Below are 72,089 nucleotides of genomic sequence, written 5' to 3'. Positions count from 1 at the left end.
TCGCCGAATTCTGGAACACGTTTTACCCTTGATTACTATGGTCTTTCTGCAGGCCAGAAAACTCTTTAGGAATCAACGTGAATACATCAAACGAAAATCGTGCAAAGCTTAGTTTGTGGACGAGACCTAGGTGGCTACAGATGGTGCCGCCTAGGATGTTGCTATGTTCCTTCCAAAATGATTTATACAGCTTCACACTTTCGCATAGTGAACAAAATACCCTTATACTGAATCACAGACCAACTTTATGATTCGACTGAAGAGTTCCTAGCAAAAAGCATGTCTTTCTTAACTGAGAGCTATCATCAGAGATAAAAGCTGAAAGGTTATAAGTCTCTTGTGGCCTGTCTCCTCTCATTTTTCCTATTTTTCTTTTTTGGTTTGCTATCATGTCATTAATGTGTCTCAGTGCAGACAGGCTGAGGAACGTCACCGCCGTAGATGGAACCAGTAGTGAGGACTCTGATTTTTATTTGTGATATTTGAATTGGTGTTTGGACAATGCTTGCTCTTCTGCCCTTCTTGTGAGGATGAGTTGGGGCTGAACAAGGGTCACATGCGTTGAGTGCAGCCGTAAAACTTGACGTCCGGCCAGGCCGGGTTTTCTGCGAATACGGGGGCGAGTGGACGACAGCGTATGGCGATTCCTCAGGGTGGGCAACTTGCTACCGCTCCTGGTCGTTATATTAAGCTGAAGCGAAAATGAGCACTACTTTCTGGAGCCAGTGTTAAACGTTTTATCGGTTCTTGTTGTCTGTGCTGTCTTGGCCTATTAGTATTGTTTTCAGTGGTTCTCGGAGTCTGAGATCTGAAGCCATGGGATGCCTGACACACCGACGCCTACCATCTGGTCAATATTTTGTCCGTTTTTGGTGGTAGATATTGTGAACATTGGTACCTTAACATGTACTCGCTTCAGTGTGTTGGGCTATTTTTTTTTTTTCAGTGTTTAACAGTGTTCCCACAAACATGTCACATAATTCGCTATCTGATGTCTTCTGTACATTCGTAGCTGAGCAGTGAAGCAAATTATACCTGTCAGTGTAGACTATCCGTATTGCATCCACTCCTCCAAAGTTCAATACCTGACCCACTGCCCGTGGGAAAATAAACATTTTTGGTTTAAGACACAGAGGAAATAAAGATACTAGCTGCCAGGAGGCATTGATTTATATCAGTGAGGCAAGCTGAAAATCTATGGTGGACCGGAATACGAACCCAGGTCTCCTGCTTACTAGGCAGATACAGTGACCACTACGACATCCAGACACAGTAGCCACTACAATCGCACAGACTACCCTAACACGCCTCCTGCCAGACCCAAATTCTGAAACTATACCAGGCACTACCTTCAGACATTACTGAATGGCAGGCATCTCCTGTCCAATTTATCCTCTTTGTTTTTACAAAGATGTGAATAGCGGTATGACTTTTCTAAATGGTACCCTGCATTTTTTATTCAGTATGATTTTTCTAAATGGTATCCTGCATTTTTTATTCAGTACTTCATTTCCTGTCCTAAAGACCTATTCAAAAATGTATCACTATACAGTGAAACACAACGTTATTAATTACGTAACACAACACTGGCGTTGACGCTCCCAGCGCCTAGTCCAGGTATTCGGGGTAATGGAACACATCCACATGGTGACGTTGACAGAGGACAAATGTAAACATACGTTGAATGCACACCCGTCATTCCGTCAACGATCGTCAATTGAGAGTTGTCTGAGTAGAATGTACACCAACGAAGAGAGGGTAGAAATGATACTCATCTAAGGGGAATCAAAAATGGTTCAAATGGCTCTGAGCGCTATGGGACTTAACAGCTGTGGTCACCTGTCCCCTAGGACTTAGAACTACTGAAACCTAACTAACCTAAGGACATCACACACATCCATGCCCAAGGCAGGATTCGAACCTAAGGGGAATGTAAGTTAGCAGGACCGTAATTGCAATACTGTTTTCCTATGTACGGGCACATTTAGTACAGTAGTTTAGTCCTTTTAAATACTGTTGTCTATAGTAGGCATATAGTAAAGGCTGTCCTTCCTACAAACTACATCGACATAATGTTTCTTTTATTGTTGCTGAAGGTAGGCGAAATGCTACGCAGGCAGCGGAAATGCACAAAGAGCGATATCCTGACAAGAACCTACCTTCCCGACGGATATTTTCTCGTCTTGTTCCGACGCTTCAGGAAACGGGAAGTTTCAACTCACGACAACGCAATCGTCCTAAGACTCGTACGGACGAAGCTGCCGAAGTTACCGTTCTCGATTCCATTACTATGAATCCACATGTGAGCAAACGACAACTTGAATACGAGATTGGCATTCCTAAAACCAGTGTACATCGTATTCTTACACGTCACCGGTTCCATCCTTACCATGTACACCTACATCAAGAATTGTGTGGGAATGATTTCCAGCATCGTGTACAGTTCTGTCAGTGGGCACAGCAGCAAATCCTCGCCAACCCGAACTTCTTCTCCAATCTTACCGATGAATGTTCCTTCTCAAACGAAGGAGAGGTAAATACAAGGACCAAGCATTATTGGTCTAACGACAACCCACGATGTCTTAGACAGGTGGAACTTCAGCGTCAATGGAAAGTTAACGTCTGGTGTGGGATGCTTCGTACGACAATTATTGGCCCCTATTTCGTCAATGGTAGTCCAAACGGCACAGCGTATGCCACCTTCCTCAGACGAATTCTTCCTTCTCTTCTGGATGAAGTACCGCTAAGAGCCAGAATGCTTTGTAAACTTAACAGTCCGTCGCTGACATAGAAGACTGCAAACCTTCTTTCCTTCCCGTCTGGGCAAGCTGTGAAGTGACTAGAGTACATGTAAAGCTTACTGGGACAGGGTAAATGCTAGCTACAATGAAGTCGATAATTCGATCGTAATATTGGCATTTTAATTTGATATTACCCACAACTGACAATTTTTTTTTAAAGAATGTGAACCTCTTTGTCCACCCACACCCTCCTGAGAATGGCACATTAAAATTTGCAATTACGCGCCCCTATTACCGGCAGCTGCGTTGATAAATGCTCGGCACCTCGCAAGGATAACTTCTAGATCGAGAATATTAGGTAAGTTGTTGGAAGTGGTTAGGCGTTGGTGAAAATCTCGCTTCTGAGCACAGAAAGAGCTCTTGCCGCAGAACTTTGCACGGAACACGCGTTGGTTCAATGCTGCGATACAGACCGCATATCTCCCTTCGAAGACGATGGCCAAGACGCCGTCTTCAAGTCCGTAGCGCTCGATGGCTGAAGGCGAAGTCCTTCCACAATTCTCTCGTCTCCCACGCGTACATAGAACGCGGCGGAAGGATACTCAGTTTCGGCCAATGTCGAACGCTCTATCATCGCCGAAATCCCTCCGCTGAGATCTACCCAATGATCGAGTAGGTCATAACGCCCCTAGGCAAACGAAATTCCCGTCTTCGCCACGTGTTGCCCAGCACAGGTGGCTCCGAATGCCGGGCTACCCCCAAAAGCGCCGTATTGTCCCACGTTTCCGGTGACCGCTACCTGCCGCCCACGGCGGCCCGGCGAGCTACGGCCATCTGCAGACTTTACATTCCACAATTCTCAACTTCCGACGCTTTTCACCAACGCTTTAAGTTAGTGGCTCAATCCTGCAGACATGCAGGGGTACTGCTCAAGAGTGCCTCATATTTATCATAATTCGATAAAGTCATGATCTGATGCCCTTGCCAGTCCCTTTATTATTGATACTAATGTTGGTAAGCTAACGTGTAAGTGCCCATGTCCTGGCACCTTACAGCTTATGTGGTATCAACACGATGAATTTCTAACACGTAATGCCTTGCGTGCACATCGTGTTCTGAACCTAAGGTATCCTGCCAGATTGATTGGTCGAGGGGGAACAGTTACTTGGCCTGCATTCGCTTCAGAACAGATTCGACAGGCAGTAGACCGCTCCATTCGCACCATCAACAGAACAGGCTCTGCCAACGGTATACTACACCTTCTACATCGCTGGCAACTGGTTCTACACTACGCTTGTTACTACTTTGAAGGACAGTAACAAGTGCGAACATGTAACTGTTTTGTATCGGTTGTTTATTTACGTTCCAACCCTCGTATATATCCTAAACCTTGTATATTACTTCCTCCTATACACATCGCGTGAACTTTACATTAATGTAAAGTTAGAGAAATTAGAATTTACACAGAGGCATACCAAGTATCTTTTTCATCCCAAGCGTAACATATACGTTAGGGACTGCACGACTGTAACAGGAAAGTGGTAAGTGACAGTAGTACTCTAAAGCGACTTGCAGAATATAGATAGAAATGTAAATATAGCTGCAGAAATTAGATTAATATCAAACGATGACGTGCGTCACTAGCTGTAAATGTTCCTCTTCTGCAGTTGGTTTCGTGGTGTGTCCACTCGATATGAACTATTTTATTTACTGTGACGCGTACACGTATTTAGCTCTGCGACTTTTCTACAGGAATATTCTCGAGATGATTACGAATAACTTTTAACTGAGTATTTTGTGCTGCACAGGGAGGGGAAGCAACTGGAAGGAAATTGTCAGCACTAGACTAGTGCCGGACGCTTTAATAACGCATCTGCTGCTTCCTGCTGCACGGAACTTAAGCAGGTCACGTACGAAACGTTTGTCCGTTTCTGGGAATTTCGTGGATTGCCTCACTGCAGGAACAAGCTGCCTCTCCATGTAACGGGAAGCGCATTCATTTGTTCCCCGCGTGTTAAAAGGCGTCCTCAATGACGAAACGTCACGAGTGGTTGGCTGTCCTTCGCTGGAAACGGATACTGTCGACGACTGTGTCTGTACTTTTAATTAGTGAGACAATATCCTGCGGTGGGTGACTCATATGAATTAACGAAGGAACTGTCTGTATTGAGCCATATGCTGGCTTAAAAAGAAATAGGGATGATTAGGGTTTAACGTATCTCGACCACTAGATCATAAGCGATGAAATATGTACGCAGATTGATGAGTGAAGTGAAACGACGTTGGATGTGTCCTTTCCAAAATAATCACCCCATAATCTTCCCTAAGCAAATGGTTCAAAAGGCTCTGAGCACTATGGGACTCAACACCTGAGGTCATCAGTACCCTAGACTTAGAACTACTTAAACCTAACTAACCCAAGGACATCACACACATCCATGCCAGAGGCAGGATTCGAACCTGCGACCGTAGCAGCAGCGCGGTTCCGGACTGAAGCGCCTAGAACCGCCCGGCCACAACGGCCGACTTACCTTAAGCGACTTTGGTAGGGAAGGATTTGAACAACAAGTCCCATCGAATAGTAGTCCAGAGCCTTAAGCTATGGGCCATTTCGATAGGATTTGTCGTAATAAAATTCTGTGCTCATGTAGTCTCCTCTCATTTGTGTGACTGCACTCGAGATTCCCTGTCAGAAAAGTCGCTGTTCGAAGTAGCTGACAGTACCTCATCTAGCGGAAACGAAACGTTCTAGGCCCTCTGCTGCTCTTAATTTATGTATTTAGAAGAAAATCTGAGCAGCCATCTTACATTGTCTGCAGAGAACGCTATCGTTTACCATCTAGTATAGCGTCAGAAGACAGAAGATTAAATGACTTAGACAACACAGCTGCATGATGTAAAAAGTGCCATCTGACAGTAAATCATGAGGTGCCAGGTTCTTCGCATGAGTATTAAAATAATTTCTTTAAAATATGGTAACACATAAATCGGTCTAATTAGATACTTACGGATTACAAACACAAACAACTTAACTGTGAACCGTCGCATGGGAAAGGTTGTGGTGAAGGCGAAGCAAAAAAATAATGTCTTTATTGGCAGCACACTTAGAAGCCGCGGCAGATGTACTAAAGAGACTGCCTACACTACAGTCGTCCGTCGTCTTCTGGAGTATTGCTTCCCAGAGTCGGATCCTTATCTGATAGTCACGAAAATGATAAGCGAGTTGGGGTGGCAGTCATCGAAATAAACGCTATTTTCGTTGTGGTGAGATCTTTTCACGAAAATTCAATCATCAGTTTTCTCCTCCGAGTGCCACAGTATTTTATTGGCTCCCATCTACGTCACGAGAAATTACTATCGTAATAAAATGAGAGAAATCAGAGCTCTCGCAGAAAGATTTTCTTGTGCATTTGTCCCATGAGAAATACACACATCAAAAAAGTTTTTCGTCATTTCGGTTCCGAGAGTTCCGGAACCTGTACAGAAAATTGGAATAGAGATCAACATAAACATCATTCCGCCCTTTTTATTGCTCATGAAAACCACACATTGCATGTTGTACCACCATACAGCGAGACCTTCAGAGATGGTGCTCAAGATTTCTGTATACACCGATACCTCTAATACCCAGTAGCACGCACTCTTGCATTGCTGCATGCCTGTATTCATCGTAGAATTCTACCCACAAGTTCATCAAGGCACTGTTGGTCCAGATTATCCCACTCTTCAACGGCGATTCGGCGTAGATCCCTCAGAGTGGTGGGTGAGTCCATAAGGAGCCCTTTTCAATCCATCCCAGGCATGTTCGACAGAGTCCATGTCTGGAGAACATGCTGGCGACTCTAGTTGAGCGATGTCATTGTCCTGAAGGATAGCGATGGGGGCGCGAATTGTCGTCCATGAATACGAATGCCTCGCGAATACGCTGTCGATATGATTTCACTAGCGTTCGAAGATTGCTATTCACGTATCATACAGTCGTTACGACGCCTTCCATGACCACTAGCGGCGTACATGGCCCCACATAATGCCACCCCAAAACAGCTGGGAACCTCCACCACGCTGCACTCGCTGGACAGTGTGTCTAAGGCGTTCAGCCTGACCAGGTTGCCTCGAGACACGACGATTGTCTTGTTGAAGGCATATGCGTCACTCATCGGTGAAGAGAACATGATGCCAACCCCGAGCGGTCCATTCGGCACGTTGTTGGGCCCATCTATACTGCTCTGCATGGTGTCGTAGTTGCAAAGATGGACCTCGCCGTGGACGCCGGGAGTGAAGTTGCGCTTCATACAGCCTATTGCGCATAGTTTGAGTCTTAACACGACGTCCTGTGGCTGCACGAAAAGTATTATTCAACATGGTGGCGTTGCTGTCAGGGCTCCTCTGAGATACAATCCGTAGGTAGCGGTCATCCACTGCAGTAGTAGCCCTTGAGAGGCCTGAGCGAAGAATGTCATCGACAGGTACTGTCTCCCTGTCTCTCCTCCAGTCCGAACAACATCGCTTTGCTACTCTCCTAGACGCCTGGACACTTTCCTTGTTGAGAGCCCTTCGTGGCACAAAGTAACAATGCGGACACGAGCGAACCGCGATTTTGACCGTCTAGACATGGTTGAACTACAGACAATACGAGCCGTGTACCTCCTTCCTGATGGAATGACTGGAATTGATCGGCTGTCAGATCCCCTCCGTTTAAAAGGCGATGCTCATTCATTGTTGGGTCAAATGGCTCTAAGCACTATGGACTTAACATCTGAGGTCATCAGTCCCCTAGACTTAGAACTACGTAAATCTAACTAACCTAAGGACATCACACACATCCATGCCCGAAGCAGGATTCGAGCCTGCGACCGTAGCGGCAGCGCGGTTACGGACTGAAGCGTCTGGAACCGCTCGGCCACAGAGCCGGCTCATGCATTGTTGTTCACACCTTTGGGCGGGTTTAGTGACATCTCTGGGGACTGTGTCTATGATACAACATCCACAGTCAACGTCTGATTTCAGGAGTTCTGGGAACCAGTGTACTGCAAAACTTTTTTTTATGTGTATAATTTGGGTGTGGGTGGGGACGGGGGATGGTCAATAAATTGAAGTTCGTTGAACGATTTCATATACTGGGTGTTTGGGGTAGAAGTGGAGAAATTGTGATCATTGGTAGCTTAATATGGAACCACTTCAATGTATTAGTTGTGTTTTCTCTGCATCTAACAGGCTACCTGTCAGAGACAGCAAAGGAACGGAATGGACAGTGTCTTGAAAGGAGGGTATAAGCTGAACATCAACAAAGCAAAACGAGGATAATGGTATGTAGTCGAATTAAGTCGGGTGATGCTGAGGAAATTAGATTAGGAAATGAGACACTTAAAGTAGTAAAGGAGTTTTGCTATTTGGGGAGCAAAATAACTGATGATGGTCGAAGTAGAGAGGATATAAAATGTAGACTGGCAATGGCAAGGAAAGCGTTTCTAAAGAAGAAAAATTTGTTAACATCGAGTATAGATTTGAATGTCAGGAAGTCGTTTCTGAAAGTTTTTGTATGGAGTGTAGCCATGTATGGAAGTGAAACGAGGACGATAAATAGTTTAGACAAGAGAATTGAAGCTTTCGAAATGTGGTGCTACAGAAGAATGCTGAATATTAGATTGATAGATCACATAACTAATGAAGAGGTATTGAATAGAAGTGGGGAGAAGAGGAGCTTGCGGCACAACTTGACTAGAAGAAGGGATCGGTGGGTAGGGCATGTTCTGAGACATCGAGGAATCACCAATTTAGTATTGGAGGGCAGTGTGGAGGGTAAAAATCGTAGACAGAGACCAAGAGATGAATTCTCTAAGCAGATTCAGAAGGTTGTATGCTGCAGTAGGTACTGGGAGATGAAGAACCTTGCACAGGATTGAGTAGCATGGAGAGCTGCATCAAACCAGTCTCAGGACTGAAGACCACGACAACAACAACAGGCTACCTGCAAACACGTCACATAATTTACTAACTGATGTTTTCTGCACGATCGTAACTGCACCACTACTCGGACTAAGGCTGTCAGTGCAGACCAAATCCACACTTACTGACCTACTCCTCAGGGGAAAGAAGCACTAAAATATGAATTAATGGCTTGCCCTGGCCATGAGCACTTGGAGGTATCAGTCACCCTAAAAATGTACTACTTCTAACAGTTGTAATTATCAGTGTGCAAATGAAGTAAATACTGATGTTGTTCAGTACTTTGACCTCACTCACCAATAAAAATATCCGCACTTATATATACCCGGTGAACACCAATAAAACCGACAAACTGCAGGAACGGATTCCTGACAACAAATGGAGAGAATAGGACCTATCCAGAAATTTACAGAGTGGGCATGCAACGACATGCTAGAACACGGTACAGAGCTGCATCGCATCCACGTTACAACAGGTGTTCAAAGTGGCCTTCATGGGACTGCGGATCATAGAGATGGTAGCAGTTGTCATGCGGGATACACATAATCGCACTTTGGCTTACACCATGTTGGCAGGTCACCTACCTGTATCTTCTACTACGATTTTTCTCAACATACTGTAGAACCTGATCCTCCAAATCTGGTATAAGCACAGTCTGCCGCCTCTCTGCACGTTCGTCTGTCTGTAAGGACCCATTGTGAGCGTGTGGATTTCTAAAGAGAAATGCCTGAAAAACTTTCAGCAATAAATGTCTTCTGGAGTCGTCCATTCACACCGCACAACAAGTGTGGCGGCCAACACTGTGAACAACACTTAATCGCAAGGACTCCGATTCACTCTCGACAGAGGTGCTCTCCCATTGAAGTACTGAGGAAAGACTTGTTCCTCGCTCTTTGAGTACACGTACGAGAACGCACGCTCTCGTTACGTGTCCTCGCTCACAAAAATTCACAAAGTTTCTTATGTAATTAGTGGGATACTTGGGTAATTATTATTTATTTTGCATAAATTCTGAGAAGTCACAATGGCACTTTTAGTTATGAACTGAACGAGTTATTTCCGGGTTCTTTTCGGAATGTGAAGTTACCTCTTAAGGATAGGATCGATAGTGAAATTTCTATACAAAGTCTAAGATTGTTGTTGACTTGGCAGAATGGCTGACAGCCATGCCTACTCAACTTGAATAATTATCCATTAAAATGTTGCTAGGTATGGTTGAGGCTGTCACGTGTGAAATGCAGTGAATTGTACTGTTGTTTAGGAAATATGGGGCTCGCAAGAGTTGTAGCGCACAGTACCATAAGTTGCGTCAACTGCTGTCTGCGCCGCTCGCTGCTGACAAATAAGATAACTCTCGTTCTATTGGGATTGAACTTCGCCAATCAAACTCTCCCTACGCCTTGATGAAGTCAAGGACTCCTATTCGCCCCTAGCCTAACTAATGGCGTGGTACACCGGTCAGATAACCAGTCCACCGTGATGCCACTCAAAAATTCGTTCCCAGGCGTTTAACTATAGCTCTGTCCATTCACACAGCACATTAAGTGTGGCGGCCAACACTGTGAACATCACTTAATCGCAAGGACTCAATGTACAGTCGCTCTCCAATTCACTCTCGACAGAGGTGCTCTCCCAGTGAAGTACTGAGGAGAGACTTGTTCCTCGCTCTTTGAGTACACGTACGAGAACGCACGCTCTCGTTACGTGTTCTCGCTTCAAGAGCGACAACGGAACGGCCCCTCTCCACGCCAGACGTGAAGGGGTATATCTTTCGGTCTCTTCCATTACTCCTTCAGCTCAAGGCGTCAGGAATATCGTCTGCCAATCAGCATTGCTCTTCTAGAACGGGAGAATGGCGTTCCGTTGAAGGCGACCAATCCAGAAATCTGTAGCGTCGGCGTTTGGCGTTTTCTGTCTCCCTGTGAAAATCTCTGACACTGCGTGCTATATTTGTAAAGAATGTGTAGACTGAGCGCTCCCACACAATGTAGCGGAATTTGCTTTTAAGCTGAACACAGGGTCGTTCTTCCCTTCACTCGGGCAAACGCTGTCTGCTCCATGGGTGGTCACCGGCCTACATAGATAGGCTGAATCGTCCTCTGAAGGGACCGGCCTGACGGCGTGCGGTTTGCATCTCCTGAGCTAAAAGCCCCTGCGACCATCGTGTCTTGAATGTGTGAATCTCGGTGCGCATTTGCGATTTATTAGTTATTTGCATATCGTTTACATTCATTCATACAACATTGACTTTATCTTATCGAGTTTGGGCTCGAATGAAGCGTCTTGATGTGCGAAATATGATTGTGAGGGCAGAATATGTAAGCAATGAAGGTCAGGAGGCCACGACGTCTTACATCATGATCACTGAAACGCCGGAAAACGCCATGAAATGTTCTACAGTGTGTTTGGTGTCTGTCAGGATAGTTGTTTCAGCATAGCCATGCTGCTTCTCTACCATTTCCAGTTGCTTGGCCATACATAAACACCACCTCTCGACATGAAAACCGGAGAATTCTGTCAGTTACAGAACTCTGCGTCAGTCACACAGCCTACACGGGAAACACTCGGCATGTGATCAGGGGAACTGCCATTTGTCGGCGCTATCCACAGTGGTAACGATGCATTTCCGGACGCAGGTTCATAGGACCTTCTTTCCTCCATTTTCAGTTAGGAATCCGTCTCTGCAGTTTGTCGGCTTTATTAATGTCCACCCTGTATATACAGGGTGATTTAAATGTAACTGTACACTCTTCATAGGTATAATGTATGCATGAAAATAAAAGTAAAACGTTAAATTTTGTCTGAAATTGCTTGATTTCCGAGTTATGCAGTAGAGTTGGGAGTATGAGTGCAAAATAAACAACACTGGACTTCCATGAGCTGGGCATGCATCATGATCCATGGTGGTAATATCAAAGACCTTCTTTGATGACGGTAACTATTTGGTTTTGTTCTTATTTCTTGATTTCTGATGTACTCAGCATAACGAACATATTTTCTCACCCTGTTCGTGTTCATCCTTTCGAGTAGTTTGTGTTGCCACAACCGCGCCAGGAAAATGTTGTCGACAAGGCATTGCTATATGATATTCTGAGTGAACTCTGTCTCTCCTGTAAGTTCGTAACCGCTGTGTTGAAACACCCTGTAAATATATCCGCCAAGTGTTCAGAGTTTATTTTAAGCGTTTAGCGTTGTTGTTTGATTAGAAAAATTAAAATGAACGCAATAATTTTACCAGTGTTCGGCAACTTTCACTTGATTTAGACTCTAAGCAGTACTGCTTATAGTTCAGTCACAAAGTTCATCGTATGAAAAGAAGTTGTAAATACAGCATATGTCGAAAACGTTCCGAGACTGATTTTATTCGCGACTTATATGCGATGTCAACGCAGTAACTATGATGAAAGCTTGAACTAACAACTGTAAAAAACAGATGTACATTCAGCAAGGGCAGGCATTGCCTGCAAGGGGACCGACTGTTAAAACGAAGTTTTTGAAAACAACAAGTCACACTTTATATTTTTAATTTATCGATTTCGCTCTTCAAATGAACTAGAGCATCATCAGAATATACACTGTAAAAGATTCAAAATGTGTTAATACGGAAAACTTATGTTACTTAAAGTACAGATTCTATTGCTAATATGGTGATTACGTTTAAAGCTAATGCTGTCAGCCAACTTTAAACGAAAGTCACCTTAGTGGAAATAGAATCTGTACTTTACGTGACGTGACTGTTAATTTTCCGTATTATCTCATCTGGTATTTTTTACAGTGCATATTCTGATGATGCCCGTGTTCATTTCAAGAGCGAAAGCGATAAACAAAAATACAAAATGTGACGTTTGGCTCTTTTCAGAAACCTGGATGTACAGTCGACAAGGCAGTTGTGAGTAGTAGACATGCAGCTGTAGTGTGTCAACGGTGTTGTATGACAAATCTCAATGAAGCAACATCTCTAGTTTAAGTGTTCGAGATATTATTCACAATGTTTTGAAGAAGAGAAAAGTGCGTGCAAAATTTGTCCCACACACCTTAGAGCTTGACAGCCGAACAAAAAATACACTTGGGCGCCTGTCACATCTTGACTGAAATCCAAACCGCGGACAATTCTTTTCTGGAAGAAAATCATCAGGCGTGACGAGACTTGATGCTATCAATACGAACCTACAACAGGCGACAAAGTGAAGAAAATAAAGTTTTTGAAAACATTTTCAGCGATCTTATATAATATAATTAAATATATATATAAGTAAAAACAGTCTTGATCGCATATTTCTTTTAATTAGAGTGTCCGGTTTCAATCCTTAAGGGTCATCTTCAGACTGCAGAACTGCTGGTGGACTTCCATGGAGCAAGCTGCGCCGACCCACGACGCAGTTCAGCGTCAGTATGACAAGTTGTGAAAAGTCGTCGGTGATAACTGAGCAGTGCTGCAGCTCGCGTTGGTGCTGTGTATTTTTCTGCCAGACTGTATCGTTTAGTCGGCATGGTTGCATTGTTTGTCTTCTTCTCATATTCACTGGCACCACCCGGTTTCGTAAGCGTTGCCTGTCCGTTACTGGCAGAAGCGGTGCTTATCAAATGGTTCAAATGGCTCTCAGCACTATGGGACTTAACATCTATGGTCATCAGTCCCCTAGAACTTAGAACTACTTAAACCTAACTAACCTAAGGACAGCACACAACACCCAGCCATCACGAGGCAGAGAAAATCCCTGACACCGCCGGGAATCGAACCCGGGAACCCGGGCGTGGGAAGCGAGAACGCTACCGCACGACCACGAGATGCGGGCGGTGCTTATCGATATGTAGTTTTTCTGCCCTAACTTTGGGGTGTGAGTGGAGTTCGGTTGGGGACGCAGGAGCGGCGAGGTCAGCGCAGAGCGCCAACACACCGGGACCGCTGGTGGAGTGTATGGAGTGCCAGATCGAAGGGCAGTGGTCACGAGGGTGCACGACCTCGTCGAAACCGGATCCTGCATGAAACTTCCTGGCAGATTAAAACTGTGTGCCGGACCGAGAGTCGAACTCGGGACCTTTGCCTTTCGCGGGCAAGTGCTCTACCAACTGAGCTACCCAAGCACGACTCACACCTGGTCCTCACAGCTTCACTTCTGCCAGTATCTCGTCTCCTACCATCCAAACTTTACAGAAGCTCTCCTGCGAACCATGCAGGACTAGCACTCCTGAAAGAAAGGATATTGCGGAGACATGGCTTAGCCACAGCCTGGGGGATGTTTCCAGAATGAGATTTTCACTCTGCAGCGGAGTGTGCGCTGATATGAAGTAAAGCTGTGAGGACGGAGCGTGAGTCGTGCTTGGGTATCTCAGTTGGTAGAGCACTTGCCCGCGAAAGGCAAAGGTCCCGAGTTCGACTCTCGGTCCGGCACACAGTTTTAATCTGCCAGGAAGTTTCATATCAGCGCACACTCCGCTGCAGAGTGAAAATCTCATTCCGGATCCTGCATGTTTAAGTTGAGTGCACTGCAATTAGCATACAGAAACATCCACCATTGTGAAATCTCGCGATTCTCCAGTGACTTGGGTTGGTGTTGCTGCTCGTAATGTCGCCGAGGAGAAAAGCAGCGAGTGGAGTACCTGGGAAATGGTGGCAAAAACCAGTAAATATCATGTAACAATTTGTGACAGTCATATAACAACATACTGCCAACAAGAAAAAGACAGGCAGTTTTTGTAAACTATGTATTTTTACCTTTATAAACATAAGTTCTACCAACAAAGTAAGTTAATGTAACAACTGTTCAAGTAATTTCTCGCCCTCCCACCCCCATGAACCTCTTACTTCGTCCAGGAAGGGTAGCTTCTGCGCCTAGGAACACAGATAGCTGTGCTGTAGGTGCTACCACAATGGAGGAGCATCTGTGGAGAGGCTAGAGTAGATCAGACAGTGGAGTCCAAAATTAAAGCATCAAATCGCTGTTTCTCTGTTCTGTGCCTACTTCACAATATCATCATACAAACTGTCAACAGATGTCCGTACGATCGTGTTCTGAACTGAAGATGGCATTCCAGTCAACAAAAAGTCATGCTAACAACGAAATCAGGGCGCCACATATGCTCCACCATCGTGGTTGCACCTACAGTACAGCTATCTGTGTTCCTGGGCACAGAAGCTACCCTTCCTCGACAAAGTCTGTGGTTCACGGGGGGGGGGGGGGGGGAGCGAGAAATTACTTAACTGTTACAATAACTTACTGCGTTGGTAGTACTTATGTTTATAAAGGTAAAAATCCACAGTTTACAAAAACTGCCTGTCTTTTTCTTGTTGCCAGTATGTTGTTACATGACTGTTACAAATTGTTATATGATATTGATTGTTTTTTGCCACCATTTCATGGTTAATTTCTTAAAATTTTACTGGACACATTTCCTAGGACAAAGTTTCGCATTTTTCTCACTGGGAAAATGTTCATCCGGCATGGTCTCTAGGTTCTCTTTGTTTTGGGTCCCATTCGTCGGCAGGAAGCAGTCACTGAATCTCATTAGGAAGGGTAAAGATTCCCTGGGAGTTGCACAGTTCTTGCGGTAGTAAGGCTGCGACCTACCTCTTGCTTTTGTCGATTGAGCAGCCACCTCTCCTACATCTGAGTAGAATACGTCTTGCCACTAGTGCCCTTCCCAGAGGATAATGGAGCATTACATTTTTCCTATTCTGTTCGGACGACAAAGGATGAGACAACGAGAGGACACCTCATCAGCATGGGAAGGTTCGTTGGTTTTGCTCCAAAATTTGATGTGCTCAACCTACATTGCAGTGCCTGTGTTGTTAAGTTCAGTGCAATGTTCCTTTGGACATGAATGCGTTTCCGAAGGAAAGTGCAGGTCATGATACATCAACATATGGCAATTTGGGTATGGCCATGAGCTCTGTATGGATAGCCAAAGCACTTAAGGTGACTACTCAAGTAAACTGGGAAAACTGGGTTCGAGTCTTGGTATGGCACAAATGTTCGTTGTTGTCATTCGTCTGGAAGGAAATATTGTGAGGTAAGAGCCATCAACCTACTATTGGGATATGGTTTACGGTTGCGGGCAGTAGAGAATGGACAGACAAAGAAGAGAAAGGTGGAGATGGGTACAGATCAGTGAGGAGGAGATGGTCAGAGAGATTGGGATGAGGAAATGAACAGAAAGGGGGAAGTAGGAGATGGACAGAGTGGAGAGGAGGAGATGGACAGGAAAAGGGAAGGGAAGGAGATGGACAGTGATGGGTGAGGAGGAGATGGAGAGGAAGTAGGAGGAGATGGATGGAGAGATGGCGAGGAGGAGATGAATAGGGGAGGAATTAACTGGACACATACATGGTGGTGGAAGATGACTTAGAGCAGCGAGAAGATAGGGGAGAAGGTGGATTTAGAGGGGGACGATTAAGTAGATGGAGGGGCTAGCAGGTGGACAGACAGAGGGGGAGGATCATACAAACAGAGAGAGGGGCAAGAGGAGGCGGGATAGAGAGTAGGGGATTCAGGAGATAGAGATAGGAAGTGGGAGGAGATAGACAGAGATGGAATGAGGAGCTGGAGTAATAGACGTTTTGAACAAATACGTACCCAGGCAATGCCAAATGATCAGCTAGAGATGAAATATAATAATTATTTAAAACACAAAACAGCTTGCACAGGAAAACAACATGTTTGAAAGAAATTATATTGGCTGTGGAGCCATGCACAAAAGAGACTTCTGTTACTTTCCATTTCTGAGCCCAGTATTGCATCAAATAAGCCAAGTATTGAATCAGCAAGCCATGGAACTTTTTTTGTCAAGCAGTCCATCGCACAGACGCCTTTAACGCTGCTGGTCGCAGCGGCTATTTTCTTACATCCTTCCAAAAGTTTGTTGAGGGTTTTGTGATCCCCATTCTTTCAATTATGCAAGCATTTCTTTCGTAAAAGTTACTCAGTTGTCCCCTTTTCGTTTTCCTTGGCTATGTGCAGTATGGACACATAATATCCATCAAAATAGTCGTCGGAGACTGGTCTATTATATAAGATGGGCTTTCTGAATTTGATTCACAGTTTTAGTTTTTATAACGAAAAGTGTGTTAAATATGGCGGGTTGCCTAGAAAGTAATGCACCGCATTTTTTTCTCAACAGAAAACAATCCTACGAATGCGAAACGTTACGTTTGGATTATTAGAAGTCTCCTGAGTGAGCGAATCAAGTTTCCCGAACCAAGTTTCCATCATTTTCGACAGATAGCATATCTGCAGGACAGTTTCAAGATGGCGTCTGTATGTGATGTACGTTACAAGCAATGTGCCTGTAGATGCATACATACATACATACATTAATACTTCTTCTATAGATCATGAATACGACATTTGGCAATGATGTGGAACGTGTCACTTTAAGATAAGTTTTATTTACACTTTTTTTTTACAGTTACTACTTCATATCTAAAAATTCACCTATTGAGCAGAGCTGTGCGGGGTAGCCGAGAGGTCTCCGGCGCCTTTCCACGATTCGCGCGGCTCCCTTCGCCCCCCCCCCCCCCCCATCGGGGGTGCGAGTCCTCCCTCGAGCATGTGTGTGTTGTACTTAGCGTGAGTTAAAGTTAGATTAAGTAGTATGTAAGCCTAGGGAACGCTGACCTCAGCTGGTCCCATAGGAAGTTACCACAAATTTCCAGGCATTGAGCAGAAGGAGGTGTCATTCAGAAATATTTCTAATTTGTTTATAAATGTTGTTTGGCTATCTGTCAGACTTTTATTGCTATTTGGCAAATGAGCAAAGATTTTTGTTGCGGCATAATTCAGATTTAACCCAGGATAGTGAAGATCATCCTTTCTTCTACTGTTCTAACTATGCACCTCGCTGAACTGAGACCAGTTATTAATAGCAAATTTCATAAATGAATATATGTATTGCGAAGGTACACGGAATATCCAGAGTTCCTTAAATAAATGTCTGCCAGGTGATACTGTGTGGGCTCCAGCTATTATTCTGATTACACACTTTGTGCAATGAATACTTTTTCTCTTAATGATGAGTTACACAAAAACACGATGCCATATGAAAAGAGTAAATCAAAATAGCTATAGTAGGCTAATTCACTGATATGTTTATCACCAAAATTTGCAATAAACCTGATAGCCTAAGTAGCTGAACGTAACTGTTTCGCCAGATCATCTATGTGTTTCTTCCAATTCAATTTCTCATCAATGCACACACACAGAAATTTTGAATATTCTGCCTTAGCAACAGATTTTTGTTCATAGTCTATATTTATCAATGGTGTTATGCCATTTACTGTACAGAATTGTATATACTGTGTTTTCTCAAAATTTAGTGAGTGTCCATTTGCAAAAAACAATTTAATAATTTTCTGAAAGACCTTATTTACAATTTCCTCAGCTGATCCTTGTTTGTTGGGAGCAATTACTATTCCTGTACCATCAATAAAACGAATGAGATTTGGATCTTCATGAATGTAAAGTGGCAAGTCATTAATACATATTAAGAGCAATGAGGGACTCAAGACTGAACCCTGTGGGACACCATACTTGATACCTAACAGTTAGAGGACTCTGCTGATTTTTTCAGACTATCTGTACTGTTGATTTCTACCTTTTGCACTCTTCCAGTTAAACATGAATTAAACCATTTGTGCACTGTCCCACTCATGGCATAGTACTAAAGCTTATCTAGAAGAATTTGATGGTTCACACAGTCAAAAGCCTTTGAGAGATCACAAAATATCCCAATGGGTGATGTTCAGTTATTAAATGCATTTAATATTTAGTCAGTGAAAGCATATATAGCATTTTATGTTGAAAAACCTTTCATCTTTACAAATTCGTGATGCTTCTCTTGAATACATTACTTTTTCGAGAATTTTGGATACAGCTGTCAGAAGTGAGATTGGGCAGTAGTAGTTACCTCAGACCTATCCCCTTTTTTATGCAGTGGTTTAACAACAGCTTATTTCAGTCTATCTGATAAAATGCTGTGTTTCAGTGACCTATTACATATTTGGCTGAGAATCCTACATATCTGTCGGCAACAAGCTTTTAGTACTCTGTTGGAAATGCCATCAATTCCATGTGAGCTTTTGCTTTTGAGTAAATTTATTATTTTCGTAATTTCAGTAGGAAAGGTGAGTTGAATTTCAGTTTTATCAAATTGCATATGCATTTCCTCTTCCACATACTGCCTTGCATTTTCTAATGAATACATCGATCCTATTTTCTGTACAACACTTAAAAAACTGATTATTAAAAAGTTTTCTATTTCTGACTTCTTGTTAATAAACTTTTTATTAAATTTGATAGAAATACAGTCTTCCTGTGCTCTCGGTTTTCCTGTTTCCCTTTTAACAATATTCCAAATCGCTTTAATTTTATTATCAGATGTGCAAATCTCAGACATAATGCACATACTTCTGGACTTTTTTTAATAACTTTTCTTAATACAGTACAGTAGTTTTTATAATGTTTCACTGTTTCTGGATCATTACTCCTCCTAGTTATAACACACATTTCCCTTTTCTGTTTACAACATATTTTTATCCGTTTGGTAAGCCATGGCTTTTTTAAGATGGTTTCTTACAATTATATTTCGTCGTTTTCTTAGGAAAACCGTTTTCCAGTATCACAAAGGTATAATGAAATAGGTTAAATTTTTAACTAGCATCATGTTCCCTGTCTGTTGCAAGCTTTCCCTAAAATTTTCAATTGTTAAGTCTTTAATTGAAGGTACTATTTTGGAGGACTGTTTTGCATTACTGATGCAGTTATGTCATATACTGTAACTAGCTGTGCATCATGATCAGACAGAAAATTCTTAACAGTAAAAGTTTTATTCGATTAATATATCTTGGTCTATAAAAGCTTTATCTATCAGTGTGCTGCTTTCCTGTGCCACCCGAGTAGCAAAATCAATAACTGACTTCAAATTGAAAGAATCAAGTGATACTTCAAGGTCAAGCTTTCTATCAGACTCTCTCAAAAAAATCTATATATAAATCCCCACAAACAATAATTTGCTTCCCTCTGCCTGACAGATAGCACAAGAAAGAATCCAGGTTCTTCAAAAATAGCTAAAAATTTCCCAATGAGGATCTATACACGGGTACAATTGTAAAAGTACCATTATTTGGATTAAGCTCAGATGCATGCTTCTAAACGTTGCTCTACACAAAAAATTTTAGTTTCCAGTTTTTTCACACTGTGACAGATTTTAACATGTATCATATACATGCTGTCATTGTATTTCTCACTGCAGAGAAAGAAACTGTTTGGAATATTCACAAACGCTTGTGCAAAGTCTATGGTGCATCTGCTGTCGACAGAACTACAGTTAGTCACTGGGTACGGAGGGTGAGGTCATCAGAAGGCGGTTCCACGGAGCTCCACGATTTGCAGGGGTCAGGGGGACCAGCCACGGCTGTCACACCTGACAGCCCTGACGTAACCCCCTCGGACTTCCACTTATTTTTGCCGCTAAAGGGCCACACTCGGGGAAGACGTTTTGAGGGCGATGAGGAGGTGATTCAAACAGTGAACCACTGGCTGCTGCACCAGGACAAGGATGTTCCGCACCTCTCCCTAAACTACCGGACCGATTTCAGCAAACTTGGTACGCATATCAGTTGCTGCCTGTAAGGAATTGCTGTGCGAGTGAGAACCACTTACCTATCAAAGCGGTAAGGATGGAGCAGCAGAAGTAGTTTAGCCCATGATGTGCATTGAACCAAAATTCATTCCTTTAGTATTTAACAACGAGAACAGCTACAGATTTGCAACAACTTTACATATAATTTCAAAGCTTTACGAAACTTTCTCTTCCTGAGAACCACACAAAATGATGAAACGCAAAAAGTTTATTGATGACTATATTTTCGCTGTTCGAGTAAAATTGCAGCATCAGACTTGACATTTTCATTTATTACTTCTTTACTACCAACCGCATTCACGATACATTTTGCAGACAGTATTCACATATCCCACTGAATAATACTTGCAAAATTATATCATTGTACGATACGTAGTTAAGGAGATATGACTTCACATTTACATGTGTGAAAAACTGACGCATCGTGCATGGTGTTTATATTTGTCACTTCGTTGCTACGAACTCTAGTTGCTGCACATTTCGCATACAGTATACACAAACGCATTGAATGTACCTACAAAATTACATCGTTGTACGACACGTACTTCATGAGATACGACGTAATAAACATTGAGCTGCGTGAAAACTGATGTGCACAGCGAAATTCGCTAGAGATGCAGGTGAACTATGGGTACAAATTCGAGTAAAATATGTGAAATACGGTATCGTGACAGGTGCGTAGGCAGGCATAGCCACAGGTATAAAGTTCTTCCTAAACCCCTGTATCGAGTTTAACCAAATTTGGTACCCATATTACTTACTGTCTGGAAAGAAATACTGTAAGGGTAAGAAGCAGCAACCTACTATTGTGGTAGGTGTGATAACTTTGAAAGGGAAATGCGTAAGTAGCGATGGACAGACAAAGAGGAGGCAGAAGGAGGTGCACGCATAGCAGGGGAGGAAGAGATTGACAGAAAGAGGGTTTACCGTCACCACTTTTAATTTGACTTCTACTTTCTGTCTTTAATTGGGATTTAAGTAATTCAGATGTCAATTGGCACGTAAAATACTGTTCCATACTATTTACTTCACTTGTGAAAACGGCAGACGTAATAATCGAGGGAAAAAAAAACATCTTTAAGTTTTTCAGTGAAGTCTGTCTTCAACAAAACTGTTAAATTATTGAAAAATCACTAGTATTTCTTTCCAATTACTTTGAGAATAACGACGGCTTGGAAACAATTCCTTTGGTTTAATCTTAAAGATAGAAAAGACAATCGAACTTATGAATAACTGAAACTGTTTGCAGGTTCTACCGCACTTAATAAATGAAAGTTCATACTGGAATTAAACACTATTTCTCTTCCTCGTGATGACTGGGTGTTGTGTGAAGTCCTTAGGTTAATTAGGTTTAAGTAGTTCTAAGTTCTAGGGGACTGATGACCATAGATGTTAAGTCTCATAGTGCTCAGAGCCATTTGACCCATTTGAATTAAACACTACACCCAAACGAAAAGCTAAAGTATATGATTATCTTACATTTTTAAATATTTCTGAACTTTCATCTTGAAATAATGAGGAAGGAAATTCTGAAGGATAGAATGAGGTTAAAATTATACTCTTTCACTTTTATTGCTCCACACAACTACCTACAAAATACAGTGCGACAACTCACGTTAAAAGTCGTCAGACCAACGAATGCGAATGAAAATTTAATAATCGACTTCTCCGTTATTTGTTCATTTTGTAATAAACTACTCATGAGGACTTTAGTCCACTTTCTTTTTACTGTACAGCGTTCGGAGAAGAATGTTCATGACAGTCACTGATTTTTATGGAGGGGATACATATTTCCCATATTAGTTATTATTTAATTTCATTTTAGTTAAAATAGTGATGACTTCAATAAAAAGGAGGCGGGATGTCTTTAAACACGGTTGCGACGCCATCTGGGGAGGGGAAAATGACTGAAAGGGAAGAGAGGAGGTGGAGAGGGGCGAGGACGAGAGGGACAGGGAAAGGGAAAACGAGATGGACAGAGAAAGACAGGAAGAGGAGATGGACAGAGAGACGAAGAACTAAGCGATGGACTTAGAGGATGTGAGAATGAGATAGTGGATGAGGGGGAGCTGGAATAGGGGAAGGAGGCGATGGACAGAGGGGAAAGTAGAAGATGAGTAAGAGCAGGCAGACAGAGAAATGAAAGATGAAGACATGGACAGAGAGAAAGAAGGACATGGACAGAGGAAGGAAAAGAGGAGGAGATTGACAGAGGAAGTGGAGAACATGAACAGGGAGAGGAGGAGGAGATGGATGAAGAGAGGAGGAGGAGGAAGTGGCCAGAGGGCAGAGCCGGACATTCAGCAATTTTTGTACAAAAACAACCGTAGTACACTGCCGAAGATTTTCGAAAATGATGTTTCTTTTTAAAAAAAATTCGGATTGTAGTACGGGCCTGAGGAAGCGTTATTCACAATGTACTGAAGCAGGGACAAAAAATAAATGTAGTGAGGCCTCAGTGAGTGCTAAATAACGTTGCTCAGTCTCTGTAAGTATTCTATCTCTCTGCCTGTGACAGAGTCTGAACTGTCAGGCAGTTATCTTGCAGCAACCTCGCCACGCCGAGAGGCGTAAAAGTCTGGCGCCACAGCGTTTACACGTTTGCGGCAGCGAGGAGTAATTTCCTGCAGGAGTGTGCACTCTGTTGCCACGAGAAACCGGCGGCTTATCTAGGCCCCGTCTGCTGCTGCAGCTTCCTCTGACACCGCTGGCCGCCTCGCGTCGGCAGGTGGCGGTCGGGGACGCCCAGGTGTTATAAGGGTGCGAGTCCGCGTCAGGATGCCCGAACTCATCCTTGTGCACATCGACGCTACGCTTCTAGTCTCAAAATTACTGAGGGGAATAATGGTACTACGACGTAGAACATGTCTACTAATTATCTCCACGATGATTTCTGGATTTGGAACGAAGGCTTGTATTATAGAAGAACATCAACAAACCGCACTACAGGAAATTGAAGGTGGGATATAATAATTCCAATCAAAAAGAAAGCAGGTGTCAACAGGTGTGAAAATTGCTCTTAGAAGATAGATTAAGGAAAGATAAAACCTACGTTTATAACATTTTTAGACTTAGAGAAGGCTTTTAACAATGTTGACTGCAATAAGCTCTTTCAAATTCTGACGGTGGCAGGGGTAAAATACAGGGAACGAAAGGCTATTTACAGTTTGTACAGAAACGAGATGGCCGTTATGAGACTCGAGGGGCATGAAAGGGAAGCAGTGATTGAGAAGGAAGTGACACAGGGTTGTAGCATATCGCCAATGTTATTCAATCTCTATATTTAGCAATCAGTAAAGGAAACAAAAGAAAAATTCGAAGTAGGAATTAAAATCCATGGAGAAGAAATAAAAACTTTCAGGTTTGCCGATGACATTGTAATTCTGTCAGAGACAGCAACGGACATGGAGTGCAGTTAAACGGAATGGACAGTGTCTCAGGAGGATATAAGATGAACATCAACAAAACAAGGCTAATGGAATGTAGTCAAATTAAATCAGATGATGCTGAGGGAATCAGATTAATAAATGAGACACTTAAAGTAGTAGATGAGTTTTTCTATTTGGGGAGCAAAATAACTTATGATGGTCGGAGTAGAGAGGATATATAGAAAGTAGGCTTGCAATGACACGGAAAGCGTTTCTGAAGAAGAGTAATCCATTAACATCGAGTATAGATTTAAGTGTCAGGAAGTCTTTTCTGAATGTATTTGTGTGGAGTGTAGCCATGTATGGAAGTACAACATGGACGATAAATAGTTTAGTCAGGAAAAGAATAGAAGCTTTCGAAATGTGGTGCTTCAGAAGAATGCTGAAGGTTAAATAGGTAGATAACGTAACTAATGAAGAGGTTATGAACAGAATTGGAGAGAAAAGAAATTTGTGGCACAACTTGACTAGAAGAAGGGGTCGGTTGGTATGTCACATTCTGAGGCACCAAGGAATCGCCAATTTAGCATTGGAGGGAAGCGTGGGGGCTAAAAATCGTAGAGGGAGACCAAGAGATGAATACACTAAGCAGATTCAGAAGGATGTAGGTTGAAGTAGTTACTTGGAGATGATGAGGCTTGCTCAAGATAGGGTAGCGTGGAGAGCTGCATAAAACCAGTCTCTGGTCTAAAGACCATAACAACAACAACAACACTATAAACACGTTGTCTGAACGTTACCACACTTACGATCCCGTACGTTTTATAAACCATGTGACCATCAATCAGAAGCCTGAATAACCACCATTGGCAGCGCGGATTGGCTATAGAGGTGTATAAATAGGGTTGGTGAGGTTCTGGAAGGCCCTGTAGCTCTTCGAAAGTCGCACGTACACTGGGAGCTGGCGAAACAGACTGGGAACAAAAGCAGGCATGGATTCATCCATAAGGACTGAACCATGAGGAAGTTTGTAGGACTGTTTAGCTGGTTCTGACGAATAAACGGATGACTACAGACGAAATGCAGGGTGTCACCACAAACAGTCACCAACATATTAAGGGACGTCCATTTATTACTTGAGCTCAGGATGCGTGGGAGGAGGAGGTTGAGGCGCCTGGCAACATTTCGCCACATTTCATTTAAAGGGGGAGAAGGTGCAGCAAAAATCTCACGTCACCTTTTTAATAAAAAAATATACGTTGTTATAACGAATAACATTTTCTGTCTGTGCTATCTGTGAAATTAAATATACTGAGATCAGACGCAGTGATTGTGTTACTATTCACAGCGCCAAGAACTCTTTGTCCATGGCGACATCTCACATACATGATTTCAATAGGTTTTTGTCTTGTGATGGTTTTAAAGCTTCTATGAAGGACACTCAAGGCAAAGTAAAATCTATTCTTATTATATCATGCGAGGGTGCGCATAAAATGGCATTTTTTCGTTCTAGTATACACAGAGCGATAACCATTCCACTATCCGCACAATCCTTGGAACACGAACTGGTAACCCTTGAAACAATAGCCCGAAATAGCTGTTATGAGCCTGGAATGGTGAGACGGCTCTATAATAAGAAAGTAAATGATAATAGAACTACGACAAGTTCCATGTTAGGTGCCATGCCGGAATTTAGTCCATCTGCCATAATACCTATCCCATTCACAGGTAAAGTTTCATATAAAATTGGGCGTCTTCTAAAGAATCAGGGGTTCAAGACAAATTTTTTCTATTAATAATAGCCTGCAGAAGAACCTGATTCACACTTTAAAAAAAGCCTAAAGTTAAATTGTCATCCGGAGTTTACAAGATTACATGCGGCAATTGCCCGAAATTTTACATCGGCCAAACAGAAAGAGCCTTACTACCAAGATACAAGGAACATTATCCCTACTAAAATTGGAGGTGGTACACGTGGTTCGACATTCGCTGAACACTTAGTGCAAACGGCTCACGCACCCAACCCTCCAGATTATACTCAGCTCTTGCATTGCGAAGTGAAGGGTGTGAGGTTGGATATTTTGGAAGAAATGCAAATTTTTAAGCACTTACTATATGACAAAAATAAATTTCTTAAGCTGCAGCTGCAGCTGCGAAACAAAAACTTTCTGGAGGTTTTCAACCGTTATTCCATCCGCCGTAGTTTTAGGGAGTAATCATTATACCCCTGCCAACATGTGTTTAGCACTCCCGTTTGCTGAATAGCTGGGATTATCTGGTATTTCAAACCCGTAGTTATCGTCATGCGAATATGCTAGGTTGGCTTTAAATAGTGAACGCATTGCTCCCTTCACTTTTGATGTCCAACAAATTATTAAAAATGTTAAAACAGTCGATATACAGTACGGTATCTTTGTTCCTTAGAGGATAACTTATACGTCAATTTCGTTAGCTGCAACTGGTTATTCACAAAATTTTAAGTTTAGGAGTACATGTTGGTACCAGTGTTAACAAGTACGCATGACACACTATCTCTCGAGGTTATAGCCAGTTCCAGTACAACATCCGTTGCTGCCGTACTGCGGTCGCGAAGTGGGGCTGAGGCTGTTTCCCAGATATGTCATTGCAATATGACGATGTATTATTATATTTTAGGTTTTAGTTTTTGACGTTGTCCATTATGGACAAATCGTAGCTGGTACACCTCGCGCCAACTGATCTCCTGCGATATCCCCTTCTCCTGCAGAGCACCGGGCCGTGCATATTATGGGGGCGTTCACCAACCAGCGCGCCACGAAGCATGTCGTTGGACAGAGGAAAATCCGCGAAAGCAAGAGCATCGCAGGAGATCAGAGCACATCTACCTCTCCTCCCCTCTCCCAGTTTGCGTCAATTCTATATGAAAATGAAGCATGTTAACTTTCACTCAGAAGAATACGTGAAGACATCGAAATCCAACGGTCGTAGGAAGGACTGTCTCAGCGTGGAGAAAAGCCAAAGCAACCTTCGCTAAAATTAAGAGCAAAGATGGTAACATTGAGAGAACAATGGTAATTTCACTGTTAAACGCAGAGGAAAGAGCGGGTAGGTGGTAAACATATACTGAAGGTCTCTATGAGAAGGAAGACTTCTCTGATGATACGTTAGAAGAAGAAATTGGAATCAATAAGGAACACACCTGGACCCCGGTATTAGAATTCAAACGAGCTCGGAAGACTTGATGTCAAATAAGACGAAATTGGTACATCAAGTTACATCGGAATTTCTAATATCACAACTTGGCAGGATCAGATGCCATAACGAAGCTGTCATTTTTGAAACTGTGAAACGAAAATTGATTGCTGCTGTGCACTCAGCTTCGAATATGTTCCATTAGCGTTGGAGTAACGTCTGTATTAAATTTTATACTATAGTCCACGCCTCAGCCATCCAGTCCAAAGAAAATGTTTGTATTCTTGAAGCGTAGACAGAGCAATGTGATTGTTTTATCCTTGCGACCAAAAACTGTGCTATTTCTCTACTCTTTCTGTCATAAACTTGGGAAAGGGGTGAGCTGTCAGCGGTACCATTTACGCTCTTCGGACTATCAGTTTAATAAATACCCATTATTTTACAGAAATATCCATAGTGTTCGTCATGTACTGTGAGTTGTACTTTTAATATTCATTAGTGATGTTAGAACCATCTGCTCACCTTCCATCTCAGAACAACGTGCTTGTGTTGAAGCTACCGACCCATGATACTAAAAACAGAAACATGGTGTACTTTGCGGCAACTTGACAAAGACTGTTCATAGCTCAGAAAAGAGTGATCCAAACGACATGGGAAATCAATTGGCAAGCTTCTCATAGATGATAGTGCTGGCGTGTCAAAATCCTCCGTCATCCCTGTACACTAGGATTATTCTTACATGTATTTTTATATATATTTCTGTTAGGTAACTGCCCTCTTCTTCCTCGTCTACCTTCCCTCTCCCCTCCCATTTTGCGTCTATGCCATATAAAAATGAGGCATGTCAAATCTGGCTCAGCAGGATGCGCGTAGACATCGGAAAGGAAATGATCATCGGAAGGAGTATCTCAGCATGCAGAAAAGTCAAAACAGCCTTCGCTGAAATTAAAGGCAATGGTGGTAACACGGTAATCGTACCGGTAATGCGCAGGAAAAAATATTCAAATGTGTGTAAATTCCTAAGAGACCAAACTGCTGAGGTCATAGGCCCCCAGACTTAAAGTAACTTATGCTAAGAACAACACACACCCATATCCGAAGGAGGACTCGAACCTCCGGCGGGAGGGACCACGCAATTCGTGACATGACACCTCCAACCGCGCGGCCACTCCGTGCGGCAATGCAGAGGAAAGAGTGGATCGGAGGAAAATGTACATTGAAGGTCTCCATGTGAGGGATGATCTGTCTGGTGACTTGCTAGAAGAAGAAATTGAAGTCAATAGGGAACATAAAGGTTTTCCAGTATTAGAGAGTATGGATAACATTACATCGGAATTTTTAAAATCAGTATTTGTCGGGAGCAGACGTCATAATAAATTTTTTTGAGATTGTGAAGAATGTAAAAGGAAAATGTGTTCCATTAGAGTTGGAGTGTCGTCTGGATTAAATTTTATGCTATAGTCGATGCTTCAGACGAAGAACTTACAAATTTCGTTCAGTGAAAACAAAATGTTTGTATTCTAGTGTATTCTACCTCTACGATGACGAAACATATGTGTTGTGTCAAATGCGAACTAGGCACAGAGCAATGTGACTGTTTCATCAATCCCACGAGAAAGCGCAATATTTCTGTGTTCTTTGGTCATGACAAGTTGCGTTTACGGGCTAACCGCGAGTTATATAGCTTAGCTTATCATTCGTTTTTGTAAATTTTTCGAAGACTGTTATAAATGTATTTATTTTTAATCGTAATTTAGACATTGCACATCATCCTCATTTCATATTTACTGGTTCTGTAGTTACAGACTTAGTAACTCCTCAAAAGCGTGTGTTTGTTAACGGAAATTGTTAGCCATTTTAAGAATAGAGTTTAAATATTATGACACATTTACAGCAGTTTTCAAAATTCGATTCACTGATAACCAATCAGTCATTATATGTAATAATTGTCATGCTTAATCGTTACTTATGTTATATGGTCAGCTCGGACATTTTGTAACATTTCAGCTTGCACTTGAGAATCGCTATAAAGCCAAAACCATGACTGTGTGAAAAAAATGAATAGTTATTTACAGTCTAATGCCGGAAACTTCTCTCAGAAAGGTTGCGTATGTAGTAGGAATGACGCGAGTCCATAATTATGGTCGTGTACCTGCTCTCATTTCTGAATGGGTCGAGTCCGCTTGTACCAAAGAACAGCCTCAGGTGACAAGCTGGCAGCTGCGGAGACACAAATCAAGTCCACGAGCACACGGAGATGGCGAGTTCAGAGATAACGCAATAGGTGTCGCTAGCGGGTTTAAAGCAAGTACATGGAGCTCATTTCTCATCTCTAGTTCGGAGCTCTCGACAGCGGAGAGTCGATGGGTGCTGGAATCATGGGTTCTCTGGTTTGGAGGTGCTGACTCGAAGTACTCCTTGCAGTGTCGACAACTCAGAGAACTGGCAAGAAGTTTACAGTGCATGGCTGTGTAGTGCGTAATGGTTTTGTTGTTTTGACGGGAGGATGTTGTTATTTAGCGGAGTACAGACGCTCAGTAGGCAGGGTCCTCAATCTGTGTTGTGGAGCTAAGAGTCTAGGCAGACCTTTGATGTTGTAGTGGACGACGCGGACCTCTGCAGAGACTTGAGCGTGTGGTTTTTGTCATTTTTCACTTGAACTATGCTTCTGTTAAGTTTTTGTGGAGTTTATTGGTGTCAGCTGGAAGTAGTGTATGAATTGTTAACAGTGTAGATATTCCAGTCCTATTTCTGTACATTGGAATCTTCCTGAAATGGTTTTGATTGTCATATGGCTTTTAATTATCGGCTTTGAAGAAGTACAGTTTAAGCGGTCTCGCAGGTCAAAACAAGGCTGGCAATCATGATTTAAACTGACTGGCTGGTCTGGGTGGTGAGAGAAGTAATCCGGCAATAAACGCTTGCATTTAAAACAGTGGAGAGTGCATCACTTTGGTCATGGACGCATAGAGGAGTTTCTGAGACGCTTTAGAAGCTCTGAAGAATGGTCAAAAGGAAAGTTTCAACTGATGGTCTCTGCTGAGGCAACCGCAGCTGCCCCTATATTGTAATAAGCCAATGCTCTCTTCAGAAAGATCAATCTACACATTTTATAAATTAAAGTCCTTCTTCAAGCTTTTCTTTTCATACAGAGTGTTGGGGGTGTAGATACAGTATAACCAGTCTGATAATATGTACCTACTTCAGCGTGTTTGTTGTTCTTTCTCTGTATCTAACAGTCTTCCTGCAAACACATCACATAATTTAGTACCTGACATTTTCTGCATGGTTATAGCTGTGCCACGAAGCGGACTATACCTGTCGGCATAGACTTTCCGTTTTACATCCGGAGTCCCCACTTCAGTACCTGACATGGTGCCCAGCAGAAATTAAAGATTAAGCGCTTGCTTGTGCCACTAGTACTTGGAGGCACTAATCAAACTAAAAACATACTACTATGAGTATAATTATTGGTCTGCAAATGGATAGAGATTTAATTTTGTTAAGTACGCTGTCCTCAGTCATCTACAGAAATATCTGCACTTATACCTCTAACACTTTGTATGTAAATGCCAATCCCACAGACAACTCTAGAGGCTTTGGTACAGTTCACAAGGAATTTCAGTGTATATTGGGTGTTTCAAGATCTTACCGAAAAACTTTGAGCAATGACAGCTTACACGATTAGAATCATTCTTTACTAGGGAACACACAGTCTGAAACGTGTCCTTAACGTTATATTAATGAATAACAACACTTGCATATTCTAACAATACTTTACACGAATGCTTCAAACAATCCTCTCTGTGGCTCAGTACATGCTGCACAGCTCCATATCAAAGCCTGTCCAACTACACAGATATGTCAGTTTTCTGTCAGATCAGGTGTAATGCATCAGTGTTTCTGGCCATCAGTTGAGCTCAAGTGCAACTGGAGTAACGTAAACCAAGGGAAGTGATCTAAGGGCATCAAGTCAGGTGAGCGCACTGTTCACACAACATGTACTCCGTGTCCTATCCAGTGCTCCCCAGAATCGCCAGTTAGCTGTGCTCGTCCATCATTTCTGAAGTGGGCAGGTGCTCCATTATGACTGAACCAGAAGCCACTGCACGCAGTAAGCGGTAGAATGTCAAGCAGTTCCAGAAGCGTGGCCTGCCAGAACTGTAAGTACATTGCTCCAATTAACCTAAGCGGCTGTATTACTGGTCCTAGAAGATGATTTTCCACAATTCCCACTCACATGTTTCTGGGGAAATTTCAGTGGTGCATTCTACCAGCAACTCCTTACTGATTCTTGTAGTCCCAGATGTGGCTGTCCCTTCTGTTGAAATACCCATCACGTGTGAAGAAGCCCTCATATGTAAATAAAACATATGTATGGAAGGCAACATCATTCACTCTTTGATGCATGAACCACTGCACAAACTGCATACCATATGAGTAATCAGCTGGTCTTAAAACCTTCACCGTTTGAAGATGGTACATGTATAGGTTGTACTCCTGGATATACTCAAACACATAATTGACCTGTTTCCATAGCAGGAGCTATAATACTGTTTCTGTTTCAAGTTTTGCTAAATGTCCCAATGTCCCAATGACTCCCACCTCAAAATTTTATTTCTGGTGCCATACTTACAAGAACCAGCATGCTGAGGATACAAACTCTATCTTTTTTGTAAGCGTCCATGAACTGCAGCAAAGACACTATGGTGTGGGTGTCTTCCATTAGAGAATCGATTTTCGTAGACATGAAGACCAGCCCTTCCATTTTTTGTCGCATCACTGTGATGTACAGTCATGTCAGTGAGCTCATATACTCCATGTTTCATCGAGCATTAACAGCAAGGAAATCTGAATTCAGCACCATTAAGATGCACAACAGTGAAGATACAGTATTACAATGGGACAAGCTGAATGCAGCATTTGTAAGATGCACCCCTCTGAAGATGCACTATAACGATAACACAAGCCTAATGACAGAACTGGTACGACTCCACAGAATATCAACTGCAATACGAGCTGTGCAGCTGCTTGGTTGGTGGTGGTGCACATTGTGACCATGTTCACAACTCCTAAATAGCAGACTAAAACCTATGTGCTCCTTAAAGAAATGTGATCGTCCTTGTGTGATCTATCATCCCTGAAGATTTCTCAGTGAGGTCCTGAAATACCCTGTATAATATGCTACCGCTATGCCAAGCAAGTGGTTTGGCCACTTCTTCTTAGTGCTACCCATGCGTAGGGGGGGCAGATTCCTTTTGTAAAATCTACCACTCAGTGTAGATTATCGTGTGAGCTTTGTTTGCGATTTACATGTTCTGAGCTTCACTATGGCAGTCGGTTGTCGGGCAGGATATGTGTAGAGGCAGAACCAGTCAGACTTCTTGAAATACATACAATAGTGTGAAGCATCCACCACAAACAGCCTCAGTTGCTATTCTGGAAGAGATCTGGCTAAAAATGTGTCATAACATCATAGAGAATCTCATTGATGAAAGCAACGGCTCATGGGTTTCCACCACTCCCACTGCCACATTCACTCCCACACTTACAGCCACACCCACATCCCTTGTAAATTTCATCACATGAATGTGTATGGAGTGGATTGTGGTAGTAACCACCACAGAGCTGCTTTTTTCCTTATTGTTATTTCATACCCCTCGTCCAATAGGGGCAGTGGGAGGGCTGTCAGTGGTACACTTCTCCACTCTTCAAACAAGCAAATTAAAAAAAAAATCGTTATGAGAATACACAAACCAACATGTATCATGTTACATGGGTCTATGCGCTACTGAAGTTCTATAAAGGACATCTGCACAGCTGAAGATGGGCCAGATCAGAATTTTGTAGTTGTGGAGAATAGTGGAGGTGTGCAATCCCCAGCTTCGGCCTGGTAGTAGTTTTTGTGTATTGTGGGCTTTCTGTTGGATGGTTAGCAGGCTAGGTTTCCATGTTAGTAGGCAGCTGAGAGTTAGTCCAAGATATTTTAGTGCTGTCTTTCTTTTCCATGATTGTAATTTCATGCCCCTGCCCCATATGGGCAGAGGAGGGCTAACAGTGGCACAGTCCAGTGCTCTTCAGCTGAGTGGTTTTACAAAAAATATAAAAAGAGGGAACTCATACATAAAAAGGGCGAAAAAATAGGGACATAAAACACACTAAATGTAGATAATGAAAGTTAAAATATACACTAACATGGGGGCATTCACAGGGGGACAGTTAAAAATTGACATAAAATTAAAAGAAATCAGCTGGTAAGTCGTGGGGCACTTAAAATACGCTGTAGTCAAACACAAGTTAAAAGTCAGTCACAGTACAAAAACACACAGAATGACACATAATTAAAAAACCACTGTAAACAACAGAGTACACCAAGGAAAGGAGGCCTGAGAGGAGGGAAAAAAGGGGAGGAAGATGTGGGTGGGGGAGCTAGTGGGAAGAGGAAAAAGGGAGGCAAGGGGTGCACCAAGAGGCAGGAGATGGGTAGGGCAGGAGATGAAGAGGGAAAACAAGGCAGAAGGGAGCATAGAGACACACAAGGGGCATAGAAAATCGAGGGGGGCTGTAGGAGAGAGGAAAACCGCTCAGCAGAAGGGAAGGGAACAGTGCTCTTTTTTTGTTTACTGGGTTTCGATGCCCCAACCTAGAGTGAGGGGGGAAGGCTGGCAGCAGCTTAGTATGCCACTCTTCAGCCTAGAGAACATTTAAAAACTGAATAAGAAGACATAAACAATAAAAACAGGCGATAAGAACGGTGATTTTTAAGCTATAAAATGGTAGAAAGTTGTGGAAGTTAAAAATATAAAAACAAAGGGTTGGTGCTGTAATTCAGACAGATAGTAAGCTGACAGACAATTAAAAAACATGCCAACAGTCTGTTTTCTGTTTGCAAGAGATAAAAATCACACCTAGCGACAGCATTGATTCTATTTGGAACACTTAAAAAAGATGGACAACACTTAACACATACTAAACACTGCACTAAAGAGTAGACACGAAGGTGACACACTGCAGCTTAAGGAAGATGGGGGGGGGGGGAGGACCCAGGTAGATGAGGAGAAAAAAGGGGGGAGGAGAGGGAAAACCAAAAGGGGGGAAGCCAATGGATGGAGAGGACACACTAAGGGGGGCAGGGTGGACAAGAGAGGGGGTGGGGAATGCAAAAGGACTCATGGGAGAGAAGGGAGTCAAAGAGAGGTTAGGCAGGGAAGAACAGGGTGGAAGGGAGGAAGACGGAGCCTGGGGAAAGGGCAGAGTTTGGGAGGGGGAGGTGAGGACCAGAGTTGATAGGATGGATAAATGGTGGGAGAGAGGGCATCATCTGGGAGGGGGAATTGATGGATGCCACCTTGGGTGAAGGTGATGAAGGGTGTAGATGTGGAGAGTACATAGGACACAGTAGTGAAGGTGCGGCAGCAGGAGGGGGCTGGGGAGGAGAGGAGCAACCAGGGGATAAGGGGAAACAAGTCTGTGGGAGGTGCAGAGGACTCTGATATGTTCGAGGAAAAGGAGCAGATGGGGGAAAGAAATAAGGTCATAGAGCATCCGTGTGGGGGACGATGTGTAATATGGAAGGCGAGGCAGAGTGCATGGTGCTCGAGGATCTGGAAGAACTTACAGAATTTGGGGGAGGGGGGCGAAGATCCAAGCGGGACTGGCATACCAGAGGATGGGATGGATCAAGGATTTGTAGGTGTGGTGGATGGTAGAGGGGTTCAAACCTCTTGTCCAGCCAGAAAGGAGTTCAAGGAGATGGAGCTGGTTGTGGGCTTTGGATTGGATGAAGATGAGGGACCCAAGTAAGGTGATGGTCAGTGGTGAGTCCAAGGTAGGTGAGGGTGGGGAGAGGCGGAGAGGACAGGCGCAGATGCTAAGGGAAAATTCAAGGAGCTGGAAGGATCGAGTGGTACAACCTTCAGTGATTGCCTGGGTCTTGGAAGGATTGATTTTTAGGATCCACTGGATACACCATGTGGCAGAAAGGTCTAGGAGATTCTGGAAAAGTTGGCTGTTGAAGGGTGGGAGCGAGGGCAAGGAAGGCAGTGTCATCGGCATACTGCACATGGACTGGAGGGGCAGGGGGAGTTGAGGCATATCTGGTGTGTACAGGAGGTAGAGGAGAGGGAAGAAGACAGAGCCCTGGGGCATACCTGCAGAGGGGTAGAAGGTGTCGGAATCGGTGATATGCACAGTAAAATAGGTGGGGCAGCAGGAGAGGAAAGAGGCAATCAGACAGACATATTTGATAGGAAGGGATTAGGTCTGGAGTTTAAACAGGAGACTGGGATGTGGTCCTAGACCTTTTCAAGATCTAGGATTACAAAAATGGTGGAGCGACGGGAGTTAAGCCGGAGGGAGATGTGATAGGTGAGGTGTAGGAGTTTGTTGTTGGTAGAGAAGGAAGGTCTAAAGCTATACTGGGTGTTGGGGAGGAGGTGGTGTTGGTGGAGGTAGTGATGGATGCGCCAGGTAAGGATGGACTCCAAGAGCTTGCTGAACACAAAGGTGAGACATATAGAGCAAATCACAGTGCTGTCAAACACATTAACTTATAAGCAGAAGCCATGTAGTATCGACATTTGATAATTAAACATCCCCATAAATATTTTTAAGTTCATTCACACACATCAAAAAGTAAAGTATGATTTTTCTACATGAGTATCGTTCCACTCCATACTCGTACGTCCCATTTCAAGACGAGAAACTGAAATGCCAGCACCAGTGCCAACTGGTGGAAGATCATTGTAGCATCAACCAGGGACACAGCACAGCCTGCTAACTCCATCAGGTGGAAGGAATATGAATGCTATGCCTCAAGAAAGCGATCAGAGGCAAATGAGAACGAGGTGTGAGAGCTCTAAATACTGCATAGTGTCATCGATGATTCAGGCACACTGGCTTCTCATCATCACTCTGGACCTTTGGACCAGCACACACCTTAAATGTTATTTCAGAGGTTTTGTTAATTTTATCACCAGGTTTCTTGCTTCCAAACGAAAAAATCACTAGTAAATCGAATTCTGGTGGTAACTGATGAGATTTTGATTATCTTTTTGATGTGTCAATAAAGTGGTTAATTCATTATTTAATTTGTTAATAAAATTATGGCCCAGTATCCCGCCACTCAAAACCAGATTCCTGCCACATTTCAGTACCATCATTTCCGAAATGTAATCAGATACGAATTTCGGGAATAGCGCTGTTATACAGCCTCAGTAACCTACAAAGGGGTTGTGTCAGACAGAATCAGTTTTGTACTGGATGTCCAAGTAAGTTATTTCACGCTCTTAATGTTTGCGACCACAGGGTGTGGAACTTGCTAGCAGAATGTACGTTTAAGGACTGTCGTATGGTGTTATACCACCATCACCTTTTTCGAATTTTGTGCGCTCTGCACTCTCTCCTTGTGCGCATATGTCTGTTTCTCAAGAAAGACGAAGAAATCGTCTTCCAGTGAAAAAGTTGCACTGCTCGTCAGAAATGTGTAGGAACGTTTTGCTTCCAAGTTCCCGGAGGTTTCAGGCCTGCGGTGGAAATGAGAATACCTTAACGTGATAACTCAATGGATACTATTACTATATGTCAGAACTACACTCGTTCCTGTCAGTCTGAACTTATAGTACAATTGTAAAGGTCTATGTCGCTAGCGCTAGTAGGCTTTTCAAAATTTGGAGACCGTCTTATGGCGTTTCTGGAAACAGGACAACAAGAAACGTATTCCTTCCCTTTAATCCATGTAACACGGACCCGCGGCACTGAAAAAACGTGGACCAACACAGCAAAATTTTGTGTTGAGTTCCGAGATGTAGCACCAGGAGTAAAATATGGAATGTTCAAGCGGGAATTATCAATGAATTGATGAGCTCCTAGGAAATATTATGTTGTTCTTAAAGGTAGGGGACTCACTCTGTTCCTTCACTACAGTGGATAGCGTAACTTTCGATACGTTATTGGTTGTTTTCACCATAAAACTGAGATGAAAATTCAAAGACATGCTGTTTGTATAATGCTCGTTGCCATATAGAATTCCTATGGAGTTGACTGATGCTACGTATGCACCGTAAAAGTTCTGTGTCATCTAGGCATGCGCTGGCCCGCAGGTCGCTCGGCGTCGGCGATATCGGTGCCAGGAGAAATGGACCGTAGCCAGTGCTCATGACTCATACGCTTCGCTATGCGGTATGTGGGGCTTTCACACGCCATTCCCGCTAGCCTCTCCTCGCATACTCGAGGCATTGCGTTCATATTTCTTCCAGCACATGGAGCTAGCAACCTGTGCTGTGCCCCTGGTTTTTTGCTTCAGGGTCTGCACACAAGTGTACAACACCAGAAAGACGGATGCGCAACTCTTGATGTACGTGTGTACGTGTGGATGGTGCTTCTTTCAAGCTGCCCTTGCACTCTTCTCTCACTCCCTATTGCACAGAACTAGCTGGAGCAACTCTCTAGCGCTTCCCTACAGAAACCATCCCGGCACATACCTTTCTGGAGCAATTAATTCTCTGGTGCTTCTTAATGGAAAACATCCTAGTACATTCCCTATTGAGTAGAGTTGGCAAGAGAAACCCTCTAGTGCTTCTCAATCCCAGCATCCCCCTTTCATTCCCAAGCTGTTACCCCTTCCCTGTCACTTGGGTTAAAGTGCCAGTATTTTCACGTTTCCCGTCATTTTAATTCGCGGACCTCATGTCTTACGCAGCACGCCAAGCCCCGTAGCTCTGTCTTCCGACGTCATCAGCGGTGTGCAGTGTGCGGTGTGCAGTGTGCAGTAACACGACGGGCCTTAGCCGTGGTGGACTTCTCGACCACGGACTTTGCGATCGCGTAAATGCGACTTCTACGCGGCCAGATTTTTTTTTTTTTTTTTTTTTTTTTTTTTTTTTTTTTTTTTTTTTTTTGGGAAGATGTCATGTTACTATCCTACGCCCTGCAGTTGTTTCAAAATACAGCTGACGTGGAGTTAGGACAAGAGGTGTGGCTGCAGCGGTATACTCCACTTCCCGTGAGGTAGTTGAATCAACATTATTCATTTGACGTCTGTGTGCACGGTGAACTGTGCGACTCCAAGGAGAGTTAGAGGAACTGGGGCTATGAAAAGCAGTATGCGGGGATTCTGTAAGTGAGAGTTAGTAGTTCCTTCCCCGACTATTCCCGGAACGTACTCTCGATTGTAAATATATGCTTGATGCGCAGCGCCATTTTCGTAGAACCTGTCACTGGAGTCTGTTGAGCATCTCCGTAAACCTCTCGCGAAAACTGAACGTACCCTTGACGAAGCACACCACTTGTCATTGGATCTTATCTGTCTGCTGTTAGTCAGACTTGGTAAGGATCCTAGGCCGACGATCAGTTCTCAAAATACAGTAAAACAAGTGCTTTGTAGACCATTTCTATCGTAGACGAAATAAATCTCCTTAAGATTCTTCCAATGGTTCTCAGCCCGAAATCTGTTTTTCTTACTATTTGTTTTATGTGGCCATTCCACTGTAGATCGCTCCGGATGGTTACTCATAGGTATTTTGCGGCAGTTGCTGTTTCCAGCGGTTTTTCATCAACAGTGGAATTATCATCATCATCTTGCGAGTGTTCTACTGTTGGAGCCGCTTCTTGCTTCCCTTTTTCCAGTCCGTCCGATCTTGCGAGTCTCCTACTTGTAGGCCTCTGGCAGCAATCGCGTGCTGGATATCTCGACTTCAGCACCTCCTAGGTCGTCCATGATTTCTCTTTTCCGCTGGGGCCCGCTACCACACTTCTCTGTCCTTCAAAGATGTCCGTACCATTTTACGCGTTTCATCTCTCTGGTGTCTGTTATTGATTTATCGACCCCTATAGTGATATGGTAAGCTGTCGAGCTTGAAGACGGCAGAACTTCGCCTCCAAAAGTCCATCTGTAGTGCCAGCAACTTCTTTCTCTGACGCTTGTTTTTACACACGTTTCCGCTCCGTGCTTGGCGATGTTTCTAACAAATGGACGATAAACCACCTGTTTTGTTAGGCTTTTTGTTATTGAATAAACTGAGTTCAATTGTCGCACGTCTCTGCTGCCCTGCACTATATTATTATTTATATCATCTTCACTTTTTCGTTTGATGATATCATAACGTCAAGATACCTAAGAGACTTGCATCCCCTGATCTTATTGCCTCCAGCCTCCAGATCATCTATGGTACTGTCGCCAATCTTCAGATATCTGGTTGCTGTCACGCTTATTGCGAGGCCTAATCTTCCACTCTCTTATCTTCCAAAGCACGTACTCAGCATCATCCTGGTGATCTGGTCATGAGCGAAGGGAAGTGTATATAAGATTTCACCCTCCCCCCCCCCCCCCCCAACAGCGAGTTCCATACTTCCATATCTTTCCCTCCAACTTTTAAGTGCTTCTTCCACAAAGATTTTAAATAGCTTTGGATCTCTAGCACACCCTTGGCGTAGTCCTTTCGTGCCAGGGAACTCGGTGACACTGAATTTCATACTTTCATGGCACTCATACAGTCCCTATGGAATTGTCTAACTGCTTTCATGTAAATAGTTGACACCGCTATTCCTCATACTAGTTCAACAATTGTTTTGTGGTAGCATATCATAGGCCTTCCGTAAATCCACGGAGACTAAACGGGTCTCTAGCAGAGGGGCAATTCTCTTCTGTATTCGATTCAGTAAAGTCATTCGTCTGCAGGTGTTCTTATAGTTCGCTACAGTCTTCTGGCGTTCCTATTTCGTTAAAGACAACCACATTATTTGTAAACAGCCGTCCTCCACACTTCCTTAGTGTACTCCTAAAATATTAGGCTGTTGCATAAATTCGCAGAGTTTTTGTGTTGCATTTTGGTATTGCCGCTGTTACGGGTTCAGTTTTCGATTGTCATTCTTCATTTGTAGTTCGTTGTTGGTATTTGAGTCTACATATTGTTATTTTTGTAGCCGGCCGAAGTGGCCGTGCGGTTAAAGGCGCTGCAGTCTGGAACCGCAAGACCGCTACGGTCGCAGGTTCGAATCCTGCCTCGGGCGTGGATGTTTGTGATGTCCTTAGGTTAGTTAGGTTTAACTAGTTCTAAGTTCTAGGGGACTAATGACCTCAGCAGTTGAGTCCCATAGTGCTCAGAGCCATTTGAACCATTTTTGTTATTTTTGTCATTTTCTCATAGTGAGGGGAGCTGTGGAAGCTAGAAAAGTGAATGCCAAGTGGAGAAATCGGAATATTTCCGATATATTACACTGTATTAGTTCAACAGATAGGTGACAGCAACGGATACTGCCAGAAACATTTTCGTCGCGTATGGGGATAATGCCACTGGACAGAGAACGGCAAGAAAATCGTTTTCTCATTTTCAAGAGGATGATTTTGACATCAGTAACTCTCTACGTTCAGGCACGCCGTCGGAGTTTTATGAAGATAGTTTAAACGCATTGTTGTTGTTGTGGTCTTCAGTCCTAAGACTGGTTTGATGCAGATCTCCATGATACTCTATCCTGTGCAAACTGCTTCATCTCCCAGTACGTACTGCAGCCTACATCCTTCTGAATCTGCTTAGTGTATTCATCTCTTGGTCTCACTTCCGATTTTTACCCTCCACACTGCCCTCCAATACTAAATTGGTCATCCCCTGATGCCTCAGAACATGTCCTACCAACCGATCCTTCCTTCTAGTTCAGTTGTGCCACAAACTCCTCTTCTACCCAATTCTATTCAATACTCCTCGCCGCGCGGGATAAACCGAGCGGTTTGGGGCGCTGCAACCATGGACTGTGCGGCTGGTCATGGCGGAGGTTCGAGTCCTCCCTCGGGCATGGGTGTGTGTGTTTGTCCTTAGGATAGTTTAGGGACTGATGACCTTAGCAGTTAAGTCCCATGAGATTTCACACACATCTGAACGTTTTGAATACCTCCTCATTAGTTATGTGATCTGCCCATGTAATCTTAAGCATTCTTCTGTAGCATCACATTTCGAAAGCTTCTATTCTCTTCTTGTCCGAACTATTTATCGTCAATGTTTCACTTCCATACATGCCTACACTCCATACAAATACTCTCAGAAACGACTTCCTGACACTTAAATCTATACTCGATGTTAACATATTTCTCTTCTTCAGAAACGCTTTCCTTGCCATTGCCAGTCTACATTTTATATCCTCTCTACTTCGACCATCATCAGTTATTTTGCTCGCCAAATAACAAAACTCTTTTACTACTTTAAGTATCTCATTTCCTAATCTAATACCCTCAGCATCACTCGACTTAATTCGACTACATTCCATTTTCCTCGTTTTGCTTTTGTTGATGTTCATCTTATATCCTCCTTTTAAGACACTGTCCACTCCATTCAACTGCTCTTCCAAGTCCTTTGCTGTCTCTGACAGAATTACAATGTCGTCGGCGAACCTCAAAGTTTTTATTTCTTCTCCATGGATTTTAATACCTACTCCGCACTTTTCTTTTGTTTCCTTTATTGCTTGCTCAATATACAGATTGAATAACATCGGGGATAGGCTTCAACCCTGTCTCACTCCCTTCCCAACCACTGCTTCCTTTTCATGTCCTTCGACCCTTATAACTGCCATCTGGTTTCTGTACAAATTGTAAATAGCCTTTCGCTCCCTGTATTTTAGCCCCGCCACCTTCAGAATTCGAAAGAGAGTGTTCCAATCAACATTGTCAAAAACTTTCTCTAAGTCTACAAATGTTAGAAACGTAGGTTTGCCTTTTCTTAATCTACCTTTAATCCACAATTTAATCCACAATTATCCACATCAGTGTACTCGAGAACTGGCAAATGGCATGAATCGTGTTCATTCCACCATAGAGCGACATTTCGTGCAATGGGGAAGGTTCAAAAATCAGATAAGTCAGCAGGCGGTCATATGTACACCTCTGCTTGCTCGACATCAATTGGCTCGCGAACAACATCGACCATTCCTATCCTGCATCTTCGCTAGAGATGACACGTGCTAACTCAAGGGAAATAAAGGAATAACTGACCCCAAACAAAGCATCAACTCCCGTACAAACATCTCCACGCATCCACCAAAGATAATGTTATGCATCTGGTGGAACAGCGACGGTGTGATGAACTACGAATTGCTTCCTCATGTGTTACCACCATTGCTGACATTTATTGTCAACAGTTGAGACATCTTGAGACACAATCCAAGAACATCCACCAGGAAGACTGCGTGAAGTGATGCTAGTCCACCATAACGCCCGCCTGCATTCCGCTACACTGACAAAAATCACTATACAGGAGTTGGATTGGAAAGACATTCCGCACCCACCTTATTCACCTGAACTTACTCCCTCATATTGGCTCTAAGCACTATGGGACTTAACATCTGTGGTCATCACTCCCCTAGACTTAGAACTACTTACCCTAACTAACCTAAAAACATCACACACATCCATGCCCGAGGCAGGATTCGAACCTGCGACCGTAGCAGCAGCGCGGTTCCGGACTGAAGCTCCTAGAACCGCTCGGCCACAGCGGCCGGAGCTCCCTCAGATTCTCATCTTTCTCACTCTCTATCGTACAACGTTCGTGGAGCTCCCTTTCCGGATGAAAATGCGCTCTGAACATGGTTCGACGATTTCTTCGCCTCAAAATCACATGATCCCTACAGTTCTGGAATCGAAAAGTTACGCAAGCGTTGGCAGACTATTGTAAATAGTGAAGGAGAATATATTATTCATAATTAAAGCCTCTATTATGTGTATCTGCTGTGTTTATTAAACTTCTGGAAAAACGTTACGAACTTATGCGTCAACCCAATACCTTCACATTTCTCGATTTTGTTCCGTTAGGAGTGACGTGTCGAGTTCTCTCTGAATGGAAGTCTTGAACACTATTCTAAGTCTGGTCCAATACTCGGTAACTCGTACTTTCTTCTCTAATCAACAGCATGGAACTGTATCAAATGCTTTCCTGAAATCAAGGGACATCGCATCAACCTGGGCGCCCAAATCTACAGCGCTTTGTATCGAACGTACGAACAGGGTGGGTTCTCTGTTTGCGGAATCCAAACTGATTGTGCATAGAGTCGGTTATTGTTGTCCTAAAATGCTCTAATATGTGAGCATATTATATATTCCATAATTCTACAACAGACTGAGTCGTCAATGAAGAGCCATCATTTCTGTATCAGACCTATAACCCCGTTGGAAACGGGAATTACCTCTTCTCCAGCCGCTAGCCACCCTTCTTTCCTCCAGTGACCTACGTTACTGCTAGAAGGAGTTGTCCTTACACGTAGGCTGTATACAATCTCACAGGTATTAGTTCTGTTCCAAATGCTTTTGCACTATTAAGCGACTGTAGCTGCTTTTCTATTCCGTGATCGCTTATCTCAATATATGCCATTCGGTGTTCACGCGATTATTTAAATGAGGATTCGCATTACGATCTTCGACCGTGAAACAACTTCGGAATGGGAACGGGACATGTGCATTTACCACGCCGGATGTCTTATTTTTCCCGGTATCCAGTGTGCTACGCAGCACGGGCTCGTTCTGGCACAGGCGACGCAGCGCTGGAATGTGGCTGGAGATAACTGGAGCGCCCGGCAGCTACACGCCTTTGCTTTTACACGCGACGCGTGACGCAGGCGCCATCTACACCACACGCCCACACTGCACTTATTCACAAAAACCATCTGCCTTCAGGTTACAAAGAAACGCCTTTAACATGTCGAGTGGCCGGCTTACAACTGGTTGTTTCGGAAGGAATAGTAAATATTTCCGGAGGCGTTACTACGGACAGTACTGTCTATCTTGGCTCCTTCAAAACTATGGATAGTGGGTGCAGTAAGTTGTAATGTTCTAGAAATGGCCCGAAAATACTAATGCCTTTCCCGCGTTATCTAGCACAGGTCAGGCTCATTGGTAAGCCACAATTTTAGAGCAATTGTCCTCCGCAATGTTACCTGGTGACGTTGCAGTAAGGAAAGCATACACGGTCCAGTCACATTAATACAGGGTCCAGTCACATTAATGTGTCTTCCAGCTGCGTTCGATAACAACGTGCAATAACCACTCATAGACGGCAGGTGCAACCACGAACAGTGCAGGGTATTAAAGCATGTCGAAGGGGCTTGGAGAGATAGTGCAGTCGCTGTCGAATGTGGAAATGGAGCGATGTATCTGACGTCTGAAAGGGCATGATCCCTGGCTTTCGGGGCAAGCGTGGGAACATTTCCGTGACAGGTAAGTCAGTAAACTGCTCATATGCCGCCGTGTTTAGAGTGTATCGTGCATGACAAAACGGCGCTACCCGAAATCGGTGCAGAGGCAACTGTGGTACACCATGGGCCATAGGTGAAAGGGGTGAACGACAGCTGCAGCGATCTGCACGCTCGAACAGCCGGCTCCTTAAGGATTGAACGTTGCTGCGTACAGGCCTCCACAGCAGCGACAGGAAGAAGATGCTGTGATATGCAAATGATTACCTTTACAGAGCATTCACACAAGGTTGGCGCCGGTGGCGACCCCTACAACGTGCTGTCATGAGGAAAGTTTCCAACCGATTTCTCATACACAGACAGCAGTTGACCGGCGTTACCTGGTGAAACGTTGTTGTGATGCCTCGTGTAAGGAGGAAATATGCGTACCATCACGTTTCCGACTTTGATAGAGGTCGGATTGTAGCCTATCGCGATTGCGGTTTATCGTATCGCGACATTGTTGCTCGCGTTGGTCGAAATCCAATGACCGTTAGCAGCATATGGAATGGGTGGGTTCAGGAGGGTAATACGGAAGCCGTGCTGGATCCCAACGGCCTCGTATCACTAGCAGTCGAGATGACAGGCACCTTATCCGCATGGCTGTAACGGTTCGTGCAGCCACGTCTCGATCCCTGAGTCAGCGATGAGTACGTTTGGAAGACAAAACCCATCTGCACGAACAGTTCGATGACATTTGCAGCAGCATAGACTATCAGCTCGGAGACCATGGCTGCGGTTACCCTTGACGCTGCATCACAGACAGGAGCGCCTGCGATGGTGTGCTCAACGACGAACCTGGGTGTACGAATGGCAAAACGTCATTTTTTCGGATGAATCCAGGTTCTGTTTACAGTATCATGATGGTCGCGTCCGTGTTTGGCGACATCGCGGTGAACGCACATTGGAAGCGTGTATTCGTCATTGTCATACTGGCGTACCACCCGGCGTGATGGTACGGGATGCCATTGGTTACTCGTCTGGGTCACCTCTTGTTCACATTGACGGCACTTTGAACAGTGGTCGTAATATTTCAGATGTGTTACGACAGGTGGCTCTACCCTTCATTCGATCCCTGTGGAACCCTACATTTCAGCAGGATAATGCATGACCGCATGTTGCCGGTCCTGTACGGGGCTTACTGGATACAGAAAATGTTCGACAGCTGCCCTGGCCAGCACAGTCTCCAGATCTCTCACCAATTGAAAACGTCTGGTCAATGGTGGCCGAGCAACTGGCTCGTCACAATACGCCAGTCACTACTCTTGATGAACTGTGGTATCGCATTGAAGCTGCATGGGCAGCTGTACCTGTACACGCCATCCAAGCTCTGTTTAACTCAATGCCCAGGCGTATCAAGGCCTTTGTTACGGCCAGAGGTGGTTGTTCTGGGTACCGATTTCTCAGGATCTATGCACCCAAATTTCGTGAAAATGTAATCACATGTCAGTTCTAGTATAATATATTTGGCCAATGAATACCCGTTTATCATCTGCATTTCTTCTTGGTGTAGCAATTTTAATGGCCAGTAGTGTATATCGTTGGGGACATGCCCACCCCTACATGCAGTTAGTTTTTCCTTAGCGCGATTTCATCATTCAACAGGACAATTCAACATGTCACACAGTTAAACATGTCATACAACTCACAGTGTACGTGCGTGGTCCGAAGAGCACCAAGAAGAGTCTGCCACACTCCGCTGGCCACCAAATTCCCCGGATTGCAACTCAATGGAGAATCTGTTGCACCACATCGATTGGACTGTACGTGCGTTGGATTCTCAATCGAGCCGCCTAGCGCAGCCGGCCATGACACAGGAGTCCGCATGGATCCACTTCCCTGTCGGTGCTTTCCATAACTTGATGGACTCTCTTCCTGGACGTTTCGTAGCGGTCCACGCAGCAAAAGGTGTTTACCCAGGCTTTTGACAGGTTGTCACATTAATGTTGCTGGATAGCGTATAAACCAGTACGGGCTACTGTCATTAGAGATTTCGCCAAAGGGCTGACTGTTACGGCCTGGCGTCTCTGAACGACCATCTGGGCAACGGCGAAGCTGTTCCAGCTGTTCACGTGCTACTATCATAAGCAGCCATGGAAAATGTTTGAAGGACGGTGAAAGCTAATAGTTGCCAAGGTACTGGACCTCTCTGCCTAATCAAGGAGCGTGGTTCTCCATTCTGTGAACCAGGGTACGCCTGATTTGTGGCAGCTCTCACAACAGAGCAGAATGCTTGTGCAGGAACAGGTGTTTCGGAGCACGTCGTTCAGCGCACACTATTGAAGATTGGGCTCTGCAGTTTACGTTCCCCTTTGACTCAACGATTGCAGTGGCCGCAGGATCGCCGAGTATCGACGGTTAATCAATCTAAACGTGTCGCCAGGGCGGATAAACCACGACAGATCAGACGGATGGAGCATACAGACGCGCCGTCATCTAGGCGAACTGCAACTCGAAATACGCACCGCGTCGCAGAGGCAAGCCGGTGGGTCAGTATTATTCTATGGGGAACATTCATCTGGGCGCCGTGCGACCTGTGATAGTAATCGAAGGCAATCATTCTAGCTGGATAGCGCTTGCAAAATCTTTTATATATAGGCTTCTCGACAATGTACAAAGTATCTATTTACATACTCTTCCGTAGCTTGGTGGGATAAACGCAAATGTTACAGTCACTTTCGCCTCAGAAGCAAATTAGTTCCGGAAATATTTGGTTTTTATTTACACTGAGGTGACAAAAGATATGAGGTAGCGATATGCACATATACAGACTGCGGTCGTATGCAGCCGCATGACAGGAATTAACAAACTTTTAACGTCGAACGGTAGTTGGAGCTAGACGCATGGGATATTCCATTTCCGAAATGGAAACTTTTAACGCCGAACAGTAGTTGGAACTAGACGCATGGGACATTCAGTTTCCGAAATGGTTACGGAATTCTATATTACGAGGTGTACAACGTCAGGAGTGTGCCGAGAATACCTATTTTCAGGCGTTACCTGCCACCACGGACAGCGCAGCGCAGTAACGTCTGTGAGCAGCGGCGTTTATGTCAGTGCTAACAGACAAGAAACACTGCATGAAATAACCACAGTAATGAATGTCCGACATACATGGAACGAATCCGGTAGGGCAGTGCGCAGAAATTTGGCGTTAATGGGCCGTGGAAGCAGACGACCGACACGAATACCTTTTTCGCTAATAGCACGACATCGCCTACAGCGCCTCTGGTGAGATCGTAACCGTATCGGTTGGATAATTAATTGAAACCCTCGCTGCCGACAGGAAATCGTTAGGGCATTCGGTATTTCGCGATCCATAGTGTCCAGAGTGTGCCGATAATGGCGAATTTCAAGCTTTACCTCGCACCACGGACAACGCAGTGAGCGACGGTTTTCACTTAACTACCGAGAGCAGCGACGTCAGCGTAATCGGTGCTTACAGACATGCAGCTCTGCGTGAGGTAACCAGAGAAATCAATGAGGGGATACTAACGTATCTTTCAGAACAGTGTCGTAAAATTTGACGTTAATGGGCTATGGCAGCAGACGACCGACGCGAGTGCCTTTGCTAACAGCACTACATCGCCTGCAGCGCCTGTCCAGGGCTCTGACTAAATCGGCTGGATCCTAGACGACTGGAAAACAGTGGCCTGGTCAGATGAGTTCCGATTCAGTTGGTAAGAGCTGTGTGACGCAGGCCACACGAAACCATGGATCCAAGTTGTGTACAAGGCAGTGTGCAAGCTGCTGGTTGCCCCATAATGGTGTTTGCTGTGTTTACGTGGAATGGGCTGAGTCGTCTGGTTCAACCGAACCGATCGTTGCAAACCATTTGCAGTCAGCCATGGACTTCATGGTTGGAATTTTTATCAATGACAATGCGCTAATTTACCGGGCCGCAATTGTTAGCGATTGGTTTGAAGAATATTCTAAAGAATTTGAGTGAGTAGTTTGGCCACCCAGCTCGCGTGACATGAGTTCCATCGAACGCTTATGGGACGTAATCTAGAGGTCAGTTCGTGCACAAAATTCTGTACCTGTAACACTTTCACAAATACGGACGACTATAGAGGCTGCATGGCTCAGTATTCGTGCAGGGGACGTCTTCAAATGACTTGTTGAGTCCTCGCCATGTCGAGTTGCTGCATTGTCCCGGACAAAAGGAAATTCGACACGATATTAAGAGGTACCCCATGACTTTTGTCACCTCAATGTAATTTACATTTCGTTTACGTTTATCGTTTTTGTAACAACTGTGTTTTATTACAGCATTTCTCACGAAATACATTAAATGTTTTACTTAATTAATAATATTTATGCTGTAACTGAAGTGTTAAAGATACGAGTAACATTACTTCACTACTTAATTATTTTTGGAATAAAATTAAATAAATGCAACACAGCAGGTAAAGTTTAAAGAATTTCATTTATTTAAGGAAATATTTAATTATACAACTGTAAAAATAAAATTATTGTATTGAAAACTGTGTAACACACGTGTACTACATTGAAAAAATTATTCATCCAATGATTTTTTTTTCTTTTTGGGTAGCTTGCTCATTTATTTTCTTGTTCCACATTTTAGTGAAGGCGAATATTATCTTGAAAGAAACAAGAGAATCTTCTTCAACGTTTTCACACTGAGACTCAACAACACTTTCGTTGTGAAATTTGTCGCACGCCTCAACAGAATATTCGTCTATTTCGATGTTAAGAGTGCCAATGCTTTCACTTTGCATTGAGTGACGTACAATGGAGACCTTTTTCTTGAAAATATAATTATTCAACTTAACTTGCATCAAGTACATCGCTGTAATATGTTAATTGCATCCATTAGATAAAAAAGTGGTAGTCAGCTCCAGAAGGTGATAGAAATGATTTTTTTAATTCACAAAAGGCAGGAATTTCTTTCTTTACAAGTTGTTTTCATAGAATAAAAACTGAGATAGATAGTTCAAAAAACCGTCCGACGAAACTTCAAGTTCTTCGAAGTCATTTTTTGATCCTGGCAATATATAAAGTCGTAAAAATTATTTAATTGCATGTTTGGTTAGTTGGGTGGTTGTTCGGGTGATGGGACCAAGCAGCGAGGTCATCGGTATCTTAGTAGCAGGGTACCACAACTCTCTGAGAAGAAAATAACCCTAAAACTGTTACTGTAGAGCCATAGGCCGAGATGATCTGGTCAATTATCCAGTGCGCCCCCCCCCCCCCTTTTTTTCAAAAAATCGGTACATCTGGAAAATCATTGATATATTTTTTTTAATTTTTCAGACTAGTACTTTTTTGACTTACCGCGGGCTTCACTTTCAGTAAACAGCAAGTATGAGAACGTGAGTGTAACAGCAAGTATGAGAATGTGAATGTTAACGAGTTATAGTGAACACGATCTTTTACATTTTTTTTTTTTTTTTTTTTTAAAAAAAAAAAAAAAAATCTCTTTATTCATCATTAATATTTATACAAAAGAACCCACTACCTTAGTGATTAGTGGGTCGTAGCTAATCTATATATATAATACATATTCAGCAGCTAATTCACAATGTTATTGTATATTACGCTATGTTAGTTATTGAAGCTACAGACAGAATAAGATAATGGGCAGACTACAGCTAAAATCTACTTACTTAATATTTCCTACTGGTTAATTTCTAACTGCCTGCAGCGTTACAGGTGTGTCAGCATAAATATAAACCTACTACTGTGGCCTTGCTCATCGAGCTAATCCCGATGAGCGTGCCCCTGACACTGGGCTGGCCAGGACTGTTTGTCGCTGCAGGTTCCTAACTTAGTATCTATATCTAAAGCTACAACTATTACTAACCTACGTCAATTCCGGTGCTTTAGTCTTCATTCGGGAACCCCCATCCCCCTAGTCCTGCACGTGGCGGATTGCAACTCAAGAAGTCGACCAGTCCACGTACAGGCGGTATAGGATGAGGGTAATTGTCGCGTTCGGTAAAATGTCACTAATCGTGAACTACCCTCATGTATCCCCTAGTGGGACACATTTGGTAAATGTCCTAAACGTGTAAATCACTCAGATATGCCGTTAATACTTTCCGTGAAACCTCGTCTGCCAATTTGTTTAAAGTTTCGAAAGTTTCTTTTTGTCTTAATAGGTCGTATGTATTATTGTGCGGAAGTTGTTGTCTCAGCGTCATTGCTACATCATCGAAAAGGGGGCACTCATAAACCACATGGTCGGGAGTGCCCTCCGAAGCACCACAGTCACACTCGGGTGTAGCCTTTTTCCCAAACCGACACAAGTATGTCGGGTAGGGCCCATGACCAGTGAGACAGTGTATTAAACCCCGCGTTGGCTCAAAGTACTTTATCCCCAACCTTTCTTTTACGTCTGGCAAGAACTCAAAGGTTCTCCTGCCTGTTTCATCTGTTTCCCAAGACCTTTGCCATAGGTCCTCGCCCTTTCTACGTATTTCTTTCTTATCTATTACCGGTGTTCCCATGATGTTTTCTGTTTTCACGTTGTTCCCCTTTTTGACCCAGTACCAAGCCGCTTGTTCACGAATTTTGATATCTAAAGGACAGAGCCCCATTATTACTAAGAGTGCACTTCCTGGAGAAGTTCTATACGCCCCTATGGATCTTAGAAGCATGTTTCTCTGTACTCTTCTCACTGCCATGGCAGGCATCACCCTTGTGAGCCTATGTGCCCAGACTCCCGATCCGTAACCCACTACTGATGCTAATATACTGTTATGATACAACTTGATTAGGTGAGGTGGAAGATGAAATCGTTTATGACCGATTGATATGAGATTGTTTAATAATTGTAATGCTTTTTGGGATACGGACTCAATGTGCTTCCCAAAGTTCCACCTTTCATCGATGATGACGCCTAGGTAGCGAGTCTCTTGTCGTCTTATTACTGGTGAGCCTCCTATTCTGACTGTAGGGTTCCTCGCCAGCTGTCCTTTCAGTAATAAGTAAGTCGATTTGGTCGGTGAGATCGTCATCTTAGTATTTGTGCACCACAGTTGTAATTCGGTCATCGCTCTGTCTATTTTTGGTTCGATGTCTTCGCGGCTTCGGCCGCCGACCAGCAAGAGGAGGTCATCCGCGTAGGCTATCACCTCTAGCACATCTTCACTCTGTTCTAATTTGTCCAAAAGTGGTTCCATATGGATGTCCCAGAACAGGGGACCTAGTACGGAGCCCTGGGGACATCCTTTAGTTACGGATTTTCCTACTCTGCCGCTAGGGGATGATAGCCAGACCTCCCGCCCTTCACAATAGCTCCTCAGGCAACCATATAGCGACCCTGGACACTCTTTCTCCCGCAAGCAGGAGAAGAGCGAAGGCCACCACAGGTTGTCAAAGGCGCCACTGATGTCAACCATGATGCCAACAACGTACTTGTATGGGGTAGAGTCGCAGACCTCGGCCGCCAGAGCGATCGCATCAGTTGCCGATCTGCCCGGCCTGAAGCCGAACTGCCTGCCACTCATCCCACACAGCACTCGGTGTGCAGTCAATCTGTCAGCTAGCAGTTTCTCAAATAATTTCCCAAGGATGTTCAATAGGCAAATTGGCCTATACGACTTAACATCCGCTGGGTCCTTGTTGGGTCCCTTTTTTATTATAACAACATTTGCCTCTTTCCAGATTTTCGGAAATTTTTCTTGTCTTAGGCATTCATTGTATAACTGGGTTAATGGTGCCACCAGTTGAGGTGCCAGGAACTGCACCACCTCCGCCACAATGCCGTCTGGGCCGGGGGCTTTTCCAGTTTTCATTGCTTTAATATGGCCAGCCACCTCCTCCTCAGAGAAGGGGTAGACCGCTCTGTCGTTATCAACTCTGTCCATATCTTGGTTTCGTAGCTGGGACTGTCCCTCTGTGTCGCTGGCCTCATCGTCATCAGGCAGCAGGGACCGGAGAAGAACCTCGGCAGTCTCCTGCCAAGACTCTGTCATCCCATCCCCGCGTCTAACTGTTGATAACATCATTGGGGACCGGATCTTTTCCCTCACTAATTTATAGGGTATTCCCCATGGGTCCATGGCCAGCTGGTCCATCACAAACCTTTCCCAGCTACGTAGCCTGACTTCTTTTAGTTCTTTTTGAAATTCGTCTTTTGCCTCCCGGTATAGCTGTAACCATCGCTGTTTTTCCCACCAGACGACACTGCGCTGGTAGTGCCTCCTCAGCCTTCTGACAGACTGACGCATTTCCTGAAGTTCAGCTGACCATGGTGACGGGGAGGCCGCCATGGCTCTCCTCCTGGTTGGAACAGCTGCCTTGACCGCTCTGGTTATTGCGTCTACCAGTTCTTCGGCCCGCTTGTCTATGTCCAGGTCCTGTCGTGCTTCACCTTCAGGCAATGGAGGTATGTCGCACTCTCTCGCTAGTCTCTCCCAGTCCGCTCTCTTGAAGTTCAGTTGCAACTCCCACCCTGTGGCCCAGTGACAGCCTCCGTTTCCTAAGCTGAACATTATTAGATTATGGTCGCTTGTTGTCGCATTCTCCTTTACTTCCCAATTCTGAATGATGTTAGCAGAATTTGGTGTAACTAACGTTACATCTATATTAGTGCCGCGCCCCCCTCCCGCTGCATAAGTGGGAGGGTTGCCAGGTCTATTTGCAACCACAAGTTGCAGAGCCATAATCATTTCCTCTACTTTTTCTCCATTTTCATCTCTTGTGCCACTGTACCACAGGGGGGATTTTGCATTTATATCTGCTGTTATTATCAGCTTGCGACCTCGCAACGCCGTGGCTACTCTGGTCAGGTGATCCAGATGTTGTTCGATATTATCCCCGTATTGGAAATACATGTTTATAAAAGTTATAATTCCCATGGGAGCCTGTACCTCCACGACGTTGCAATGAGTGGTGGAAAATTGTTCAAGTGTTGTTGCTCGTATGGACTGATTGGTAATGACAATTGCCGCTTTGGGGGCTTCCCCGTTACAAGCTATCTGCCATGTAGCGGCTGCAAATGAGAGTTTTCCAGCTTGAGAGTACGGCTCCTGCAAGCAGAGTACGTCAAGCCTCTTCTCCTCCACCTCTCTTCGGAGCTCCTGCATCACGAGTCTGCTGTTATGCGTATTCAACTGTCCAACAGTTAGTTTTGTCATTATGGGAAGTAAGTATGTAATCTGTCATCAGGCCATGTCTTGCTCCAATCAAAGGCGATTCGCCCATGAGCTAGGACTGATTGAGTATAGATGTCATTCAAGTCAAATTTCTCCCCACGTCTGTCGAACACTTTCTTAAGTAAGTCCCGCAGGGCCCCGAAGTCGGTGGGAAGATTCACTGACTTTAATTGTATCCTGTCCACAGCCTCCATTACCGAGAAGGTGACCTTTCTTCCGTCTTCGTGTCCTACCCGGACCACATGTCGTAAGGCAGTGATCAGGATAGCCGGCTGCTCCAATCTTGCCAATTGCATGGTGGATTCTAAATTGGGATACACCCTGATCGGATCTACAGGCGGTAGCCTGATTACTGGAGTTTCTGCCTCAGTTGGGTTGGTGCTGGTGACTGTACTTTCTTGAAGAGGTTTTTTTGTTTGTTCAACTTTTTGTGCAGGGGCCCGGGAGGCCGCTACCACTACAGGATGCTTCTGCCGTTGGATGTTGTTGTTCGGCCTTTCTCCCCGATTTAGGGGAGGGGGAGCTGTGTTTCTGTCCGGAGGATCGGTTTGTATGCATCTGTCCACCATAAAGGGATCTGTTTGTATTTCCTTCTCAACTGTTGTGATGCATAAGGTGCCCGAAAGCGACCTTAGAAATTCTTTAAATTTATTAGCTCTCACAGCATCCCTCCTTCTCTTACTCGGGGACTTGTGTTTGAGCATCCTGTTAGCTGTGCTCTGCTCAGCCATAGTCGATTCTTGAGATCAGGCGTTGTTCAAGCATCCGGTAAGTGGGGCAGTTCCGTCCCGTGGCACCACAGGATTTCTTCCCCCGATTTTTACACGGAATGCAGACCCCTGTCGTTCTGCATTCCTTGCGGTTGTGACCACTTTCACCGCATCTGGAGCAAGCCGACCCCCTGGTACAGTGCCTCAGAATGTGGTCCAGGTCGCCGCAGTTGTGGCAGCGAGGTACCACGATATAATCCCTTGTGTTAATGGCATGAAAGCCTACATATAATCTGCCCATTGATCTTACTTTTTTCCATAATTGTGCCGAGACCTCGGCCACGTGATGCACCACATCGCGATCTCGAGGTCCTGTTTTGAACTTCAGCTTAAAAGAATTTTTAAATTCTTGCTCATTGATATCTTCAAAATTCTGTGATCTAACTGTTTCATGAAGCTCCTCATTGGTCATAATCGTGGGCACATCGTATAATATTATTAAAGGGTTTCTTTTTCTGGGGGGTTCGCACTTAACAACTGCATTTAGTTTTTGATTGTTTAAGAGTTTCTCCTTGTCCTCCTCACTAGCGACTTCCACAATAACTGAGTTTCTACTGGGTTTTACTCTTTTGATTTTGATCTTATCCTTCACTGGGTCTACAGTTTTAGTTAGCAGCTCCTGTATTTTCTTAACGCTCGTATCTTGGCCAGGCAGGGTCCTCAAGAAGACTGCCGTGTCTGACCGTTTAGCGACTTTTTCTATTGTGTCCCTTGTTGAGGTCTGTTTAGCTGGCGCCTGTGCAGCCACAGCCGCCCAAGTCTTACTAGGTTGTTTTCTTAGTCTTTCATTTTCTTTTGTTAATTCCAATACGCGGCCTTCCAGTCTTGCATGAGCTATGGCCCATGCCGATAGCTCATTTCTGATCGTATTAAGAGCCGCTTGACTAATTTTACCATTCTTAACATTTTGCTCTAAGAGCATGGTAATTCTTGCGTGTCTTTGTACTACGCTCTCATCATCTGCCTGTCCCATCCCGTCCTGTGGTGAGGGTACAGACATCATAGAAGCCCGTAAAGGCGCACTCGTATCACTCGCTTCGGTTTCAGCCATCTTGATAACGAGTGATAAAAAGGTGGGAGCCCGTCTCTTGCCCCGGACCGGCTCCTCTGGCATGGGGGGGGACTATTGCAGCTCGCCCACCGACCTCGCCCCTAGGTCAAGGGCACTCCAGAGCTGCAGGGTTCAACGCGCCGTTGCCAGCGCACTGGTCCCCATCGAAGGCCTCGTCGTCGACGATTTCACCCGACGCTCCTCGGCAAGTGCACCCCGCACTCCGGAGAGGCGGATGCACCCCTCGCCCTTCGCCGCCTACTAGCCCGAGTTTCCACCCGAAGGCCGAGGACCCACTCCTACTCAGGTGGTGGGTCGGTCCCCCAGTCGTTCGGCGGTCTGGGCCCATCTAACCTGGCCCAGGCGATGTCACCACCACCTGGGTTTGGCAGAACACGCCCCGGTTACCCAGGGGCGCGGCGAAGCACCCTTGCCGACTCGCGCCGTGATCCCACGCCGACAAACGAGGTCGCCGGCATGCAGAGCACCTGCTGGTCTGTGCCCTGCGAACAGAAAGGGACTGGTGTTCGGTCCCTCGACACAGCTCCCCCTGTGCCACACACCCTTCGCTTTCGCATCGGGTTGGGTCGCAGCTCTCCCTTTTGACGCAAGGCAGAATGCCGAGCTTGACGTCTGGCACCACGGGAAGGCGGAAAGAGCTACTTGGGAAGGAGAGGCTGTAAGAGACGCTTCACTTCCCCGAGTGAGGACTGCCGCGGCACGCCCGACTGGAAAGCGATACGCCCCAGTGCGAGCCTCCGTGCCTTACGGCGCGCCGGCAACGGGCGGGCCCGCGCCGAAACGCGCCGTCAAGCGACTGACCTCACGCCAGACCATTTATTTTATTCGATTTGTCTCGAAGCATAAGAAAGCAGTTGATACTTATAAAACGACATTCGACAGATCCTTTTAAACCGTACGAGCCGGCCGCGATTGCCGAGCGGTTCTAGGCACTTCAGTCCGAAGCCGCACGACTGTTACGGTCGCAGGTTCGAATCCTGCCTCGGGCATGGATGTGTGCGATGTACTTAGGTTAGTTAGGTTTAAGTAGTTCTAAGTTATAGGGGACTGATGACCTCAGATGTTAAGTCCCATAGTGCTCAGAGCCAAACCGCACGACTTTCTCCTATAAAAGTTTTTGAATGAAGCTATAGCTCTTAACTTATTTAAGAAGAATCGTTTTTCGAACTTGGAGGTTTTTTGTGGCCATGTTCACCATCTTGGATAGTATTTGATGAAAAAGGAACTCGATTTAAAATTTAGTTTCCTATACGCTCATACATTTTGTTATCAGGAAATAATTTTTCCACATTTAACATTAGGCCGTCCCAGAATTCTTGAGCTATTTCAGGAGCGTAATAGTGAACTCACGTAGATGTGTTGGTCAAGTAATTCGCCTAATCTGAATTCCGAAGGAACATGGGACGCTGTCGGTCGCCAGCTTCCTACCCATGAAACATTTGCCTGTAATTTAGAGAAATTGCGTTACCTGTATCTAGACATACGATGCCGAATACCTCTGGAAACCTACCAAGCATTTTCCGAGTGCTTAGCATCCAAAATCGCTTGTATATTACGGTCAAAAGATGGAGCAACACGCTTTTAAGCAGTTGGTTATAATTTTTTAGTTCATCGCTGTCTAAGTAGCTGATGTTTGCTGTAATCACTTTGTTTTACTTCATAAGGCACGGGAGACGTGGCGGGGTGCCAACGGACGACTCAAGTGAGATACCGAACTGCAGTACTGCCCATCCCTAGAACAAGAATGAAGGCGAGTGTTGTTCCAGTTGTTAATTGTATCTTTCACTTTTTGCAGTGTAAAATGTTTACAAAAATGTTTTTTCCTTGAGAAGTCTTGACAAGAATTTCTTAACAAAAAGATCGCTCCTGTCACAAAGAAAACATTTTTATATGGAATCCCTGACTGTACTTAGTTAGCGAGAACTTAAAATCATTATTACGTGTTTGCCAACTACTATCGTCACATGTAACTCTGCAGGCTGTGGTGGCTATACTAACTGAAGGTAATTATCTTCTAGGTTGTTAAGCCGCGTCGTGTTCCCCTTCAATTACTACTTGCACAATCGTCGTTGAGACCACTCTGCTAGAATCTTCTTCAGGATCTTCTGATGTTCCCTGAAGAAGATTCTAGCAGGGAGGCCGAAATGTCGATTGTATAATAATTGAAGAGGAACATGGCATGGATTGAAACTTCCTGGCAGATTAAAACTGTGTGCCCGACCGAGACTCGAACTCGGGACCTTTACCTTCCGCGGGCAGATGCTCTACCATCTGAGCTACCGAAGCACGACTCACGCCCGATACTCACAGCTTTACTTCTGCCAGTATCTCGTCTCCTACCTTTCAAGGAAGTCGTGCTTCGGTAGCTCAGATGGTAGAGCAGCTGCCCGCAAAAGGCAAAGGTCCCGAGTTCGAGTCTCGATCGGGCACACAGTTTTAATCTGCCAGGAAGTTTCATATCAGCGCACACTCAGCTGCAGAGTGAAAATCTCATTATGGCATGGATTAACAAACTAGAAGATAATATCTTCTCTCTACCTATCATATGGAAAATATCTGCAGAAGAATAGTATATAAAATCATATTAACCTTTACAGTAGATACCTAAGTGTTATACGAAAGTTTACGAGCCATTGTATTCGATATTTACAGAAGCTGATTTCTGTGCTAACAAAATATCGAAAACGGAATTAAACTCTTAAAACGATCTTAAAGTAATTGGATCTTAGGTAATATGTCATTTGTAGCCGAATCCATTTATGTTGTGACAATGTTATCTAGTGGGAATATTTTCGTTTTGTAATACGTAGCTGAAGTCAGCTCAGACAAATAATGCTCAGCCCGTCTTTAATACAAAGCGTCGGTTTGTTTCCCGTTACAAATAAATTTATTTTAAAAGCGGAATTTTATGTGCCAATTCGGAAAATCGGTCTGATATTTGTGCAGTGCGATATTCGTTTTATGGATGCATAGTAAGAGGAACATTAAAACACTGCGGCCGGCGATACAGTCTGGAACCGCGCGACCGCTACGGGCATGAATGTGTGTGATGTCCGTAGGTTAGTTAGAGTTAAGTAGTTCTAAGTTCTAGGGGACTGATGACCTCAGAAGTTAAGTCCCCTGGTATTGCGTGGCAGTAGCGCAGCTGTTAGCGTGTCTGGCTGACATGAAGGGAACCCGAGTTTGATTCCCGCTGCTGTCAGAGACTTTTTACTTTTCGGCAGAACTCAGCCTTGTGATGCCAACTGATCAGTTTCTTGAATGAAAAGTAACGGCTTCAAGGTCAAGCAAGCCAACAACGGTTCGCAGAGCGGTGTACTGACACCATGCCCCTCCGTACTGCATCCGAATGGCACCACTGACAGATGGTGACACGGCGGTCAGTCGACTCCGTTAGGCTCTTCTGGATCAAAACATTCAGCTTTGCTTGCATGTTGAGGTGTGCGTACTGTAAGATCATCGGTATACACACCATCAGATTATTTGACTTGTCGCTCTAACGAAGTAGGCGAGTGTCAGCAATATGTCTCGTGGTCTTATCGTGGCGTGTTTATTTTCTGCCGTTAGGTCAGACGATAGAAATGCCACTTGCACGCTTAGAGTAGCAGATTGACGGTGACCAACTTTAAACGATTAATTTTCACACACATTTATTAAAATAATAAAAAGCTTAGATATTACGTAACTTGATTCTGGATGCTGTTTACAACTGACAATCTGAAGTTCCTTTGGTCTTGGTACGTTAATCTTATTCTCACATATGTCTGACACTTGACAAAGTGTCTATACATTTCTCTTCATGGCTATGTACACGAATATGATAATCGTATTAGGCGCAGACTGAAACTTGACTACAGACTAATGCAGACTGACTAATCGGAGGTCTGTACACTCGTTATAATACCTCGCGCGTTCAGGTATCACTGCGCGAGTGTGATCCGTGAGGAGAAAAGGTTCTACGTTAGCGGCAATCTCATTGGCTGCGTTACATATTAATACGCGGATCGGCGGAAACAGAATTTGGTCCGTCTCTATGACAGCGCCATCTCGTAGTGCGGAGACGGACGAGCGCTGCGCCTGCGCTGTTGTGCTTAGCGGGGCGCGCTCTAGTGGGAAAGTTGTGTACGCGCTGACTACGCGGAACTATGTACACAACACACGTATATACTACTGACAGGAAAAAAAATCACAACACCAAGAACGAGTTGTGCGACATAACGAAAGTTGAAAGGCGTTGGGCCTTCCCAAGGCCTGTTCGGACGCAGTTTACATTTTAGTTTTTCCACACCTGAAAAAAGATGTCTGTCCAAATTTCGTGCCAGTCGCAAAAGATCGGAACTAGTAGCGTCACTATAAGGGTCCAAATCAGGTTTGTTTCAAATGCACACTGTAACGGTCGAGAGCATTATTTACCTTTGAGATAAGACATGATGAGTTGGTGTTAGTCCGGAATGCCTTTAAGGCAACGAAGATGCCATTATCAACACCTCACCGAGTTTGGACGAGATCGTACAATAGGGTTGCGAGAAGCTGGATGTTCCTTCTACGATACTTTAAAAAAATTCACAGTAATGATGCCATTACACATGTCTCCTGGCAGCGGTGATAACGAGAATGGGCTGACGCAAGAACACCGCCGACCGGTGTGACCGAGCTGTTCTAGGCGCTTTAGTCTGGAATCGCGCGACAGCTACGGTCGCAGGTTCGAATCCCGCCTCGGGCATGAATGTTTGTGATGTCCTTAGGTTAGTAAGGTTTAAGTACTTCTAAGTTGTAGGGAACTAATGACCTCAGATGTTAAGTCGCATAGTGTTCAGAGCCATTTGAACCATTTTCGCAAGAAGACCGGGCTCCGGACGTTCACGTGGCATTACCGAGAGGGAAGACCATTGTGTACGGTGTACGGTGTATGACTCTGGCACATCGTGCAACAGCTGCTGTAGCAATTCGAGCATCAGTTGGCTCTACAGACACACAAAGAACCGTTACTAATCGGTTATTTCAATGACAGCTCCGAGCCAGACGCCTTGTAGCGCGCGTTCCACTGCCCCCACACCACCACCATTTGCGACTTCAGTAGTGTCAAGGAGAGATCATTGGAGAACAGGGCGGAGTGTTTTCTAATGAAATCAGGTGTGCCTCGGTGCCATTGATGACCTTGTGTTGGTTAGAAGGAGCGCAGTTGAGGTTCTGCAAATGGTTCAAATGGCTCTGAGCACTATGGGACTCAACATCTTAGGTCATAAGTCCCCTAGAACTTAGAACTACTTAAACCTAACTAACCTAAGGACATCACACACACCCATGCCCGAGGCAGGATTCGAGCCTGCGACCGTAGCAGTCCTGCGGTTCCGGACTGCAGCGCCAGAACCGCTAGACCACCGCGGCCGGCGAGGTTCTGCAACCAGACCGTCTGCGTGCTAGAAACACTGAACCTACACCATCAGTTATGCTCTGGGGTGCTATTTCGTATTGCAGCAGAAGCACTCTCGTGGTTATCCCACATACCCTGACTGCTAATTTGTACCTCACTCTGGTGATCTGGCGTGGGGGACTCCCATTCAAGAACAGCATTCCTGGGGGTGTTTACCAAAAAGGTATTGCTCGCTAACATATCGCTGTTGTAACCCAACGTGTTCTACAGCAACATGTTGCCTAGGCCTGCTCGATTACTAGGTCTGTCTCCAGTCGAGCACATGTGGGACATCATAGGAGGACGACTCCAGTGTCAGCCACGACCAGCATTCACTGTCCTGCATTGACCGACCAACAGTAACAGACATGGACACGTTCCTCACACGTAGACAAAGAAATTATGATATATGAACATGGGCCTGGATACCCTTTGTTTCCATGTTACAACCCATTTTCTCCAACTCATTAATCATGGGGAGCACAGAAGAACAGACCGCACCAGCATACTACATGCAACTTTTTCTCACAGAAGATGTTCACTATGCCCTCCGTGATAAATATATCAACCCGCCGTCGTGGTGAATCTCGGATGTATTGATGTATCCCTGAAGTACTGGGTATGGTTTCACAGCATCCCGTAATTCGGCACGGAGTTTCTGAACATCCAGTACTGGTGTTCCACACGCAAGAGCTTTCAAATTCCCCCAGAATTCAAAGTCCAGTGCTGTTATTTAAAAACCGACGGACATTAACAGTAAAATGAGGAGATCCTCCAATGAAGTACATGTTTCGTCGCACAGCTAAAGGCACATCTGGTAACACATCAGGTCGAACATACTCTAAAAAATTATGATGACTTTACCCGTTGAGCCTGAGTGAGAGAAAGTGGGGTTCTACCACTAACCAACAATGCAGGCCCAACCACTGACAGAAAATATTTACTAATGATGACTTGCTTCAACAGTTGCATGAGGATTAACGTCTGATAATACACGTCAGTTGTGAAAATTTACAGTCTGATGTCGTTGAAATGACGCCTCATTTGTGAACAGCTACGCTGTACTAAAATTAGGGTTGACACTTCGTTGAATAAATCATTCACAAAAAGTACCCGCGAAGACGAATCAGCTGCTGATAGTGCTTGCAAATGTGATAAATGGTATAGATCAGCTTGTCCTCGTGTAAAACTCCCAGAAACTTATACGGTCCACATTCAGTGATGCAGCTACAGCTAGGTAGTCGTCAACTGCTTGCAGAAATACAGCCTCCAGCTGCGGTGTTCTCATCCTTCTAGGCCTCTTCACGTAGCGAGTGTTAGGGTTCAGTGCCCATGTTCCCTCCATCGACCATCAATGGCTTCAAACTTTTGCTGTTGGGGCACCTTTGTCTTGCAAATCTCTCCCAGTACAAATGTTGGGACCGAGCGCCATTGCCATCAGCAAATCCGTATATCATATGGGCATCTGCCTTCTCTGCATTTATCTACAGTGCCATTGCACGAGCCAAGTTTGTGATTATATGCAGATCGTATCTCTTCTTTCGGACATGTACGAAAGAACAGATACCATCGGAGACCGTGTAGTTCCCTAGATTGAAATGATAATTAAATCAAGACCTTAATGTGCCGACAGGCGTTAATATACATCAACGAGGACAGTTGAAAATGCGGGGCCCGACCGGGACTCGAACCTTGGATTTCCTGCTTACATGGCAGCCGCTCTATCTACCTGAGCCACCGAGGGCACACAGGATAGAGCAACTGCAAAGATTTATCCCTTGCACGCTCTCCGTGAGACCCACATTCCCAACTTAATGTCCGCACACTACATTCGTAGTGCTCCTGCCCAATACACTCATTCCTCACGGCAGACAGTCTTACCGTCCCGTAAGAGTTCGGGCAATGAGTATCCGCACACAAGAAGGTCAAGGGCCGGTTAGTCTTAACTATATGAAGGTGGTAGCTGTTCTTTCAGGACTCGGTAAGATTGTCTGCCGTGAGTAATGACTGTAACGGGTAGGGGCACTACGAATGTATTCTGTAGACATTAAGTTGGGAATGTTGGTATCACGGGTAGCGTGCAAGGGATAAATCTCGCACTGTGCCCTCGGTGGTTCAGATGGATGAGCGTTTGCCATATAAGCAGGAGATTCCAGGTTAGAGTCCCAGTCTGGGCACACATTTTCAACTGTCCCCGTTGGTGCATATCAACGCCTGTCGGCAGCTTAGGGTCTTGATTTAATTATCATTCTTTCTAGAGAGCTGCACGGTCACCGATGGTCTCTGTTCTCTCGGACATGTCCGAAAGAACGGATACCATCTTCATATAGTTAAGACTAACCGGCCATTGACCTTCTTCTGTGCGGATGCGCATGCATTGCCCGAACTCTTATGGGACTCGGTAAGACTGTCTGCCGCGAGTAATGAGTGTAATGGGCAGGGGCACTACGAATGTAGTGTCTGGACATTAAGATGGGAATGTGGGTTCAAATGGCTCTGAGCACTATGGTACTTAACGTCTGAGGTCATCAGTCCCCTAGAACTTAGAACTACTTAAACCTAACTAACCTAACGACATCACACACATCCATGCCCGAGGCAGGATTCGAACATGCGACCGTAGCGGTCGCGCGGTTCCAGACTGTAGCACCTAGAACCGCTCGGCCACCCCGGCCGGCGGGAATGTAGGTCTCATGGAGAGTGTGCAAGGGATAAATCCCTGCAGTCGCACTATCCTCTGTGCCCTCAGTGGCTCAGATGAGTAGAGTGTCTGCCATGTAAGCAGGAGATTTCACGTTCGAGTCTAGCTGGGGCACACATTTTCAACTGTCTCAGTTGATGTATATCAACGCCTGTCAGCAGCTTAGGGTCTTTATTTAATTATCATTTCAAATTTGTGATTAGCTCTATGTAGTAACCCGCGTACAAAACAGGAGGTGCACAACGTAACCAGTCGTCACCAAAAGCGCATGCTCCCAATGACTCTAACGTTCTGTTCTTGTGTGTTCCACATGGTTAGCGGGTTGGAGAAAATGAGTTGAATGTGGTAACAAGGCGTTTCCAGCCCCATATTCATACAACATAATTTCGTTGTCTTCGTGTGAGGAATGTGTCCAATTTTTGACATACACACACACACACACACACACACACACACACAAAATGGCTCTGAGCACTATGGGACTCAACTGCTGAGGTCATTAGTCCCCTAGAACTTAGAACTAGTTAAACCTAACTAACCTAAGGACATCACACACATCCATGCCCGAGGCAGGATTCGAACCTGCGACCGTAGCGGTCTTGCGGTTCCAGACTGCAGCGCCTTTAACCGCACGGCCACTTCGGCCGGCCCACACACACACACACACACACACACACACATATGCTCCTTCTTCCGTTCCTCTGTCCATTTTTTACCAGGCTGACGCGATGTTCTTTCCCCAAACTTCACACTTGTGATTTTATGCCGGCACTCGGTGCCATCTTCGAGATTTTTTATGTTGATCTGCTGTAGATCCCTCTGTACTTCTTTCAGCCATTCCGTGCCACATTTACTCCTTGTTATAATATTGAATAATTTCTTTGCTGTTCTGGAGTCTTCCATCCCGTAGATGTGTGTATAAAATTTGGCTCGGCGCTTTCTGATTTCATCTGTTACTATGCTGATCTTTCTATAGAGCTCGTTTTGTGGTCTCTTAATTCAAATGCCATTTTTGTTGATTGGACCGTAAATCTTCCTGAGAATTTTTCTTTCCTGCTTTTCTGTTTCCTTAATTTTGGAATGACCATCAATCACCATTGTTTCAGCTGCATAGATTGCTTCTGGAAGAATCACTGTTGTATAGTGCCTTAATTTTGCGTCTGTCGAAATGCACTTCTTGTTGTAATCCGTCCATGTTAGCTTTTAGGCTTTCTGGAGCTTGGTGATTCTTTGTTCATTGGCAATTCGGTTTAATCCTGAGGACTGTATAGTTTCACCGAGGTATTTAAAATGGCAGACTTGTGCAATTTTACCATATTTTGTTATTAAAGGGGATTTATTTTCTGGCTGCCTTTCCGTATATTGGGTTTTGTCATAAGATATCTGTAGTCCGGTTTTTTGTGAAATTTCATGTAGTTTTTCCACTGCGTGAATCGCTTTTGTTCTGTTATTGGTGATAATTGCAATATCGTCAGCGAAAGCAAGGCCCTTGACTTTAATTCGGTTCTCTTTCTTGATACCAATTTGGATACCTTTACGTGAGGTTCCCATTCCCTGATTATCTTTTCTAGAACAATATTGAAAAGAATTGGGGATAGTCCGTCCCCCTGTCGGACTCCAGATTTGATTTCGAAGGGTTCTGATACTTCGCCCATGAATTTCACTTTGGCCGTTGTTCCTGTAAGTGTCTGTTCTGTGATTTTTCATGTCTTTCGGTCGATCCCAAATTCTTCCATGATTTTAAACAGGGTTCCACGGTCCACTGAATCATATGCTTTCCTGAAGTCGATGAATGTAACTACTGTGTTTCTGCATTTCCTCATTTGTAATATTGTCTTTAAGCACCAGATCTGTTCCGCACATGACCGTCCTTTTCTGAATTCGGCCTGGTATTCACTAATTAGTGTATCTGCTTGGGATTCTATCCTGTTTAAAAGCGCTTTGGAAAGGATTTTGTAAGCGACTGGGAGCAGGGAAATTCCTCTGTAATTGTTCATGTCTGTCTTGTCGCCCTTTTTGTGTAGCGGGCGAATTAGAGCGCATTTCCAGTCCTCTGGTAGCTGCTCCGTTATCCATATGTCTGATATTATACGGTGTAATTTCTGTATAAGTATAGGATCGTTTAGTTTCCAGAACTCAGCAATGATCCCATCTTCTACTGGTGCTTTGTTATTTTTCAACTGCTTGACTATCTCCATAATTTCTTCAAGATCCGGGGCATGTGAGTCTGGGTGTGTGAATACTGGAGGAGAGAAGACAAGTTTTTCTTGGGGTGGTTCGCAGTTGAGGAGGGAACTGAAATATTGGGCTAAGATTTTGCAGTTATTTTTCGTGTTGGTTTCCAAAGAGCCATCGGGTTTCTTGAAGCACAAGCTAGGCGCTTGGTATCCCTGTAAGTTTTCTCTGAAAGTCTTATAAAAATTTCTTGTATTATTTTTGATGAAATCCTGCTGGATTTCAGAGAGTCTGTTGTTGTCATATCCCCGTTTTTCTTTTCTAATTATTTTTGAGGTCTGTTTTTGGGTTTTAAGAAAGTTCTCCAAGTTTTCTTCAGTTTTGTGACTGCTAATTTTTTTCCTTGCAGTTATTCGGTTGTCAACTGCCTCATCACAGGTTGCATTCCACCAGCGATGTTTCCTGTTGCGAGGGGGTTGTCCTAATTTGAGGGCTTCCTGAATTTTCTCTGTTTGTTTCATCCAGTCTGTTGATTTTTCCTGATTAATTTGCATGATGATTTTTTCTTTGTTCAGTTGCAGATATTCCGGATCTGGTTTGGTACTTTTGGGTGGCCTTTTTAGCATTCTGTTGGGTTGGAATTTTGTTTTTATTTGGAGAAGATGATGATCTGATTCAAAGACACCTTTGCGGGTTCTGATGTTTTGAATTTCTTTTATGTTTTCTTTGGAAATTGCGACATGGTCTATTTGGTATTCACCCTGTCTAAGACTGGCTAATCTCCATGTGGTTAATTTATGTGCAGGTTTTTGAAACTGGGTACTCATTATTTTAAGTCCAAAGTTTCTGCAGAAGTCGATTAGTTTTTCACCATTCTTGTTGGTACGTTTGTGTTTGGTGTGGGGTCCAGTGGTATCTCTGAATTTTTTTTCTTTCCCTAATTGTGCATTAAAATCGCATACTAAGATTTTCACATGGTGCTTAGGTACTTTATTTGTTGTTTCTTCTAGTTTTTCCCAGAAATTGTCCACTGTTTCAGGGTAGATTTTATTGTGGTGATTTGTGTGGGCGTGCACACTGATCAGAGTGTATGCTTTATTAGAGCTGATTTTACTGATAACAGGGAGACTCTTTCGTTGGGAGACGTGAAGTCAATAACTGAGTCGAGTACGGAAATGTGTACGGCGAATCCTGTTCCGAAAAGTTGTAGTTTGTCTCTTACTTTTATGGCAGGTTTGCCCTTGTAGATCCTGTAATTCTCTGTGTTAAAGTGTCCTTCATCTGTGAATCTTGTCTCTTGCAGTGCAGTGATTTTCAGGTTAAATTTTCCCATTGCGTTGGTGAGTTGCTTTAATTTGCCTGTTTTAGTGAGGGTGTTCACATTAATTGTACCAATAAAATTTTTACGTTTCGTTTTGAGAGTGTGACGAGATTTTGAGAAGCTCCGATTCTTCTCCGCATGGTGTCCCTGATCCACCAGAATCCGATGATCAGGTGAATCCAGTCTATCGACTGGTGCCTGGGGTAGTGACTCTGTGGTCGTCTTTTCCATCATGCGTTCAAGTTGAATTTTAGTTTTTGTGGTGATCTCTGTTGAGACCACAGGTATACGACTCGATTTTTGAGTTCGAGAAGATTTTGTGCAGCCGCCTCAACTAGAGGAACAGACGCTGACCACTGGCCGCCAGATGCTGAACAGACACCACTGGGTTTATTGGTTTTTGGTCCGCCCTGGGTATTTCATTTCCCCAGTACCACCTATATCTATCTAGGAAGCTTTCCCCTATCCGCCACCCGGGGAGGCGCCCGATGGGGGTACCAACAACCCCACGTGGGATATATATATATATAAGGCTTACGATTCAATAGATAGACAAACATTATTTCACACTTAGAAGAGTTCAGGATTGACAAGAAAACAAGATCAATTATTCAACAGGGATTAACAGATACAAACACCGAAGTTAAATTCATGGGAGAAACATCAGAAGCATTTCATATCCATACTGGTGTTTGCCAGGGAGATTGAATGTCCACCATTATCTTTAACACGGTTCTGGAAAAGGAAATAAAAGGAATTCAGCTTGGGATTAAAAAAGAGTAGAGAATTAGGGTGAAGTGTCTGGCTTTCGCGGACGATCTTGCCATTCTAATCAACAACAGAGAGGAAGCCGAACTTTCATCGAAAAAACTACACGAAATCTCACAGAAAACTGGGCTACAAATCTCCAGAAAACACACTATATGGAAAACAAACATATAGATAATCTCCCCATTACTACACAATACGGGGAAGTATTGGACGGCGTGTACAGGTACAGCTGCCCATGCAGCTTCAACACGATACCACAGTTCATCAAGAGTAGTGACTGGCGTATTGTGACGAGCCAGTTTCTCGGCCACCATTGACCAGACGTTTTCAATTGGTGACAGATCTGGAGAATGTGCTGGCCAGGGCAGCAGTCGAACATTTTCTGTATCCAGAAAGGCCCGTACAGAACCTGCAACATGCGGTCGTGCATTATCCTGCTGAAATGTAGGGTTTCGCAGGGATCGAATGAGAGGTAGAGCCACGGGTCGTAATACATCTGAAATGTAACGTCCGCTGTTCAAAGCGCCGTCAATGCGAACAAGAGGAGACCGAGACGTGTAATCAATGGCACCCCATACCATTAGGCTGGGCGATACGCCAGTATGGCGATGACGAATACACGCTTCCAATGTGCGTTCACCGCGATGTCGCCAAACACGGATGCGACCATCATGATGCTGTAGACAGAACCTGGATTCATCTGAAAAAATGAAGTTTTGCCATTCGTGCACCCAGGTTCGTCGTTGAGTACACCATCGCAGGCGCTCCTGTCTGTGATGCAGCGTCAAGGGTAACCACAGCCATGGTCTCCAAGCTGATAGTCCATGCTGCTGCAAACGTCGTCGAACTATTCGTGCAGATGGTTGTTGTCTTGCAAACGTCCCCATCTGTTGACTCAGGGATCGAGACGTGGCTGCACGATCCGTTACAGCCATGCGGATAGGGTGCCTGTCATCTCGAATGCTAGTGATACGAGGCCGTTGGGATCCAGCACGGCGTTCCGTATTACCCTCCTGAACCCACCGATTCCATATTCTGCTAACAGTCATTGGATCTCGACAAACGCGAGCAGCAATGTCGCGATACGATAAACCGCAGTCGCGATAGGCTACAATCCGACCTTTATCAGAGTCGGAAACGTGATGGTACGCATTCCTCCTCCTTACACGAGGCATCACAACAACGTTTCACCTGGAAACGCCGGTCAAGTGCTGTTTGTGTGTGAGAAATGGGTTGGAAACTTTCCTCATGTCAGCACGTTGTAGGTGTCACCACCGACGCCAACCTTGTGTGAATGCTCTGAAAAGCTAATTTGCATATCACAGTATCTTCTACCTGTCGGTTAAATTTCGCGTCTGTAGCACGTCATCTTCGTGGTGTAGCAATTTTAATGGCCAGTAGTGTACATACTATTATTATTATTATTATTATTATTATTATTGATTATTCTCTTTTGAGAGAGCGATTGAACTGGAGTAGTCATGATTTCTTCTTCTTTCTTCGTTCTTCCAAATTCTTTTCATACGTTCACTGTGTTCTCGTTGCGTTCTTCTGACCATCTTTTTCCCGTTCTGTTCTCCGTATGTCCTTGTTTAAGTGTGTGTTTCTGTGTGATGTTTTTAAACTGTTCTATTTTGTTTATGTTGTCTTGAGTGATCCCCAGTTCTTTAATGTCTTCTTCTGCTTCAATGATCCACTTTGTCTTGTTTTTGCTCTTGTTTACTATCTCAAAGATTTGCCTTGTGAGCCTGCTTTTATTCATCCTGCTGATACGTCCATTAAATTCCATCCTTCTCTTTCTTATGGTGTCTGTTATTGTTTCTATGCCTTTGTAAATCTCTCTCGTTGGCCTCTTCATCCAGATTCCTTCCCGAAACACTGGTCTACATATTTTCCGCAGAATTTTTATTTCCTGCTTTTCAATCTCTCTGATCTTAGTATGACCATGAATCGCAGTAGTTTCTGCAGCCTAAAGTGTTTCTGGTAGTACTGCTGTGTTTTAATGCCTTAGTTTCGCATTCACAGAAATAGATTTCTATTATAGTGATTCCAAGTGAGCTTACATGCGTTTTGTAATCTGGAGATTCTATTTTTATTGGCTATTGAGTTCAGTCCTGATGGTTGGATTATCTCTCCCAGATATCTGATCCAATGCCCAGGCGTATCAAGGCCGTTATTACGGCCAGAGGTGGTTGTTCTGGGTACTGCTTTCTCAGGATCTATGCACCCAAATTGCGTAATGTAATCACATGTCAGTTCTAGTATAACATATTTGTCCAATGAATACCTGTTTATCATCTTCATTTCTTCTTGGTGTAGCAATTTCAATGGCCAGTAGTGTATATATATGATTAATATATGCTTTCACGCCCGTGCGCAAGATTTTCTTATTCTCATTCTGTGCAGGGCGCCTCCAGACTCGTCTTCGGCCTGGAATCTCATTGATTGCAGTGGAATTGTCTTCAGTGATGAGTCCCGTTCCGAACTGAACCCCACTGAGAAGCGAAGACGTCCCTGGAGACGCCTCAGACAGTAGTGGGCTACCGACCTAACTGTCGCCCACTATATTGCTCGATAACCACGAGTGGTTGTTGCCCTTCATGACAGGCCATCCTGGGCTTACATTTCAGCGAGATAATGCCAGCTCGCACACGACGAGAGTTTCTATTGCTTGTCTTCGTGCTGGCCAAAACCTATCTTGGCCAGCAAGATCGCCAGATCGCTTTGCAACTAAAAAAGTTTGGACCATTATGGGCAGAGCCCTCCAATCATCTCGGGATTTCGACGATCTAACGTGCCAGTTGGACATAATATGACACGATATCCCTCAGGAGGACAACCAAGAACTCTGTCAATCAATTCCAAGCCGAATAAGTGCTTGCATAAAGGCTAGCGGCGGACCAATGCGTTATTTACTTGCTCAAATTGTGAAGCTCTTTCTCTCGAAAGTTTTTTTCAGACTTCGTAACAATCTGTTTGCCTGTACATGCACATAACTTCTACCGAACCCGCCTCTTTCTTGGTGTGGCGTTTTTTTAAATTTAATTATCTTCTTATATATGCATACGAACGCTGAAACAATCAAAACTCCTTAATTAACCCATTAGTGCCAAGATCGAATAATGAATATGACCATCATGTAGTCATAAACGCGCTTGGAATACATATCCGAGACATTAACTTCGTAAGAGATCGACATGTTCCTCTTCATAACACACTGGCACGAAAATCATACATCAAACTAGCTAGAAACTAAACTAAATCAATACCTAGTACGTATCTTAGCATATTGCGAAAGTAATTTAACAACTGCCATTACAAAGTGGTAATATCGAAAACATCTCTCAGATAAAAGGTAGATGTATCAGCAGTAAAACTCATATTCGAGAGCATCAGTGGTCAAACTCGAATTCAATAATCCTATCTGAATTTTTCTTACCACAGTACACTAAATCACTAGTGGTTAATGGTGGAGTTGTTTTTCCACTGTCACTGTTGTTCCATTCGTCCAGCCATTCCGATCGATGCCGTTCTTCATCTCTAAAGACGCTAAACTCACATAGGAATGTAAATGACCGTACAAATGTACACGGGAAATACTTGGACTGACCTGCAGCGTCATTCCTAACAAAACACGTCGTTCAGAATGGTATTGCCTCTGTCCAGACGCCTCAACGCCTAACGACTGAACACATGAATCGTCATAAAAGCTCGTACCTTGAAGAATAAGTCATGTGGTTTCCGAACGAGTGTACACGACAGCTGATACTTGTTTTGACCACGCCTAAAGTTGACAGAACGAACACGAGAAGAAAAAGGAGCAATGGCTAAAAACAGAAAGTTGTAATGAAATGCAGGAAGAGCTGCTGAAGATCTACATTTGGTGAAGAGACTGCGTATAAACAGGCGGAAAATATTGTTTGATTATACGATACTGAACAGTAACCAGAAATAGTCACGTCCAAAAATATTTTCCAGCATGCGGATGGAGCGATATAAGGAGGGAAGACCTCATAAAATTAATCGCGGGGAAGGCAGATACCTGTCTGAGATTCATTTGAAGTATGCCCAGGCGATATACACCACCAACGAAGGAAGTAACTTAGAAAACCCTCGTACGATCCATGCTTGAGTATTGTTCACCAGTATGGGATCATTCCCAGATACAGTTGAAAGAGAAAGCAGAGAATGTACAAACAGTAGCAGCTCGTTTAGTCACGGGTTCGCTTAGTACATGTGAAAGTGTACACGACAGCTGATACTTGTTTTGACCACGCCTAAAGTTGACAGAACGAACACGAGAAGAAAAAGGAGCAATGGCTAAAAACAGAAAGAGTGGCAGACTCGGCATGCAAATACAGCTACCGATTTTTCTGTGTAGCTTCCTTTATACAAGACGTGTTTCGGACTTCCACCGATCTTCAACTGACGTAATACATTTAACTCTTCGTCAGTACAGTGTTTTCATCCACTGCATTTTGGTTGATGCTGCTGAGTATTTATCTGTAATTCGTCGCTCCTTTTCCCGGCTTTATACGAATGGCACAGACACTTGGGAGGACCGACTGAATTGAGGGGGCTTTGGATTGTTGTTCCAACAGGCAGCCCAACGTCGGGACAGCCCCGACCGGAAGTGACATCAGAGCTGGCACGCGCTGACTGCTGCCAACTTC

This window comes from Schistocerca serialis, chromosome 8, assembly GCF_023864345.2.
Source record: "Schistocerca serialis cubense isolate TAMUIC-IGC-003099 chromosome 8, iqSchSeri2.2, whole genome shotgun sequence".
Classification (NCBI taxonomy): domain Eukaryota; kingdom Metazoa; phylum Arthropoda; class Insecta; order Orthoptera; family Acrididae; genus Schistocerca; species Schistocerca serialis.
Note: the sequence above shows the minus strand (reverse complement) of the source record.